The sequence below is a fragment of the Bufo bufo genome, chromosome 1, assembly GCF_905171765.1.
Source record: "Bufo bufo chromosome 1, aBufBuf1.1, whole genome shotgun sequence".
NCBI lineage: Eukaryota > Metazoa > Chordata > Amphibia > Anura > Bufonidae > Bufo > Bufo bufo.
Window position 1 is genome coordinate 828,816,954 of NC_053389.1, and position 72,089 is coordinate 828,889,042.

At 44.9% G+C, this 72,089-nt stretch overlaps 1 protein-coding gene across 1 annotated transcript; it reads right to left on the bottom strand.

Annotated features, from left to right (window-relative positions):
* Window positions 1-8,949: 8,949 nt before the first annotated feature.
* On the bottom strand, window positions 8,950-43,216 carry LOC120989945 (olfactory receptor 1468-like). The gene is made up of 2 exons (XM_040418413.1): window positions 42,602-43,216; window positions 8,950-9,846 (listed from the first exon to the last, which is right to left on the bottom strand). Exons 1-2 carry the CDS (start codon window positions 43,214-43,216, stop codon window positions 8,950-8,952), a joined length of 1,512 nt encoding a protein of 503 aa, XP_040274347.1.
* Window positions 43,217-72,089: the final 28,873 nt, after the last annotated feature.

Genomic DNA, 72,089 nt, shown 5'->3' on the forward strand with positions numbered 1-72,089 from the left:
TGTATTTTGACCTCGCTCTTGCTAACTCCTGCATTTGACGTGACCTCTTGGCTTTAACCCTGGCGTGAGTTTGACTTGATCTTGCTTTTCCCTTTTGTATTCTTGTTCCTCCTGGCTCCTGACCTCGGCTCGTATTCACTTTGAGATTTTATTAACCCCTCAGTGCCTGCCTGTCACTTTGTTTGTTGTTTTCTCCTTTATTTTATTCTTACCTTTAAGGCCCTGCATGTACTCAGATTAGGGACCGCTGTCAAGTTGTACACCGTCGCCTAGGGCTGACCATGCAAGTAGGCAGGGACAGAGGTCATAGTGGAGCTCAGGGCGGCACATACGCCTCCCGTACATGACAGAATCACAGGCCTTACCTTCATAATGGACCCGATGCGATTGCTTACTGATCAGGTCCATAACCTTGCTCAAATGGTGCAGGAGTTGGCAGAAAGGTTACAGCAGCAGGAATTGGTTCAGACCCCACCTGTAGCTACCTCCTCCCTGCATAATATCGAGCCCCATGTTAAGCTGCTAGATCGTTTTTCAGGGAACCTTTTCTTGCACTTAGGGAAATCTGTAAATTGTACTTTCGGTTACGCCCTCACTCTTCAGGGTCTGAGTACGGATTATTATCTGTTTGTTGCAAGCGACCCACAAGAATGGGCATATTCCCTCCCCACGTACTCCCCTTGTCTAGCTTCAGTGGAATTGTTCTTTCAGGCCTTAGGTGTACTTTATGATGAACCTGATAGGGCGACTGTAGCAGAATCTCAGTTGAAGTCTCTTACTGAGGGGGACAGACCAGTAGAGGAGTACTGTACTCAATCCCACAAGTGGTGTGTTTCCTCTGGCTGGAATGAGCCAGCACTCAAGTGTCAGTTTAGATCAAGGTCCTCTGAAAGTCTCAAAGACATGTTGTTCAGCTATCCCTGTCCTGGCACCTTAGGTTAGACTGAACCGACGCATTAGAGAGAGGCAGCGGGAACATCTGTTCTTTCAAGGTCCTGGAGTGGCCTAGCCAGTCTACAGATCTCAACCCCATAGAAAACCTTTGGAGGGAGTTGAAAGTCTGTGTTGCCCAGCGACAGCCCCAAAACATCACTGCTCTAGAGGAGCAGTGATGGGCCAAGGAATGGGCCAAAATACCAGCAACAGTCTGTGAAAACCTTGTGAAGATTTACAGAAAACGTTTGACCTCTGTCATTGCCAACAAAGGTTATATAACAAAGTATTGAGATGAACTTTTGTTAATGACCAAATACTTATTTTCCACCATAATTTGCTAATAAATTCTTAAAAAATCTGACAATTAGATCTTCTGGATTTTCTTTCTAATTATGTCTCTCATTGTTGAGGTATATCTATGATGAAAATTACAGGCCTCTCTCATCTTTTTAAGTGGGAGAACTTGCACAATTGGTGGCTGACTAAAAACTTTTTTGCCCCACTGTACTTGTTCTTTTCTGTACGGTGAATGAATAATTGTTGGGGCCTCGGAGGAATTCAACACCAGTGACGACCACGTGTTATCGAATTTCAACTATTATCATTCGTTTGTTTTTTTCAAGAGGGGGGATTTCTTTAGCCATGTTTTTAATCCAATTTTATATTTTTAGTTCTTTTAAACATATGTATTTGACCTGTATTTGTACTGGCCTGCAGTAAAATTGATATCCATTGACCGTGTAATATACCTCCGGCCACCTAATCAGAATTTTTTTATGTCAGGTGAATGCCTAATTTTTTAGGCCCGTACTCCCGTGGCCTAAAATAAAAAATTTCTAGGCTCCGACAGGGCACATTTTAGAGAATTTCCCTTTAAGACACATAAAAATGTCCCCTGATTAAGATGCATATTTTTTGTTGGAATTTTTGTCATTGATCCCCCTCTAGTATGTCACTGTCCATGTTGTGGGACTATTTGTACACTTCTACTAAGTATTTGGTGGCTGCAAATATGAGCTGAAGGTTTTTCAGGTTCGCCTGCCATTAAAGTGAATAGGGCCCGCCGCAAACTTGCGGTTCACGAACATTTGATCGCGTTCGCAAACCGTCCCGGCCGATGGTCGTCCATCACTATATATCATAATAAATAATAGTGTATAAGAAATAATAAAAATTTAAATATACAAACAGATAGTGTACAAAAAAGAAGTCAATAAGATCTCTTCAAATGTCCCAAATAATGTCTACAGCATTATGCTGGTCAAACCAAGTAATTTGGTCCATACAGCAAAAGGAGGTCTACAATCACCCATCAATTTTCCCAAAAAAAGCCTTTTTCACATAAAACATTTCACTACTACATAATTCGGTCCAGACTGCAAAAGGAGGTCTACAATTACCCATCAATTTTCCAGGAAACAACATTTTTGAAATAAAAAAATTCACCAATGAAAGGATAATGGAATTCGGTTCATACAGACAAAAAAAATAAAACATGTTCCACATAAAAAAATTCAAACAATGAAAGGATAATGGAATTGGACTTGGATTCCAAAGCAGAGGCTCTTCTGTCATGTCTTGTGTGCTGTGGAGATCGAATGCATACGGAGTAGATAAAAACACATGAATATTTTCAACTTACTGAAGCTGCTTGATTTAATTGTGAATAGATGGTAAAGGCAAAGTCTGCTGGTGTGTTGTCATCAGCGTCTTCATTATGTTTACTGCAGGACCCACGTAATTCGGTCCATACAGCAAAAGGAGGTCTACAATCATCCATCAATTTTCCCCAAAAAAGCCTGTTTCACATAAAAAATGTCACCAATGAAAGGATAATGGACTTTTGTTCATCCAGAACAAAGTGTACAATCACCTATTAATTTTCCCCAAAAAGCCTTTTTCACATAAAAAATGTAACCACTACATATTTAGGTCCATACCGCAGGCCAGTACAAATACAGGTCAAATACATATGACTGCACCCCTGAACGGAAAATAGGCCCTTATTTTTTTCCACTTTTACACTACACAAGTCTTTTCAACATATAAATGCAACGCTGAACGGCAAATATATTTTTCTTTTGCCACTAATACACGGCAGACAGGGCTTTAGAATATATAACTGCAGTGAAGAACGGCAATTAGGCCCTAATTTTTTTCCACTTTTACACTACACAAGGCTTTTCAACATATAAGTGCAAAGTTGAACGGCAAAATATTTTTTCTTTTGTCACTAATTCGCACCACAAAAGGCTTTAGAACATATAACTGCACCGCTGACCGGCAAATATATATTTTTTATGCCACCAAGGGTACTTTCACTTTGGCGGCAGGGGAGTCCGGCAGGCTGTTCCGGTGGGTGAACGGCCTGTCATATCCGTCCTGCCGCTAATTCACGTCTGCCCCCGGACTGCCGCTCCGTCCCCATTGACTATAATGGGGGTGGTGGCGGAGTACCGGCGGCAGCACGGCATCACACGGCGAGAGGCAGCCCAATGGCTGCCTCTCGCCGTGCACTGCCATGCTGCCCACGTGAACTAGTGGCAGGACGGATCGGATAGGCTGTTCACCCGCCGGCACAGCCTGCAGGACTCCCCTGCCGCTATTGTGAAACTAGCCTCATACACCGCTGACCAGCAAATATATTTTTCTTTTGCCACTAATACACGACAAAAAGGGCTGTAATTTAAGCACTTTACCACACAACGGCTAATAAGCCATTATTTTACCACAAATACAAGCCAAAAAACGGTTTAGAACATAACTGCACCACAGAAGGGCAATTAATATGTATAAATATTTCCTTGTAATAAACCCTGTTAATGGCTGTATCACACAGCACTTGCACCCAATAACACGAACGGTTTGCTGGAATTACAGAGCTGTATAACGGCAATTTGGATCCCCAGTCAGTGCAGCAAGGTGTAATAGGATTGTTCCTATTACCCAGGCTGTAACCTGCCCTACTGAACCCTGTTCTACATAAATGCTGTGGAGTGATTCCGCCCTATCCTTTCCCTACACCTTGAATAATCTTGCTCCGCACTTGTAAATCGTATTTTTAGAACAAGGAAGTCTTTCCTAGCACTGTCCCTAGCGCCTGCAGACGTCTCTCCCTGCACTAAGTACACTGGAAAATGGCAGAATCTAAGATGGCTGAGGCTATTTATAGAGCTGTGACATCACAGGGCTGGCTGGCTGCATGCATGGCATTATGGGTCATCCCACCAATCCAGATTTCCTTGCTTCATGTCCTCTCACGTGCAGCAGCCATTTTAGGAAAAAATACGATTTGTTAACAAGAAGCGTGAGGAAATTCTGAAATTTTTCTTGAAATTTGGATCGACTTCAGCTTCGATTTGCTCATCTCTAATTACTACTACCAGGAGTACTATTCGAGATTTTTATCAGGGCACTACTGCTAACAGGGGAGCATTATCACTATTAGGGAACTCTTACTAATAAGGGCACTCCAGGTAAGAATTATTAGTGTTAGTGGGACTTTGGGGAGCACTATTACTACAGAGGCACTGTCTGTATGGCACTATTATTTCTACAGTATAGTATTTGAAAGCATTGGGGCACACAATTGGCACTGTTTTTAGTGTAGCTGCCGGATAACTCTGTTGGGGCACCAGGATGAGGATGATAGAAAAGTGAGGAACTTAAGATGTCTGTGTGCAAACTCTACATAGAGAAGATGTGGCTGAAAGAGCTCGTGTTGAAGGTCTGAGCCGAATCGAGAAGATGAGGAAAGAGAAAATCTACAACAGAGAAGAGATGTCTCTGGATATAAGAGGTATGTGTTGCTGTATCACCCTGTATGTTTTGTAGAGCTGTATGTAATGTCCACCAAAAATGTCTTCATAAGGGTTGTGTAGACTCTTTATATTCATGACTTACCCTCAGGATAGGTCATCAATAACAGATAGGCGGGGGTCTGACACCTAGCACTCCCATTGCTCCATGTGACACTGCTTCCTGTTCATTACACTGCCCATCGTCTCCTCTGTAGTGGTGGTGTAGTGTAATTACAAGTACTCGCTTCATTCACTTGAATGGAGCGAGTACTTGACATTACACTGCACTTCTGAGACGACGAGCAGTATAATGAACAGGAAGTGGTGCTCGCATCATGGGGCTGCTTGTTTACAAACTGCAGCGGGAACTTACAGGCAAATGGCATGTTACCGCTGCAGCCAATCACTGATCAGTGGTCTAATGCTATGGACACAATCTTGCGGCCATTGTCGATGGACACCTTGTTTTGGTGGAGAGAGAGCCAGTAGAATATTTGCTGCTTAATGCACTTTAGAAAGTGATCGGCTGTGTGGCTACTGTCGCCTAGGCCAATCAGCTCTGACACCAAGGACATGAGTTGTGACTAACCTGATTTGTTTTTATGAGAAGGTGAATAGAAGCCTGGACTAAGGGGCAGCTATGGATGAAGTGTTGTTAGATTTTGTAAAGGCTTCTGATACTGTCCCTCATAGACGCTTAATAGGTAAAATAAGGTCTATAGACTTGGAAAGTATAGTTTGTAATTGGGTTAAAAACTGGCTGAAATACTGTGTCCAGAGAGTCGTGGTCAATGATTCCTATTCAGAATGGTCCAGGGTTTTAAGTAGTGCTCCTCAAAGTTTAAGTCACTTCTAGATTTCAAGAATGTGAAATGTCAGAAGAATATTAGAGACAATGGTTTATTTCAGCTTGTAATTCTTTCACCACACTCCCAGTAGCTCAAAAGTTTTCATGCACCAAGTTGACTGTGCCTTAAAAAAACTTGGAAAATTCCATAAAATGATGTCATGGTTTAGCTTATGAAAAGATAATTAATGTCAATTCAGTTAATTTGAGGTGCATCTGTCGCAAAATTTAAACGTCTATTTTAAATGCTTACATTTCTCCATGTTTGACATCATAGGAAGATCAGAAGAAATTAGTCATAGAAACCTAGAATGTGTCGGCAGATAAGAACCGTTTGGCCCATCTAGTCTGCCCAATATACTGAATACTATGAATAGCCGCTGGCCCTATCTTATATGAAGGATGGCCTTATGCCTATCCCATGCATGCTTAAACTCCTCCACTGTATTTGCAGCTACCACTTCTGCAGGAAGGCTATTCCATGCATCCACTACCCTCTCAGTAAAGTAATACTTCCTGATATTACTTTTAAACCTTTGCCCCTCTAATTTAAAACTATGTCCTCTTGTAGCAGTTTTTCTTCTTTAAAATATTTTCTCCTCTTTTACCTTGTTGATTCCCTTTTTGTATTTAGCAGTTTCTATCATCTCCCCTCTGTCTCGTCTTTCTTCCAAGCTATACATGTTAAGGTCCTTTAATCTTTCCTGGTAAGTTTTATCCTGCAATCCATGTACCAGTTTAGTAGCTCTTCTCTGAACTCTCTACAAAGTATCGATATCCTTCTGGAGATTAGTGTTGAGCGCGAATATTCGAATTTCGAATTTTTTTCTCGAATATCGCAATTTCGAGATTTCGCGAATATTTAGAATATAGTTCCAAATATTCGCGAAATCGAATATTCGTATATATATATATTTTTTTAAATAAATAAAAATCGTATGATTAATTTATTTGTACGATTTTTTCATAGGAACGTTGCCTTATACAGGAAAAAAAAAATAAAAAAAATCGTACGATTAAATTAATCGTGCGATTTTTATTTATTTTTTCCCTGTATAAGGCAACGTTCCTATGACTATTGCTAGGCTAATATGTGTATTTTACGAAATTTCTTAATATTGCTCTAACTTCGTCTTTTAGAATATTCGTAATATTGCTCTAACTCCGTCTTTTAGAATATTACGAATATTCTAAAAGACGAAGTTAGAGCAATATTAAGAAATTTCGTAAAATACACATATTAGCCTACCCATAGTCATAGGAACGTTGCCTTATACAGGAAAAAAAAATCAAAAAAAATCGTACGATTAATTTAATCGCATATTATTCGAGAAAAATAAAATAATTATGAATATTCGATTTCGACGAAAATAATACGAATATTCATTCGAATATTCGCAAAATATCGCGAAATCGAATATGGCACCTCCCGCTCATCACTACTGGAGATATGGTCTCCAGTACTGCGCACAATACTCCAAATGAGGTCTCACTAGTGCTCTGTAGAGCGGCATGAGCACCTCCCTCTTTCTACTGGTAATGCCTCTCCCTATGCACCCAACCATTCTGCTAGCATTTCCTGCTGCTCTATGACATTGTCTGCCAACCTTTAAGTCTTCTGAAATAATGCCTCCTAAATCCCTTTCCTCAGATACTGAGGTTAGGACTGTATCACTGATTGTATATTCTGCTCTTGGGTTTTTACGCCCCAGGTGCATTATCTTGCACTTATCAACATTACATTTTAGTTGCCAGATTTTTGACCATTCCTCTAGTTTTCCTAAATACTTTTCCATTTGGTGTATCCCTCCAGGAACATCAACCCTGTTACAAATCTTTGTGTCATCAGCAAAATGACACACCTTACCATCGAGGCCTTCTGCAATTTCGCTGATAAAGATATTAAACAATATGGGTCCCAGAACAGATCCCTGAGGTACCCCAATGGTAACAAGACCATGGTCTGAATATACTCCATTGGCTACAACCCTCTGTTGTCTGTCCCTCAGCCACTGCCTAATCCATTCAACACTATGGGAGTCCAAGCCCAAAGACTGCAATTTATTGATAAGCCTTCTATGTGGGACAGTATCAAAAGCCTTACTAAAGTCTAGATAAGCGAGGTCTACTGCACCTCCGCTATTTATTATTTTAGTCACCCAATCAAAAAAATCTATGAGATTAGTTTGACATGATCTCCCTGAAGTAAACCCATGCTGTTTTTCATCTTTCAATCCATGGGATTTTAGATGTTCCACAATCCTCTCCTTAAGTATGGTTTCCATTAATTTCCCCACTATTGATGTCAGGCTTACTGGCCTTTAGTTGTCCGATTCCTCCCTACTACCTTTCTTGTGAGTGGGCACAACATTTGCTAATTTCCAATCTTTTGGAACGACTCCTGTTACCAGTGATTGGTTAAATAAATTTGTTAATGGTTTTGCTAGTTCACCGCTAAGTTTTTATTAATAGCTTTGGGTGTATCCCATCAGGCCCCTTTGACTTATTTGTATTTATTTTAGACAGCTGACTTAGAACCCTTTCCTCTGTAAAGACATATGCATCAAAAGATTCATTAGTCTTCCTCCCTAACTGAGGTCCTTTCCCTTCATTTTCCTTTGTAAAAACTGAACAGAAGTATTTATTGAGGCAGTCAGCTAGTTCTTTATCTTCTTCCACCTTCCATTTTTGTTTTTAATTTGGTAATTCCTTGTTTTAGTTTTCTTTTTTCATTTATGTATCTGAAGAATGTCTTATCACCTTTTTTCACTGACTAAGCTAATTTCTTTTCTGCCTGTGCTTTAGAAGCTCTTATAACTTGATTGGCCTCTCTCTGCCTAATCTTATAAATTTGACTGTCATCCTCGTTTTGTTTTGTCATAATAGAAAGTAAAGTCCAGTCGACAGGACGCACAGGATGTCGTGCAAGAAATTCCGCCGCAATTAATTTTTTTACACTATTTCAAGTTAAATCAATTCGCTACCACGAAGCAGGAGGAAATTTGGCTTTGTGGAGAATCAAATTAATCCTGAAATCCAGATACGCTGATCACTAGTGAGCGGCTCAGCATCAATTAGAGATGAGCAAATCAATTCTAATTGAATCAAATGTTACCCTTATTTTGTAATATCTCAAGTTGCGTCTGAATCTGAAAGAGGGAGAAACAAAACTAAACAAGAGAGAATACGGGTCCTATGAGACTAGTGTTATACAAAGATTTTCAGTCCAGTTTGAGCACTTTTGATTTTGGTAGAGTCAATTTGCACTCAAATCAAATCTGTTGAACAATTTACATTAATAGTGATTTGCTTGTCTCTAAATGTGTATTAATGTTTATTACGGGATATGTGTTTATGTAATGTTTGCTATATGGCTTTCTTAATGTCTTTATTCCTCAGACTGTATATAATGGGGTTAATAAATGGAGAAAATACAGTATACAACAGGGAGAGGATTTTACTACTGACCCAAGTTTCTTCTCTCTTAGGGAAAACATAAACACTAAATATAGTCCAGTAAAAAATGGAGACCACAATGAGGTGGGAGCTACAGGCAGAGAAGGCTTTCTGTCTACCAGTACTGGATGGGATCCTTAAGACTGATATCACAATGTAAATATAAGACACTACAATGATTGAAGATGGGACCATTACAGACGGAACTGCCAAAACAAAAATCTCCAAGTGAACAGAGAAGGTGTCAGAACAGGACAGGTCTAGTAAGGGGACAAAGTCACAGAATAAATGGTCGATGATATTTGACCCACAAAAGTTTAGTTTTGATGATGTTATCGTAACAATGAATAAAACAACATTACCCATCAACCAACTAATAATGATTGATGTAACACAAAATCTATTCGTCATGACGGAGGAGTAACGAAGGGGATTACAGATGGCCACATATCTGTCATAAGACATCACAGCGAGAAGAAAACACTCTAGTCCTTCAGTGCAATCAAAAAGATATAACTGAGTCATACAACCAATAACACTGACGGTTCCTCCATTATTCAGTAGGATGTGGAGCAGGTTGGGGACAATATTTGTGGATAATAAGATGTCACTGATGGACAGTTGTGAGATGAAGAAATACATTGGGGTGTTGAGGTTCTTGGTGGTGGACACCAGGATGATGATCAGGAGGTTCCCACATATTGTGGCAAGAAAAACAACAAGGAACAGAAGAAATAGAAGATTTCTCAAAAGTTGGCTGCTTTGAAATCCTAAGAGGAGAAACTCTGTTACCACAGTCAGATTTGTCTGCAAGTACAATAAGAAATTAAAAGAAACATCTAATAACATTAAGCCAGGCTGTGATTTTTTTATTTATTTTTAAGACCAGATTAGTAGACATAAGACTATGACATCCACTAGATATGGGGCATGAACCTAAATTTCTCACCCTTAAAAATTGAGATTTCTGAGATGATACCACATTAGGGCAAAGGCAGGAAATGGTAATGCTGAGGCCAGTGATTGGCCACAGTGGTCACAAGTTGTCATTGTGGTGCTTCCTTTGTTATTTTATACAATTACCTGCCTTTGCCCCAGTTTGTTATGAACTTAAACAATATCTTTAACTTCTTAAGGACCGGGTTCATTTTCACCTTAAGGACCAGGCCATTTTTTGCAAATCTGACCAGTATCACTTTATGTGGTGATAACTTTAAAATGCTTTGACTTATCCAAGCCATTCTGAGATAGTTTTTTCGTCACATATTGTACTTCATAACACTGGTAAAATGGAGTAAAAAAATAACATTTTTATTTATAAAAAAATACCAAATTTACAAAGAATTTGCAAAAATTTGCACATTTCCAAGTTTCAATTTCTCTACTTCTATAATACATAGTAATAACTACAAAAATAGTTATTACTTTACATTCCTCATATGTCTACTTCAAGGTTTAGAAGTTTAGAGGCAAATCTTGAATTTTTTCAGAAATTTTCAAAAACCCACTTTTTAAGGACTATTTCAGGTCTGAAGTCACTTTGTGAGGCTTACATAATAGAAACCACCCAAAAATGACCCCATTCTAGAAACTACACCCCTCAAGGTATTCAAAACTGATTTTACAAACTTTGTTAACCATTTAGGTGTTCCACAAGAATTAATGGAAAATAGAGATAAAATTTCAAAATTTCACTTTTTTGGCAGATTTTGCCTTTTTAATAATTTTTTTCCAGTTACAAAGCAAGGGTTAACAGCAAAACAAAACTCAATATTTATGGCTCTGATTCTGTAGTTTACAGAAACACCCCATATGTAGTCGTAAACTGCTGTAGGGGCACACGGCAAGGCGCAGAAGGAATGGAATGCCATATATTTTTTGGAAGGCAGATTTTGCTGGACTGGTTTTTTGACACCATGTCCCATTTGAAGCCCCCCTGATGGACCCCTAGAGTAGAAACTCCAAAACAGTGACCCCATTTTAGAAACTACGGGATAGGGTGGCAGTTTTGTTGGTACTATTTTAGGGTACGTAAGATTTTTGGTTGCTCTATATTACACTTTTTGTGAGGCAAGGTAACAAGAAATACCTGTTTTGGCACCATTTTTATTTTTTGTTATTTACAACATTCATCTGACAGGTTAGATCATGTGGTATTTTTATAGAGCAGGTTGTCACGGACGGGACAATACCAAATATGACAACTTTTTTTGGTTGTTTGTTTCAGTTTTACATAACAAAGCATTTATCCTTCTTTTATGATTCTATAGTGTCTCCACTTTCTGAAAGCCATAGTTTTATTTTTTTTTGGGCGACTGTCTTGTATAGGGGCTAATTTTTTTCGGGATGAGATGACAGTTGTATTGGCACTATTTTGGGGTGCGTATGACTTTTTGATCGCTTGTTATTACACTTTTTGTGATGTAAGGTGACAAAAAATGGCTTTTTTTACACCGTTTTTATTTTAACTTTTTTACGGTATTTATGTGATATTTACGGTCATGTGATATTTTTCAGAGCAGGTTATTACGGACGCGGCGATATTTAATATGTATACTTTTCTTTTATTTATGTAAGTTTTACACAATGATTTCATTTTTGAAACAAAAAAAAATCATGTTTTAGTGTCTCCATAGTCTCTGAGCCATAGTTTTTTCAGTTTTTGGGAGAATATCTTGGGTAGGGTACGATTTTTGCGGGATAAGATGATGGTTTGATTGTTACTATTTTGGGGTGCGTATGACTCTTTGATCGCTTGCTATTACACTTTTAGTGATGTAAGGTGACAAAAAATTGCTTTTTTTATTTTTTACGGTATTCACCTGAGGGGTTAGTTCATGTGATATTTTTATAGAGCAGGTTATTATGGACGCGGCGATACCTAATATGTATTCTTTTTTAATTTACTTAAGTTTTACACAATAACAGCTTTTTTAAAACAAAAAAATGATGTTTTAGTGTCTCCATATTCTGAGCCATAGATTTTTTTTATTTATTAGGCGATTGTCTTAGGTAGGGGCTCATTTTTTGCGGGATGAGATGATGGTTAGATTGGTACTATTTTGGTGGGCATACGCCTTTTTGATCGCTTGCTGTACTTTTAGTGATGTAAGGTGACAAAAAAATGGTTTATTTAGCACAGTTTTTATTTTTTATTTTTTACGGTGTTCATCTGAGGGGTCAGTTCATGTGATATGTTTATAGAGCTGGTCTATACGGACGCGGTGATACCTAATAAGTCAATTTTTTTTCCTATTCTCTACCAAATTCTTTTTTACTTTATTTGGGGAAAATGACGTAATTTTTTTTTTTTACTTGAAACTTTTAATTTTTTGGGGCGAAAACTTTATTTTTTCAACCTACTTTTTCACTTTATTTTTTTTCCCACTTTGGGACTTCAACTTTTGGGGGTCTAATCCCCTTTACAATGCATTCCAATACTTTTGTATTGGAATGCATTGGCTGTATGAGTAATAAAGTGTGTATTACTCATACAGCTTCCGGCCTGTGAGATCCAGGGGGCTGGATCTCACAGGCTTTTCACAGGAAGGCAGCCCTGATGCCTAAGGAAGGCATTGCGCTGCCTTCCCTGCTATCGGGTCCCCGCCACGGCCGCACGGGGACCCGATAGCTACTGCAGTCGCCGTCTGATCACGCGGAAACGCCGCAAACCGCAGGTCTGAGGTCACAGGACCCCCCCGCGCATTGTCCCAGGGTGCCTGCTGGTTGATTTCAGCAGGTAACCAGTTCCGATCACTGCCCGCCGGTACGTCATGTGTCCTTAAGTACCGGGACATCATGAAGTACCGGTACATCATGTGTCCCGAAGAGGTTAAAATATTCTGAATCTGATCCTAACATTTGTATAATTGTTGTTTCAATTCATTTTTCATGTGTGTACATGCAATATAACACTATGGCTTCTTTCACAAGAACAATACAGATTGTGTCCGGATCTGTTCAGGAAAAAAACTATGGTATTTAACACAAGCGCAGTTTTGTCTGCGATTGCATTCAGTGTTTTAGTTTTTTTTCATGCGGATCCTATCAGTTTTGGTTCGTTTTTCATGCGCATGAAAAAAAAAGTAGAATTACAAACTACATCCCCTAGCAACTATCAGTGAAAAACGCTTTTCATCTGGATGCAATGGATTTTTTACGGAAGCCCCATTCACTTCTAAGGGATTTGGGCTGTGTGACAAATGCAGAATATAGAACATGCTAAGATTTTCACATAACGCAGAGATGGTGCGTTAAAAACATGTACACAGACCCATTTAAATGAATAGGTCAGGATTCAATACGGGTGCAATTCAATTCAAACATTGCACCCATATGGAAAACTTGTTCATGTAAAAGGAGCCTATTTCTGGCTATTACATAACTTGTATCTGGCATTTTTTGTAGTTTTTCTATCTGCAATCATGATTTTTTTTCTGAGTTTTTAGGTGGAGACTGTCTGCTCTTCATGGATGCCTCAGCACAGGACATGGATAAGCAGGTCACTCTGCAGCACACCTCAGAGGCAACATTAGTAATTGAGGGCATTGCACAGAGAAGTGAGCAGATTAGATGTTAATCCAGAAGTTACATAGTTACATAGTTAATACGGTTGAAAAAAGACATACGTCCATCAAGTTCAACTAAGGGATAGGTGGGGACGCGAATCCCAGAAGGAAGACGTTAAAGGGGCTCTCCCACAAAAATTATTTAACAGTTTTCAAACCAGTACCTGGATCTAAATACTTTTGTAATTGCATGTAATTAAAAATGTTGGGGCACATTTATTAGGACCAGAGTTTTATACGGTGGTCTTAATAAAGCCCTGCACTGGTGGTGTATCTATCTAAGTTGTTCATACCGTAGTCATGGCGACTGACAAATAAAGTGGTCTCCTCAAAGAGCTTGAGTAATCGGCACTGGCTCATGTTGAAGTTACACAGAGGAGTGCCCCTGTCCTCCTGCATCATCAAGAAATGATTTATGGCTTTCCTCTGCTTATATAGTAGGTCCAACATGTGGAGGGTTGAGTTCCAATGGTAGGAAACGTTGCATATCAGGGGAACGCAATTCTGCCTTTGCCGCTCAAGGAGGTCGTGCTCTGCAATGTAAGAGTGGCTGAAGTTCATGGAAAGTTTCCTGGCCATTTTCAGGATGTCTTGCAGTTGAGTAAAAGACTTAACGAACCACTTTATAACCAGATTAAAGAAGTGTGTCATGCAGGGTGCATGGGTCAGATCTTCTCGATGTTCTTTCCGTTGTTGATGACCATGGTTCCGATTTTCAGTTGCAGAGGAGAGAGCCAAGATTTGATTTCTCCCTAATTACACAACCAAGGATTAACAGATTGAATTATGTATAAAACACTGTTAACCCCCCAATTATTATTATTTTTTTTTTAATCTGACCACAGTTTCACCCTAATAACTGAAGAAAAGATTAATAGAATTACTGATTTATAAAAGAATGCAAACAACCTAAAATCTGTAGTAATAGATCAATTTTAGTAACCCCAATTAGTGCAGCAAGGTGTAATAGAATATCTCATATTACCCAGGCTTTACACTCTTCTATTGGTCCCTGCTCTCTCCCAGCACTGTGGATAATGCCTCCCTATCCTTTTCCTACACTATTAATAATCTTTCCCTGAACTGCTCAATAGTAATTTCCGGTGAATAAAGTCTTTCCTAATCACTGTCCCTAGTGCCTGTAACGTCTCTCCCTGCACTAAGTTCACTGTAAAATGGCGGAGACTGGGCATGAGGAGACTTTTTATTGGGCTATGACATCACAGAGGCTGGCTAGCTGCTGACTGGCTATCTGCCCATTATTATGGGTGATACCTCATTCCTGGACTTCTTTCTTACTCTTTCTAACATGTGCAGCACTCATTTTAGAAAAAAATATGATTTGCTACCACAAAACGTGAGGAAATTTGACTTCCGGGCAAATCAAATTTTTTCCTGAAACTCAGATCGAATTCCACTTCGTCAACTTCGATTCACTCATCTCTAATAGTATACCCAGCAGTAGAGTTGAGCGGACACCTGGATGTTCGGGTTCGGCAGGTTCGGCCGAACTTGAAAAAAAAGTTCGGGTTCGGGACCCGAACTTGACCAGAACTGGACCCCGAACCCGAACCCCATTGAAGTCAATGGGGACCTGAACTTTTGGGCACTAAAATGGCTCTAAAATAGTCCTGTAAAGGGCTAGAGGGCTGCAAAAGGCATCAAAATGTGCTTAAGAGCATGACAACTGTTCTGCAAACAAATGTGGATAGGGAAATGACTTAAAATAACATAAAATACTGAAAAATTAAAAATAACAATCTGGATCTAGGAGTAGGAGGTTGAGGAGGCGGTGGATGGGTGGATGTGGCGGTGTAGGTTGATGTGGCGGAATAGGTAGCCAACACTGATTTGTGTTATTTTTTTTTTTACTAAATAAAACAAAGAATAAGTGTACTTGAGTACAAGAATGGATGGTTGAGGCTGGTATAAATGTCTATTCTGCACAAGGTACGGACAAGTCCTGTGGGATCCATGCCTGGTTCATTTTAATAAACGTAAGCTTGTCCACATTGGCTGCGGCCTGTGATAATGCTCTCTGCCGTGCTAAACACACGTTCACACTATACACTGGCTGCAGGGCAGGTCAGCACCTCCAAGGCTGACAAAGCTTTTCCACATTTTGGCCATGCTAACCCTGCCTTCTCAGGTGCTGGCGGTGCCCCAGCTGCGTTGGCGACCTCTTCCTCCTCCTCTACCTTCGCCTTGTGCTTCCACTGTGCCCCCGCTGTCAGGTGGGAATGCCATCAGCAGCGTGCGCTTGTAGTCGCGCATCTTCCAATCAGTAACAGATGTTTTCACTAAATTTAGTTCCCTGTCAGCAATGCAGAGCAGGGGTTCATTCACGGCAAAAGGGGGTTCATGTCACCCAGCAATAGAACAGAGGATTTTGAGAGATTTAGGACCCTGTCACCCAGGCACAGCAGGGGTTCATTCACGGCAAAAGGGGGTTCTTGTCACCCAGCAATTGAACAGAGGATTTTGAGAGATTTAGGCCCCTGTCACCTGGCACAGCAGGGGTTTGTATACGCCAAAAATGGTAAAATGTCACCCGACAATTGAAAATAAGAATTTTTTCAATTTAGGGTACTAAAATTGTCACTTTTTTAAATTAAAATGGCTCTAAAATAGTCCTTGAAAAGGCTAGAGGGATGTAAAAGGCAGTAAAATGTGCTTAAGAGCATGGCAACTGCTCTGCAAATAAATGTGAATAGGGAAATAACTTAAAATGAAATTAAATCACTAAAAATTACAAATTATTAACTTGCAACTCAGAGAAGGAGGTGGATATGGAGTCGGAGGTTGAGGAGGCGGTGAATGTGGTGTTGTAGTTGGAGGCAGCAATGGAGGAGGAGGAGGAGGTAGCCAACAATGTTTTTTTATTTTTTTTATTGGGGTAGGTAGCCCCCAACAGTGGCGTAGCGTGGTTTGCCAGCACCCAGGGCAAGCCAAGTATTGCACCCCCCCTACCTGTGACCACGCCCCTTTTTACAAATAATGCAGTAGATGTCATCTGCAGTCCTATGTAACACCACAGATAACACAGGGATAACTCTCTAAGTACAGATAATGTAGTAGATGGGTGTGAGCCCCCAGAATTCAGAACACACACAGTGTGACCTGAAGTCTGGGGCCAGGCTTCGGCAGGGTGGGCCAAATTCTATATCCACCCCCCCAAACAGATATTTGGATGGACATAACATACATTGCTTTGAAATATACAGGAGAATACCACACCATACCTGTTACATCCAGTGACCTCTCCTGTGATGTAGACTTTCCTCAGCATCTTCATTCGGAGATAGGACCGTCATGATAACTTCTTTTAGCTGCGTCTCATCTCTGTAGTTTCACAGAATTTTTTTTTGATTTCTCACTTTACTATCATCCTCAGATAACAGACCTCCCCTCCCCCATAGTGCCCATAACTATTATGCCCTCTGTATAATTATAATATATACTGGCCCCTCTATATTATTATTATTTCCTCTTCTGCATTATTATTATTAATATTATAATGGCCCCCTCTGTAGTATTATAGTAATAATTATGCCCCCCCATTAGCCCCTCCAGCATACAGTCCCATGTAAGGTACATCACTCTCCTGCCTTCAGCCCCTCCAGCATACAGTCCCATGTAAGGTACATCACTCTCCTGCCTTCAGCCCCTCCAGCATACAGTCTCATGTAAAATACATCACTCCCCGCCTTCAGCCCCACCAACATACAGTCTTATGTAAATAATATCACACTCCCTCTCTTTGCCGTCTGCCTTCAGCCCCTCCAGCATACAGTCCCATGTAAGATACATCACATCCCTGCCTTCCAGCCCTTCTTGCACAGTCCCATGTAAAATGCATCACTCGTCCTGCCTTCAGCCCCTCCAGCATACAGTCCTATGTAAAATACATCACTCCCCCTGCCTTCAGCCCCTCCAGTATACAGTCCCATGTAAGAAACAACCCCTTACCTGCCTTCCGCCCCTCCAGCAAACAGTCCCATGTAAGATACAACCCCCCCTGCCTTCAGCCCCTCCAGCATACAGTTCCATGTAAGACACATCACTTCCCTGCCTTCAGCCCCTCCAGCATACAGTTCCATGTAAAATATCACCCCCCTGCCTTCAGCCTCTCCAGCATACAGTCTCATGTAAATAATATCACCCCCATTACCCTCTCTTCAGACCCCTCTAACATACAGTCTCCAGTACAAAGATGATTTCATTCCTTCTCCCTTCAGCCCCTGCAAAAAGTCCCCCAAGTACAAATAACAGTCACTATTCTCCTCCACATATTTACCTGCAGACTCTGCTCCTGCTCTGTAGAATCTACCGCACATCTTTAGGCCCCGCCCCCTGGATGACGAGACTCCTCCTCTTCCCCTGACATCATACCTCCCAGGATCAACTACATTCTAGACACTACGCTCACTCTACTGTCTCATAGGCTTCAGGCCACTAGCCTGAAGCCTATGAGGAAGAACGGAGGGGATGGGAGCCATAGGCTCCCATGACCCTCATTGAAGTGTTTGCTGCCTGGCGCCCCCTGCAAATTTGCGCCCGGGGCAAAGGCCCCTTTGGCCCCCCCACACTACTCCCCTGGCCCCCAAAATATTGGGACAAATTAAAAAAAAGAAAACAAAGAATTATTGCTCTTGACTTGAGTACAAGAATGTATGTTTGATGGTGGTATAAATGTCTATTCTGCACAAGGTACAGACAAGTCCAGAGGGATCCAAGCCTGGTTCATTTTAATGAACGTGAGATTGTCCACATTGGCTGTGGACAGGCGGCTGCACTTGTCTGTGATGACGCCCCCTGCCGTGCTAAATACACATTCAGAGAGTACACTGGCTGCAGGGCAGGCCAGCACCTCCAAGGCATACAGGGAAAGCTCTGGCCATGTGGACAATTTGGAGACCCAGAAGTTGAATGGGGCAGAACCATCAGTCAGTACGTGTAGTCGTGTGCACAGGTACTGTTCCACCATGTTGTTCAAATGCTGCCTCCGGCTAACATGCTCCATATCAGCAGGGGCCGATTGCTGCGGCGAGGTGACAAAGCTTTTCCACATGTCGGCCATGCTAACCCTGCCTTCTAAGGTGCTGGCGCTGACACAGCTGCATTGGCGACCTCTTCTTCCTCCCCTGCCTTCGCCTTGTGCTTCCAATTGTCTCCCGGCGTCAGTAGGGAATGCTCTCAGGAGCGCGTCTACCAGCGTGCGCCTGTAGTCGCGCATCTTCCGATCACGCTCCAGTGAGGGAATTAAGGACTGCACATTGTCTTTGTAACGGGGATCCAGCAGGGTGGCCACCCAGTAGTCAGCACACGTTAAAATGTGGGCAACTCTGCAGTCGTTGCGCAGGCACTGCAGCATGTAGTCACTCATGTGTGCCAGGCTGCCCAGAGGTAAGGACAAGCTGTTCTATGTGGGAGGTGTATCGTCTGCTTTCTCCGTATCCCCCCAGCCACGCACCAGTGATGGGCCCGAGCTGCGTTGGATGCCACCCCGCTGTGAACATGCTTCATCCCCATCCTCCTCATCCTCCTCGTCCTCCAGTAGTGGGCCCTGGCTGGCCAAATTTGTACCTGGCCTCTGCTGTTGCAAAAATCCTCTTTCTGAGCCACTTCTAAAAGACTGGCCTGAAAGTGTTAGAGAGTGTTCCTCCTCCTCGTCCTGGGCCACATCCTCTTCCATCATCGCCCTAAGTGTTTTCTCAAGGAGACATAGAAGTGGTATTGTAACGCTGATAATGGCGTCATCGCCACTGGCCATGTTGGTGGAGTACTCGATACATCGCAACAGGGCACACAGGTCTCGCATGGAGGCCCAGTCATTGGTGGTAAAGTGGTGTTTTTCTGCAGTGCGACTCACCCGTGCGTGCTGCAGCTGAAACTCCACTATCGCCTGCTGCTGCTCGCACAGTCTCTCCAGCATGTGCAAGGTGGAGTTCCACCTGGTGGGCACGTCGCATATGAGGCGGTGAGCGGGAAGGCCGAAGTTACGCTGTAGAGCAGACAGCCGAGCGGCGGCAGGATGAGAACGCCGGAAGCGCGCACAGACGGCCCGCACTTTATGCAGCAGCTCTGACATGTCGGGGTAGTTGTGAATGAATTTCTGCACCACCAAATTCAGCACATGCGCCAGGAAAGGGATGTGCGTCAAACCAGCTAGTCCCAGAGCTGCAACGAGATTTCGCCCATTATCGCACACCACCAGGCCGGGCTTGAGGCTCACCGGCAGCAATCACTCGTCGGTCTGTTGTTCTATACCCCGCCACAACTCCTGTGCGGTGTGGGGCCTGTCCCCCAAACATATGAGTTTCAGAACGGCCTGCTGACGTTTACTTCGGGCTCTGCTGAAGTTGGTGGTGAAGGTGTGTGGCTGACTGGATGAGTAGGTGGAAGAAGAGGAGGAGGAAGCTGATTAGGAGGAGGAGGAGACAGGAGGCAAAGAATGTTGCCCTGCGATCCTTGGTGGCGGAAGGACGTGCGCCAAACAGCTCTCCGCCTGGGGCCCAGCCGCCACTACATTTACCCAGTGTGCAGTTAGGGAGATATAGCGTCCCTGGCCGTGCTTACTGGTCCACGTATCTGTGGTTAGGTGGACCTTGCCACAGATGGCGTTGCGCAGTGCACACTTGATTTTATCCGATACTTGGTTGTGCAGGGAGGGCAAGGCTCTTCTGGAGAAGTAGTGGCAGCTGGGAACGACGTACTGTGGGACAGCAAGCGGCATGAGCTGTTTGAAGCTGTCCGTCTCCACCAGCCTGAATGACAGCATTTCAAAGGCCAGTAGTTTAGAAATGCTGGCATTCAGGGCCAGGGATTGAGGGTGGCTAGGTGGGAATTTACGCTTTCTCTCAAAGGTTTGTGAGATGGAGAGCTGAACGCTTCCATGTGACATGGTGGAGATGCTTGGTGACGGAGGTGGTGTTGTTGGTGGCACATCCTCTGTTTGCTGGGCAGCAGGTGCACACCTTCCTCCAGAGGCGGAGGAAGAGGCCGAGGCAGCAGCAGAAGAGGGAGCAGGAGGGGCCTGAGCCCTTTCTTGGCTTTGAAGGTGCTTACTCCACTGCAGCCCGTGTCTCGCATGTAGATGCCTGGTCATGCAAGTTGTGCTAAGGTTCAGAACGTTAATGCCTCGCTTCAGGCTCTGATGGCACAGCATGCAAACCACTCGGGTCTTGTCGTCAGCACATTGTGTGAAGAAGTGCCATGCCAGGGAACTCCTTGAAGCTGCCTTTGGTGTGCTCGGTCCCTGTTGACGGTGGCCAGTAGCAGGCGAACTGTTTTGGCAACGGCTGCTCTGCTTTTGCACCCTGCTCCCTCTTTTGCTACGCTGTTGGCTCGGTCTCACCACTGCCTCTTCCTCCAATCTCTGAAAGTCAGTGGCACGACCTTCATTTCATGTGGGGTCCACCCAGTCTTCCTCCCTGACCTCCTTTTCGGTCTGCACACTGCAGAAAGACGCAGCAGTTGGCACCTGTGTTTCGACATCATCAGAGACGTGCTGTCATGCCCCACTCTGACGATGTGCGGAGGTCAGCCAGGATTGCAGCATGAGTCTAGTATTTGTTTTGATGCTGTGCTGGATCCGCCTCGCATCAGGTGCACTGGGTGGAGTCATTAGCTTAAATGGTCTCCAGCTAAGTGCTCTGAGCGGATTATACTGTTCATTATGGTCTGGGATGTTTGGAGGGAAGGTTGGCTGTTTGTTCCTGCTCTCAGCAGATAAGTGTATTTTCGTTTGGTTGTTTATGTCATCTATCCCATCCAGGTTCTGTGCGAGCAGGCTGCTCCTTTCTCCCCACTTCACCATCTCAGGGAGTTCAGGGTTCTGTTAGTATAGGCTGGAGGACACAGCAAATCGACCTTCAAGGTTTGTCTGTGGGCTGAGCATTGCAGGGAAAGAGTTCAGGGGTAAACTAGGAGGTGACCCTTCCCCTGTCTCTTGTCCAGAGCCTGGTTGGTGTGTTATCTGTTAAACTGTGCACGTCCGCCGTGACATTATAATCCGCCATACTGTGACCGCCATTTCTCAGTGTTTATGTGATGGCGTCAATTGATGCACTGGTTGACCGCATGCAGGGTTTGTCCCTGGAGGTTGCGGATCTACGTAGTACGGTCACACAGTGTCAGAGGGTGTTGGCTTCAGGTACAGGTCAAATTGTTGGGGAGCCCATTTTCATCAGGTAATGAGGATCAGAGGGTGGGTATCGTCATGTCTTTGCTGAAAGGGGACGCGCAATCCTGGGCTTTTTCCCTGCCGCCCGGTTCTCTGGCTCTCCGGTCGGTGGAGGAATTTTTTAAAGCCCTGGGATTGATTTACGATGACCCAGATCGAGTTTCGATGGCAGAGTCAAAATTACGTAACTTACTACAGGGTAAACATACTGCTGAGGTTTACTGCACATAGCTTAGGAGGTGGGCTACTGAGTCGGGGTGGAACGACCCCGCGTTACGTAGCCAGTTTTGTCAGGGGTTATCTGAAAGGTTGAAGGATGTTCTGGCTTTTCATGAATACCCAGATACTTTGGAAAACGCAATGTTTTTGGCGATACGTTTGGATAGACGTATCAGAGAGAGGTGTATGGGTCCCTCTGTGCAGGGGATTCCTCCCGCGTGTGGTTTTGTTTCACGAGCTGCCCAGGGTGATATCGCTTGTTATTCTGGGGTAGGGGAGGAACCCATGCAGTTAGGTCAGATATCTTTCCATTCGGATAGTAGAGACTTTCGTAAAGCGCACAATTTATGTTTCTATTGTGGAAAGAGGGGTCATTTTGTTTTTTCTTGTCCGTATGTTGAACCACAGGGGAAAGTGATAAAGAAAAAAGAAAAAGAAAAAAAAAACCTCCCTCACACTTGGTAGTATGAATGGTGTGATAGAGCAGACTGGTATGCAAGTTCCCTGCAGTTTCCGTTTTCTCCTTTCAGCTATGGTGGCGCTAGAGTCTAGAAATGTGTTTGTTGATGTTTTTCTTGATTGTGGTGCTGGGGTAAATTTAATTGACTTTCTGTTTCTTGAGGGTTTGGGACTAAGTATTTGCACGTTAGAGAACGAGATTCGTGTTTTTGCCATTGATTCTTCCCCTCTTTCTCAAGGGAGCCTTACTCACGTTGTTCATGATATTCATTTAAGGGTGGGTGATTCACATGCTGAGATTATTTCCTGTTTCGTCATGAAGGATTTGCCAGCTCCAATAGTTTTGGGGTTGCCATGGTTGTCTAAACATAACCCAATTATAGACTGGCAGGCGAGACAAATCATTGGTTGGAGCAAGTTTTGTTCGGATAATTGTCTTGTCACATCTATTTCTGAAGTGTCCGTTACGGCCATGCTTCAGTATCTCTCAGATTTTTCGGATGTGTTTTCGGAGGGTGGGGCTCAGGAATTGCCCCCTCATCGTGACTATGATTGTCCTGTGAATCTCATTCCGGGGGCTAAGTTGCCTAAGTCTCGGCTCTACAACCTCTCTCAACCCGAGAGAGAGGTCATGCGAAAGTATGTCGCCGAGAGTTTGGCAAAGGGTCATATTAGACCATCTAAGTCTCCAGTGGCTGTAGGTTTGTTCTTCGTGAAGAAGAAAGATGGATCACTGAGACCGTGTTTGGATTTCCGGGAGCTGAATCGTATTACAGTCCGGGATCCATATCCCCTGCCTTTGATCTCTGATCTTTTTGATCAGATTGTTGGAGCCAAGGTGTTCTCCAAGTTGGATTTGAGAGGAGCATACAATCTGATCAGGATCAAGGAGGGGGGTGAGTGGAAAACGGCCTTCAATACGCACGAGGGTCATTTTGAGAACCGGGTAATGCCTTTTGGGTTGACGAATGTGCCAGCGGTATTTCAGCGATTCGTCAATGATATTTTTCATCATTTGGTGGGGAGGTTCGTAGTAGTCTACCTAGATGACATTTTAATTTATTCTCCTGATCTGAAGACCCATCAGGATCATGTGAGACAGGTTTTGACGATCCTTCGGGAGAATAAGTTATACGCCAAATTGGAGAATTGTTTGTTTGCGGTGCAAGAGCTTCCATTTTTGGGATACATGCTTTCTGATTCTGGTTTTCGTATGGACCCCGAAAAGGTCCAGGGGGTTCTGGAGTGGGACCGACCGGAGAATCAGAAAGCTTTGATGCGATTTTTGGGGTTTACAAATTATTATAGAAAATTTATTTTGAATTATTCCACGCTAGTCAAACCTCTTACTGATATGACCAAGAAGGGCGCTGATGTCTGTCTGGTCGGATGAGGCATTGCAGGCCTTTTCGGCTATAAAGGAGCGTTTTGCGTCTGCTCTCATTCTGGTGCAGCCGGATGTATCTCAGCCATTCGTGGTCGAGGTTGATGCATCAGAGGTGGGGGTTGGGTTGAGGCGGTGCTTTCGCAGGGTCCTTCTCCTGGCAAGTGGGTCCCATGTGCCTTCTTCTCCAGGAAGCTCTCGGTCGCCGAGAGGAATTATGATGTTGGAGATAGGGAGTTGTTGGCGATCAAGTTGGCCTTTGAAGAATGGCGTCACTGGTTAGAGGGGGCTTCTCACCCCGTTACTGTGTATACAGACCATAAGAATTTGGCTTACCTGCAATCTGCCAAGCGTCTGAACCCTAGGCAGGCCAGATGGTCACTGTTTTTTACCAGGTTCAATTTCGTGGTTACCTTTCGCCCAGGGGTCAAGAACGTCAAGGCAGATGCCTTGTCTCGCAGCTTCCCTGGGGGAGGTGATTCAGAAGATCCAGCGCCGATTTTGGCGGATGGAGTGGTGGTCTCCGCTCTGTACCCTGAATTGGAGATGGAGGTGTTGGGAGCTCAGGAGGGGGCTCCTGGTTCGTGTCCCCCAGGGAGGTTGTTTGTTCCTGAGGGCCTACGATACAAGGTGTTCAAGGAACATCACAATACTGTTCTCGCTGGACATCCTGGTGGTAAGTCCACCTGTGATCTGGTGTCCCGGAGGTTCTGGTGGCCAGGTTTGCGTAAGAGTACTGAGAATTACGTGACAGCTTGTGAAACCTGCGCTCGGTCTAAGGTTGCTCATACTCGACCGCCTGGTTCACTTCTTCCATTGTCTATTCCATCTCGTCCTTGGACACATTTGTCCATGGACTTTATTATGGACCTACCGAGTTCCTCCGGGAGAACAGTGATTTTGGTGGTAGTCGATCGTTTCAGTAAAATGGCTCACTTTATACCACTAACAAGTCTGCCTAACGCTAAGACTCTTGCGCAGATTTTTGTGGATAATATTGTTAACTTGCACGGTATTCCTTCGGATGTTGTCTCTGATAGGGGCACGCAGTTTGTCTCCAGGTTTTGGAGGGCGTTCTGCTCTCAACTTGGCATTCAACTTTCTTTCTCATCTGCTTTTCATCCACAGTCGAATGGTCAGACGGAGCGTACCAATCAAAACCTGAAGACCTACTTGAGGTGCTTTGTGGCTGAGAATCAGGAGGACTGGTCCTCATTCTTGCCCTTAGCAGAATTTGCATTGAATAACCGTAGGCATGAGTCCACGGGTAAGTCGCCATTTTTTGGCGCATACGGTTTCCATCCTCAGTTTGGTACCTTTTCTGGGTCTGGTTCCTCCGGATGCCAGAGGAGGAGAGATTCTCTTCGGCCTTATCCTCTATCTGGCGGGGGATTCAAGGGAATTTGGAGAGGATGGGTGAGAGATATAAACGAATTGCTGACAGGAGACGTGCGACTGGTCCGGACCTGTGTGTGGGTGATTTGGTGTGGTTGTCCACTAGGAATATCAAGTTGAGAGTGCCATCTTGGAAACTGGGTCCAAGATTTGTTGGTCCGTATAAGATTTCTGCTGTGATCAATCCTGTGGCATTTCGACTTGATCTGCCGCAGACTTGGAGGATCCACGATGTCTTTCACAAGTCTTTACTAAAAAAATATGTTAAACCGGTGGTACCATCGCCATTGCCTCCTCCTCCTGTTCTAGTGGAGGGAAACTTGGAGTTCGAGATCTCCAGGATTCTCGACTCGAGAGTTCTGCGGGGTTCCCTCCAGTACCTGGTTCACTGGAGGGGATACGGTCCTGAGGAGAGGATGTGGGTTCCGGCGTCAGATGTCAACGCCAGCCGTCTGGTGAGGGCCTTTCATAGGTCCCATCCGGATAAGGTTGGTCCAGGGTGTCCGGAGGTCACGCCCCACTCTGTCACGTACTGTCATGCCCCACTCTGACGATGTGCGGAGGTCAGCCAGGATTGCAGCACGAGTCTAGTATTTGTTTTGATGCTGTGCTGGATCCGCCTCGCATCAGGTGCACTGGGTGGAGTCATTAGTTTAAATGGTCTCCAGCTAAGTGCTCTGAGCGGATTATACTGTTCATTATGGTCTGGGATGTTTGGAGGGAAGGTTGGCTGTTTGTTCCTGCTCTCAGCAGATAAGTGTCTTTTCGTTTGGTTGTTTATGTCATCTATCCCATTCAGGTTCTGTGCGAGCAGGCTGCTCCTTTCTCCCCACTTCACCATCTCAGGGAGTTCAGGGTTCTGTTAGTATAGGCTGGAGGACACAGCAAATCTACCTTCAAGGTTTGTCTGTGGGCTGAGCATTGCAGGGAAAGAGGTCAGGGATAAACTAAGAGGTGACCCTTCCCCTGTCTCTTGTCCAGAGCCTGGTTGGTGTGTTATTTGTTAAACTGTGCACGTCCGCCGTGACACGTGCTGAGGTGGTATTCCCATGTCCTCATCAGGAAACATAAGTGGTTGTGCGTTGGTGGAAGCAAATCTTCCAAATTAGCAATAATATATGCAAATCTGATTTTCCATGCTTACCAGAAACTGCTCTTCTATCCCTTAGCCTATCCGCTTCAAACAGCCAAAACACCTTTCTCCTATCCTTTATGGTATCAGCAGCTCGTCTGTTAATCCCTACAAAGTGGCGCTCCTCAGAAACCATCAATTGATCACTGGAAAAATAAAATAGACCAAATCTACCGCCTAGAGGAGCTTTCTAATTGGGAGATGAGAACTAAAAAAAAAATTTCTTTCGATCTGGTCAGCATGGAGAAATTATAGAAACTTTTCTTAACCCCTCAGATTTCTCATGTATCCCCCCTCCCTCCCTCTTTATATACCTTCCCCTCCTTGAGGTAATTTGCATTGCATAATATCACTCCGGAATGTGTGGCCTTGAACCATGACTGTATTGTTGTTTACACAACCAAACATACAATGTACTCTCTCTCTCTTTATTTTCTGTTTTTACACCGCTGTTGATATCTGAATGAGGTGTAATTGTGAACTGAATTGTTAATTCATACTATATTTCATTTTACTGTAACCTCATACTTTGTAAACCGTTTTATTGTTTAAAATCAATAAAATTGTTTAAAACAAAAATAACTGGTTGTGCGTCAGTGCATTCTATGTCTTCCACCCCTGGGGAAGGGCTAGGTGGATGCCCTTGGGAAACCCTGCCAGCAGAGTCTTCAAACAGCATAATAGACTGCTGCATGACTTGAGGTTCAGACAGGTTCCCCGATATGCACGGGGGTGATGTGACAGACTGATGGGCATGGGTTTCAGGCGCTTTCTGCAGAAGACTGGGTAGGAGAAAATGTGAACATGCTGGATCCACTGTCGGCCACCCAATTGACTAGCGCCTGTACTTGCTCAGGCCTTACCATCCTTAGAACGGCATTAGGCCCGACCAAATATCGCTGTAGATTCTGGCGGCTACTGGGACCTGAGGTAGTAGGTTCAGTAGGATGTGTAACTGTGGCAGAACGGCCACATCCTCTCTCTGCACCAGAGGCTCCACCAACACCACCACCACGACCATGACCGCGTCCCTTATAGTTAGCGTTCACAAAGCAAAGTAAAAAGTGGTTACGTCTGTTAAAAATAATTAACCGCCAATAAAAACCCTGATGTAGGGTATTGCACTCAAATATTTTATTTTTTTAACTCTATATGACATCGGTATGTGTGGCCTAAATGTGACAGTCACCTATGCAAGTGTAATCACAGATGTGCAGTATATAAAAAAAGTTTTTTTTTCACCACAGTATCCTAAAAACCTTATTTGTGGCCTAAATGTGACAGTCACCTATGCAAGTGTAATCACAGATGTGCAATATATGAAAAAGGGGTTTTTTTCACCACAGTATCCTAAAAGCCTTATTTGTGGCCTAAATGTGACAGTCACCTTTGCACGTGTAATCCCAGATGTGCAGTATATCAGAGGGTTTTTTCACCCCAGTAACCAAAAAGCCGTATTTCTGGCCTAAATGTGACAGTCACTTATGCATGTCTAATCCCAGATGTGCAGTATATCAGAGGGTTTTTTCACCCCAGTAACCAAAAAGACGATTTTGTGGCCTAAATGTGACAGTCACATATGCTTGTCTAATCCCAGATGTGCAGTATATTAGAGGTTTTTTTCACCCCAGTAACCAAAAAGCCGTATTTATGGCCTAAATGTGAGATCTGCAGTATATCAGAGGCTTTTTTTACCCCAGTAACCAAAAAGCTGTATTTGTGGCCTAAATGTGACAGTCACTTATACACGTGTAATCCCAGATGTGCTGTATATCAGATGCTTTTTTTACCCCAGTAACCAAAAAGCTGTATTTCTGGCCTAAATGTGACAGTCACTTATTCAAGTGTAAACCCAGATGTGCACTATATTTAACAGATGTATTTTTTTGTCCCCAGTAAGCAAAAAGCTGTATTTCTGGTCTTGCAGAGATGCAGATAGCCTGTGCTGGTGCACTATCGTTGCATAAAATGGCTGCCGATCATGTATTGATATTGACTAACTGAAGAAAAAAAAGTTCGTTTTCAGCAGTAGTTGGCTCAGGGCAGGCTTAAAAAAATTGTGCACTGCACCCACAAAACACATTTTCTGTAGATCGCTGAGTACATAAACCAGTTCTTGAGAAGATTTCTCCCTGATCTCTCCCTCACAGCAGCTGCAGCCTCTCCCTACACTAATCTGAGCAGAGTGACGGGCGGCGCTACGTGACTCCAGCTTAAATAGAGACTGGGTCACATGCTGCACTGGCCAATCACAGCGATGCCAATAGTAGGCATGGCTGTGATGGCCTCTTGGGGCAAGTAGAATGACGCTTGTTGATTGGCTGCTGTGCAGCCTTTCAAAAAGTGCCATAAAAATCGGCGAACACCGAACCCGAACCCAAAATTTTACGTAAATGTTCGGGTTCGGGTCCGGGTGCCGAAAACCCTAAAGTTCGGTATGAACCCGAACTTTACAGTTCGGGTTCGCTCAACTCTACCCAGCAGTGTACAGTGTATGTGAGGTACGTGGGATGTGAAAGTTTGGGCAACCTTGTTAATCATCATGATTTTCCTGCATAAATCGTTGGTTATGATAAAAAATGTCAGTTAAATCAATCATATAGGAGACACACACAGTGAGATTTGAGAAGTGAAACAAAGTTTATTGGATTTACAGAAAGTGTGATATAATTGTTTAAACAAAATTAGGCAGGTGCATACATTTGGGCACTGTTGTCATGTTATTGATTCCAAAACCTTTAGAACTAATTATTGGAACTCAAATTGGCTTGGTAAGCTCAGTGACCCCTGACCTACATACACAGGTGAATCCAATTATGAGAAAGAGTATTTAAGGGGGTCAATTGTAAGTTTCCCTCCTCTTTTAATTTTCTCTGAAGAGTAGCAACATGGGGGTCTCAAAACAACTCTCAAATGACCTGAAGACACAGATTGTTCACCATCATGGTTTAGGGGAAGGATACAGAAAGCTGTCTCAGAGATTTCAGCTGTCTGTTTCCACAGTTAGGAACATATTGAGGAAATGGAAGACCACAGGCTCAGTTCAAGTTAAGGCTCGAAGTGGCAGACCAAGAAAAATCTCGGATAGACAGAAGCGACGAATGGTGAGAACAGTCAGAGTCAACCCACAGACCAGCACCAAAGACCTACAACATCATCTTGCTGCAGATGGAGTCACTGTGCATCGTTCAGCCATTCGGCGCTCTTTACACAAGGAGATGCTGTATGCAACAGTGATGCAGAGGAAGCCTTTTCTCTGCCCACAGCACAAAAAGTGCCGCTTGAGGTGGGCTAAAGCACATTTGGACAAGCCAGCTTCATTTTGGAATAAGGAGCTGTGGACTGATGAAACTAAAATTGAGTTATTTGGCCATAACAAGGGGCGTTATGCATGGAGGAAAAAGAACACAGCATTCCAAGAAAAACACCTGCTACCTACAGTAAAATATGGTGGTGGTTCCATCATGCTGTGGGGCTGTGTGGACAGTGCAGGGATTGGGAATCTTGTCAGAGTTGAGGGATGCATGGATTCCACTCAGTATCAGCAGATTCTGGAGACCAATGTCCAGGAATCAGTGACAAAGCTGAAGCTGCGCCGGGGCTGGATCTTTCAACAAGACAACGACCCTAAACACTGCTCAAAATCCACTAAGGCATTTATGCAGAGGAACAAGTACAACGTTCTGGAATGGCCATCTCAGTCCCCAGACCTGAATATAATTGAAAATCTGAGGTGTGACTTAAAGAGAGCTGTCCATGCTCGGAAGCCATCAAACCTGAATAAACTAAAGAAGTTTTGTAAAGAGAAAAGGTCCAAAATACCTTCAACCAGAATCCAGACTCTCATTGGAACCTACAGGAAGCGTTTAGAGGCTGTAATTTCTGCAAAAGGAGGATCTACTAAATATTGATTTCAATTTTTTTTTGTGGTGCCCAAATTTATGCACCTGCCTAATTTTATTTAAACAATTATAGCACACTTTCTGTAAATCCAATAAACTTCATTTCACTACTCAGATATCACTGTGTGTGTCTCCTATATGATATATTTAACTGACATTTTTTATCGTAACAACCAACGATTTATACAGGAAAATCATGACTATTAACAAGGTTGCCCAAACTTTCGCATCCCACTGTATATGCAGTGTGTACAGAAATATAGTATATACATCAGTGTACTGACAGGGAAGGTACAAGGTATAATAGATGCAGTGTGTACAGATATATAGTATATATAGCAGTGTACTGATATGTGAGGTACAAGGTATAATAGATGCAGTGTGTACAGATATATAGTATATACAGCAGTGTACTGATATGTGAGGTAACAGGTATAATAGATGCAGTGTATACGGTATAGAGATGAGCCAACCAGTCCAAAATTGTTTTGGGGGGGCGGAGCTAGCACCGGAAGGGAATGGTCGCAAGCGCTTGAGCTCCGTTACAAAGACTTGCTCCCTACCTAGCCTACGCCAGCACACCCGACACATAATGGTGAAAATCTGTAACCCCAAACCAAGGGACTCCCCTCGCCATCAAAATAACCCGACTGGGGAAGGCGATATGGACATATTCATCAAGAAAGCCGCCGCTATATGCGCCGCTAAAGAATCCAAGATGGCGCCTGCCCCACAAACCGAGGCTTCCATGAGTAAACATGAGGCCTCTGATGCAGAGAGTGACACGGAGGAACCAAGGGGCTCACAGAGCTTGCCAATTTCAAGGAAATTCCTTTAAAAGACTCTATCGAGAGCCCTGGAACCAGTGGCTCATGAGCTGGCCTCCCTCCGTCAAGACGTGAGACACATTGGGGGCAGAGTAGAGACACTGAAAACCGCACAAGCCCCCATGCAAGACTGCAAACGGCGGCAACAGTCAGCATACAGAAATGCCAAGACCATCTAAACGCGGTTCATACAGCCCTGGAAGACCAGGAGAACCACGGAAGGAGAAATAATTCTGAGGAGTTCCAGAAGCTATCACCGCATCTGAGGTACCGACTGCGATCCTAGTTATTTGCACCGACCTGTTAGGTCCTGATTATCCCTCGCAAGTCATCTTAGAAAGGGCCCACAGAGCTCTGTGACCCCAACCAAATGCTTCTGACCCACCGAGAGACATAATCTGTCGCTTTCTTAATTATTAGGACAAAGAAGTGGTCCTCTAAAAGTCCCGTAACTCCGCTGATGTTACATACAACGGGGCATCCATCAATATATACCAAGATCTGGTGCCTGTCACTTTAAAGAAACGCAAAGCTCTCAAACCATTGACGGACTGGCTCAGGAATCAAAAGGTCCCATACCGCTGGACATTTCCTTTCGGTCTCTCCTTTGCTTTTAACGGCCGCAGACATAACATTTATTCCCACACAGATCTTGCCCAGATGTTCAATCACGTGGAGATACATCCCCTGAAAATCGAGAACTGGGACAGTATACAAGATTTATCTTCGCTTCCAGAGATCCCGAAATTAACCCCGTTTGAGACGAGAAGAACCCCGAAAGCCCAACGTCAGAAGAGGAAGAATTCACCCTTAACCCCAAAAAAAAATCAACTCGGATTACTTCTGACTCTAGTTACCCACATCTCACACCCGTTTTCATAGCCGCAGAACTCGAAGTTCCCACTACCTCGTTCTGCGACGCTTGGATGAACCTGGAGGTTATAGTTTCCCCCTGTCCTAGGCTTAGATCCTACTATCTTGGCCCAGTAGTCCGCTATGTTCATACTAAAATAAGGCGGACTTCATTCATCTGTTAACCCCTAGTATATAGCACCGTAGTAAGGATATCCTCGTACCCGCTTAACACCGTCCCAAAGTAACCCGGCCGGGCTATGTAACACAACATCCCACCTGCTGCATCCTCTAACCCTCTCCCTTCCCCCCCTCCCTCCTTTCCCTAACTAAGTTCCTTCCTACCCATACCCTTTCCTTACACCCTCCCCCCCACCCTTCCTCTTCACTATTCCATCAAGATACTAGTAACAGTTAATTTAACCAGGCTTTCCATATGGGTAATGTTATTCTATAAATATCCAGGCCACTTTCCCAGGAAACAGTAGAGATCCAAACCACACTACTTAATAGATTTGGTCCTTGCACTGTCGGGCACCTGGGGGTTGGGCCGTCCGGTTTTCTGGTGGTCCCGGCCATCAGGTCCTAGTCAACATGGTAGGGACTGGTTTCCTAAATGGTTGGATTCCAATTTCACCCCAATATTGTGCTTAGAGATACTGTTTATCATTCTGTTTGTTTCACTCAAGTTGAAGTCAAGCCTCACCGATCCCGTTCCATGAAGTCTCACTTTCTAGTCAGGTCAGTAACATGCTTCATTCACTCTGTTCTTCACACCACTTCTTACACTCTCAGCTTATTCAGATAAGTACTGCTTTCCTTCACACTCCCAATGGCGGATTTAAGGGTAGCCTCATACAATTTTCATGGCTTTAAATCGCCATCCAAGAGACGCCAGATATTTGGGGTGTTGAGGAAAGACACAGAGCTAATGTCTTATTCCTACAAGAGACTCACCTGAAGATAGATCGGTTCCCAAACCTCTCCTTCTCCCAGTATTCTCAGTGGTATCACTGTGGATCTCCCTCCTCCAACTCGAAAGGAGTGAGTATTGGGTTTAAGAGGAACATTCCTTTTTTATTCAATGACCAGATTATCGACACAGAGGGAAGATACCTAATGATCAAAGGCAAAATAGGGTCTCAGTCATACACGTTTATTAATGTGTATGCCCCTAACATTAAACAAATTCGCTGGCTCAGGAAAGTCTTGACTATAGCAGAATCTTTTCAAGAAGGCATTACCTTATTTGGTGGAGACTTTAATGTGGCAGTCGACCCCCTACTGGATTCTTCCTCACATAAATCAGTACACTCCCAGAAAGCTCTTAGCTCCCTCATCTCCAGTCTCTGGAACTCCCATCTGATAGACACATGGCGAACCCTTCATCCAGACGAGGCTGAGTATACTTTTTATTCCTCAGCCCACAATTCATACCAACGCTAGGATTACCTGTTTATCACAAAAAAACATATCCAGCTGTGTACTGAGGCAGACGTTGGCTCTTTTCTATGGTCGGACCATGCCCCAATTTACCTAACTGTATCTGGACCCCAAACCAGGAAATGCAATAAACCCTGGCGGTAAAAATGAATCCTTATTGGGGACCCCAGAGACTAAAGAACGTCTTCAGCTTTTATTAGACGAATACTTCACCCTTAATAATACATCAGATGTATCTCCACAAACTCTCTGGGATGCCCACAAGGCTTTCATCAGGGGCCACTGCATAAGCTTAAGTTCCCACATTAAAAGAGAAAGAGAGAAACAGCTTGATACTCTCCACAAACAGATCAGACACTTAGAAGGACTGCATAAACGCTCACTACAAAAATCGCATTTAATTGAGCGTAGTGATCTTAGAACCTTCCTCAAAAACATACTAAATACGGCCTCGGCAAAGTTCTATCTACATTCTCAACAAAAGATATTCGCACACGGTAATAAAGACTCAAAATTTGTGACCCAGAGAATTAAGAAAAGGAAACAAGACAATTACGTACATAAACTTAGAGATGCCTCAGGCTCTTTGATATTTGACCCCACCCAAATCGCGTCACAATTTAGAAACTTCTACGAAGCTCTATACAACATAGACCCCTCCCAGCAGATTATAAATGACACCCAATCCAGCTCTCCGATTGACTCCTTTTTAGAAGATCTAGATCTCCGAAAATTATCTGAAGAGGACAGAACATCACTCCAAGCCCAATTCACAAAGGAGGAACTCGTAGAGGTTATTATAAAATCCTCTAAAGGGAAAAGTCCAGGCCCAGATGGCCTCCCAACCCCCTATTACTTAGCCTTCCATGACACACTGATCCCACACTTACTCCCGGTCTATAATGCGTCTCTACTCAATAAACCTCTTTCGGCAGATATGACCAAAGCTCACATGATCCTTATCCCAAAAGAGGGTAAAGACCATACCCAATGCCCAAATTTCAGACCCATTTCCCTCCTTAACCTTGACTTAAAATTTCTAGTTAAATTGCTAGCAAATAGATTAGCAAAAAATCTCCCTTCCCTTATACACAGAGACCAAGTGGGCTTTATCAAAGGCAGGGAAGGAAAAGACAACACCGCTAGAGTCCTAAATATTATACATTATGTTAAAAAAAGATCACTTCCCGTGGTTCTTCTCAGTACAGATGCGGAGAAAGCCTTTGATAGAGTCAACTGGTCTTTCATGAAACAGGTCCTCTCATTTCAAAACTTCTCGAGCTCCTTTCTGCATGCTATCGATGCCATGTATATCAATGCCTCCGCCTCTATCTCAGTCAATAGTACAATATCGTCCCCTTTTAACATTAGGAATGGTTCTAGACCGGGGTGCCCTTTTGTTTGTTTTAACCCTGGAACCCCTCCTACAGACTATCAGGAAGGACACAGCTATTAAAGGTATTATCCTAGGGGACCAGGAACATAAAACAGCAGCATTTGCGGACGATATGCTTGTCATGATTAGCAATCCAGGATTTATCAACACCTGGAAAACTATGGTTTTTGTTCCAACTTTAAAGTCAATCACAACAAATTGCTAATCATTTGCTCCGGTTTATCTGCCTCTACAAAAAAAAAGCTAGCCCTAGCATCCCCTTTCAATTGGTCAGCCCCCTACCTGACATATTTAGGGGTCAAGATCAGCACAGATCCTTCTCAATTGTTCTGTCTGAACTATAATCCCTTGTTAACAGAGATTACCAAGACACTTAACAGCCTTGATCTACCAATACTTTCGTGGTTCGGCAGGAAGAACATCCTAGCCTCACTAATTCTCCCCAAACTAACTTATTTACAACAGGTTCTCCCTATCTCTGTTCCCTTGCTATTCTACAAAAAAGTGAGATATCTTTTTAGCTCCTTCATTTGTAACAACAAGAGACCTAGACTTTCGTATAAATCACTGAACAGAGCAAAGAAATGGGGCGGTATTGCCCTCCCCGATCCTGAAATATATGGGAAGGTGATTCTCCTAGCCAGAGTGATTGATTGGTTGAGGGTGCCTCCTCACAAATTATGGGTCTCCATGGAACAGGCTCTACTGGGAACCACATTTAGGGCTTTCTTGCTTGGCCACAGAACAGCTCAATCCCTACCCCCGCTAGCTTCTCCACTAATGAAAGCTACCTTTTCTGCTTGGAAAGGGCTCAGGGACACCCAACATTTCAATACCATTTCCCTCTCAAACTCTACAAATCAGAGATGTTATAAATGTCGCCCCCAAGGCTCTGTTAGATAGTGGGAAGGGGTGCCTCAAAACATCCACAACTCCACTAAGAGACATCATAAGTGACTTCCACTCAACTTCTATAACTGATCTGAGGGCTAAACTTAACTATCAGCACTCTAATCTCAACCCCTTACTCTTTCTGCGTTCATACATCCAACAAAACATCAAACCACAAGACTTTTCCCGCCCACAAGTATGGCTGGAAAGCTCATTAGACTGCGCCCAGACCCCATCCAAAATAATTTTCCAGCTTTACAATAGATTAAGGCTTCCTGACGCTCTCTTTATCCCTGCGTTCATTAGACTATGGGAGAAAGACCTGAACAGGTCGTTTTCCATACGGGAAATAGACCAAATCTTGATCTCCCCTCACAGGACATCAAGATTTGTCAGAATACAGGAGAACAGCTACTAAGTGGTGGCCAGATGGTATAAGACCCCAGATAAAACCTGCCTGTATTCAACGTCAGCTTCAGACACATGCTGGAGATGCTCAAAATCTAGAGGCTCCTTCCTACATATTTGGTGGGAATGCCCTCCCTTAAGAGACTGGTGGAAGCGGATTTTCGATCTGTGTAATCAAATCTGCGAGACCTCTCTATCACCTCAGCCAGAGATTGCTCTGCTAAATCTATACCCTACATCCAGCAGGATTCCAAACATTGGCCTCTTCAGACAGCTAGTCAATGCGGCTAGATTTCTGATCCCACTCCACTGGCTCACGTCTGATACCCCTTCTATTGATCATTGGTTCGCTAGAGTTGATCAGTTATATAGAATGGAGGAAATTTCCCACTGGGAATTGAGATCTATCCATAAGTTCAATGCCACATGGTTCGCTTGGAAGATTCATAGAGGCTTTGGGAGTTGATACGAATCTCTTGAGCTTTTACCCTACATTATACCTTTTTTACACAACATCCATTTAAATGATCCATCTTTTCGATCCCTGACTGGCTCTCTGAAGTGTGGACCGGAGGCTGACTCTCTCTCGAAAAATTCCAGTAATATCCGCAATAAGAAGCAATGACTCCGTAATGACTTGTGATCTAATTTGTATCATACCATTGTTAACTTGTTAGTTAATATATTATTTTACATGAGGATTGTTCATACCCTCCTCTATCCTTATTTCATTATGTACTCCTGCTTTTACAAATAAAGCTTTTGAAACTTAAAATAAAAAAATAAAAAAAATAAAATGTTTTGGGTCCGGTTCGCCAAATTTTAATAGTTTGGTTTGGACCCAAATCAGTTTGGCCCAAACTAGAAATGCTCCAATTGCCATGGAAGTTGGTATATAACCCCCTCTAGCCTCATAGGAGTAGGAGTTTTAGGAAAACTTGTTATCTCTTTTTATTTATTTCTTATCAATGTATTTCCCTCCCCCTCCCCAAGCTGTTAAATGTAATGACAGCAATAGTAAATAATGTCTGAGTGACACTGACATACATAGCTTTCGGTACACGCATGGTTGACGGTGTTAACATACAGGGCGATTTATAAAAATATAGGGGCACATTTAATGCCCTTTGGTGCATACACGGATGGTCTAAATGTAAGACATCTTCCAAAGTGTCTAAATGTTAGACAGCTTCCAAAGTGTCAAAATGTAAGACAGCTTCCAAAGTGTCTAATGTAAGACAGCTTCCAAAGTGTCTTACATTTACACCATTTTCTACACTTAAAATAATAATAATAATCTTTATTTATATAGCGCCAACATATTCCACAGCGCCCTACAATTCAGGGGTTCATGTACAAACAGTCTTAAATAACATAGCAACATATAAGTCGATTACTACAACAAGAGGAATGAGGGCAATGCTCGCAAGAGGGGATAGGGGTGACGCAAAAGGTAGACGTGCTTGTTATGATAAATGGGCTATGGGAGGTTAGATCAAGGGATGTGATAGGCCACCCTGAAAAGATGTTTTTTTAGCGAACGCTTAAAACTGTGCATGTTGTGATTAAGCCTGATTTCTTGGGGTAGGGCATTCCAGAGAACAGGTGCAGCTCGGGAGAAATCTTGGCGCCGGGGAAATAGCAGATCAGATTTTTGTGGAAGTCATTCGTAAGTCATTGGCTGAACGGAGAGCACGGGTTGGGTGGTATACAGAGATGAGGGAAGAGATGTAGGGTGGTGCAGCACTTTGGAGGGCTTGGTGGGTGAGGACGAGCAGTTTGAATTGGATTCTATAGTGTATGGGAAGCCAGTGCAATGACTGACACAGGGCGGAAGCATCAGAGTAGCGGTAGGACAGATAGGTGACCCTGGCTGCTGCATTAAGAATAGATTGGAGAGGGGAGAGTCTGGTGAGGGGGAGGCCAATTAATAGTGAGTTGCAGTAATCAAGGCGGGACTTGGATGAGGGCAACAATGAGAGTTTTTGTTGTTTCCATAGTGAGAAAGGGACGGATACTAGAGATGTTTTTGAAGTGCAGACGACATGAGCGGGAGAGAGATTGAATATGGGGGTGAAAGAAAGATCAGTGTCAAAAGTCACCCCCAGACAGCAGGCGTGCTGCCTAGGAGTGATGATGTTGTTGCACACCTAGAGGCAGGCATCAGGTTTAGGTAGGTTAGTAAATGGAGAGAACACAAGAAGTTAAGTTTTTGAAAGATTTAGTTTCAGATAGAAAGAGGACATAATGTTAGAGATGGCAGAGAGACAGTCACTGGTGTTCTGTAATACAGCAGGTATACAGTGTGTATAGTTGTGTGTCATCAGCATATAGATGTTAATGGAAACCAAATCTGCTGATGGTCTGTCCTATTGGTGCTGTGTACAGGGAGAACAGGAGAGGGCCTAGGACTGAACCCTGAGGAACTCCAACAGCGAGAGGCAGAGGTAAGGAAGTGGAGCCAGCAAATGATACACTGAAAGAGCGACCAGAGAGATAGGAAGGACACCAGGAGAGGGCGGTGTCCTTTAGGCCAATGGATTGGAGCATGGCGAGTAGGAGATGGTGGTCTACAGTGTCAAAAGCTGCAGAGAGATCAAGGAGAATGAGCAGAGAGTAGTTACCGTTGCATTTTGCTGTCAGGTCATTTGTCACTTTGGTGAGGGCAGGTTCTTTCGAATGCAGGGGGCGGAAACCAGATTGTAGTGGTTCGAGGAGAGAGTGATCAGAGAGATAGCGGGTAAGGCAAGAGTAGACCAGACTCTCTAGGAGATTAGAGATAAAGGGAAGATTGGAGACCGGTCTGTAGATGGTTGTGCAGGATTGGTCGAAAGATTTTTTTTTATTAATGGAGTCATGATAGAGTGTTTGAAAGAGGAGGGGAAGATACCAGAAGAGAGGGAGAGGTTGAAGATTTTTGTTAGGTGAGGAGATGCGGGGGGGGAGGGGATGAATAGCACTTAGTGGCTTGGAGCTGATTTCATGACGGATATGTTTTATTTTCTTTGTGAAGTAGGCGGCTAAGTCTTCAGCAGAGAGGTCTGTGGTGGGCGTCTGAACTTTAGGACTGAGGAGGGATTGGAAAGTGTCAAAGAGTTTTTTTTGGGTTGTTGGAAAGTGAGGAGATTAGAGTGGTGAAGTAGGTCTGTTTAGCGAGGTTAAGGGCAGAGATATATGTTCATAGTATGAATTTGTAATGGAGGAAATTCTCGGGTGTGCAAATTTTCCTCCATAGGCGTTCAGCACTCCTGGAGCAGCGCTGGAGGATGCGAGTGTGCGGTGTAAGCCAGGGTTGCTTTGGTCTGTGTTTGAAGGTTCTGAGGGTAAGGGGCGCTGCTTAGGGTGTCATTGTAGTGATTTACAGCCTTATCGGGGCAGGAAAGGGAAGAGATTGGGGACAATGATGCATGTAGAGTGTCTGTAAGTGTATGAGGGTCAATGGCCTGTAGGTTTCTGTGCATGTAATAGGTAGGGGAGTGCTGGGATGGGTGCAGATTTGTGAGAATGAAGGAGAGGATATTGTGGTCAGAAAGAGTGAAGGGGGAGTTATTAAAGTTGGAGATTGAGCAAAGCCGGTAGAAAACCAAGTCAAGTGTGTTACCATTTTTGTGTGTCTGAGAGTTAGAGAGTTGAGAAAGGCCAAGAGAGGAGGTTAGGGAGAGAAGCTGGGAAGCAGATGGGGAGATGGGGCCGTTTATGGGGATGTTGAAGTCTCCCAAGATAAGGGTTGGTATTTTTGAGGACAGGAAGTGTGGCAGCCAGGCAGAAAAGTGATCCAGAAACTGGGTGGGTGAGCCAGGGGGACGGTATACAACCCCTACTCTGAGGGAGAGGGGAAGGAAAAGCCTGAGGGTGTGAACCTCGAAAGAAGGGAATGAGAGTGATGGAACTGGGGGGATGACCTGGAAAGTGCACTGTGGGGACAGGAGAATGCCAACTCCACCACCATGTCTGTTCTCAGGTCTGGGGGTATGGGAGAAGTGTAGGCAGCCATAGGAGAGAGCAGCAGGGGAAGCCGTGTCAGATTCCTGAATCCAGGTTTCAGTGAGGGCCAGCAGGTTAAGAGAGTTCTTTAAAAAGAAGTTTTGAATGTAGGGGAGCTTGTTACAGACTGACTGTGAATTCCAGAGCGCACCGTTAAAAGAGGGGAAAGAAGGTGGACAACAAATGTTGATGAGGTTTGCAAGGTTTCTGTGAGAGAAGGGGGAGGGGTTGATATGGGGGCAGGGTCGGCCGGGGTTAGGAGAGATATCCCCTGAAGTAAAAGTAAAGAAAGGAAAATCAAATGGTTGAAGTATTTGTGGGAGAGCTTGTTCTGCTGCACCCTGGGACACGATGGTTTCAATTGATAAAATGCGTAGAAAATGGTAAATCAGACGGGCCTGCTCCTTCCCCGCTTATGCTGCGCCTCTTTTTTTAGACCTGGTGTGATTGTGGAAATAACCTTTGCGCCGCAATCTGCAACAGATATTTGCCAGAAAATTAGTGTATATCTGATCGTAAATGCCTCCCCCCCCCCCATAGAGTTTATAATGCTGTTCTGGGGGTCCCCACCAGTCTATTTGAATTGTCCTGCAGTGATGACACGCCATGAGTGTGTGACTACTGCAGACAATCACTTTGTCTTCTGCTGAATATACAGGCATTAACGCTGAGGCCAGTGATCGGCTGCAGCGGTCATATCTGTATGTATGGCACATCATCACTGACAATACTTGTGAGGACCACCAGAGCTGTGCCATGGAGGATTCACCAGGTAAGTGTCAGATATTTTTTATGTTTTAGCATTTTCTCTACTTTTAGTACATTTATCAAAGGCTGGCCAGACCCTTTACATTGCAATGTCCACAGTGAACTTGTCTCTCCAATTTCCTGGCTATAAATCCCTGTCCTTGTGAAGTCTTCTTCTGCTGATGTGAAGAAGGAGTCTGTAGAACCTGAGGACACCTCCTCAGTCACATTCTGCACATGTTATTAGGAGTCTGCACCTCCATCCACCAGTAATTCTTAGACCCCTGCAGTTTATAATCTCTTCTCTACATTATGCCCAGAAGAAGCTGCTGATCAGTGGAGATCTGCAGCCAGGAGCAGACATAGAATACAGTTTATATATCGGGGAGGGGGACGTGGTTCTTCCTTTAATCCATTTGTACACAAGCTGAGAGTTGGGTTTTACTTCTCTTCACTGTCTTCATACATCTATGTGTAATTATTATATCTATATTATATCTATAAAAAGATTTTATAGTATTTTATACAATGTTACTGAAGATGACAGCATCATATACACAAACCATGTTTATTAGTAATACTACTACTATTACTACTACCAGCAATAATACACAAATGTACTCTGATTCTGTACTTACAGCAGATGTTTCCTTGGAAATACTTTTCATCTTCCCATTATTTTATTTTATTATTTTTTTTTTTTTATTGAAAAATATATAGAACATACAAATGAAGTACATGTTATACTGAATACAGGTTAAGATGATGACAGGTTAAATGACATTTTAAGTACAATAGAATTGTAAGCCATGGAAGGTAGTAAAAGGCAGTAAGCCCTGCAATAATTACTATCTTAGTCGTCAATTATATCCGTTCACAGGAAATTTATGGTATATCCCAGAGGGAAAATAGAATTGCCCCATATCTCAATACACAGAAGTTGTCAAAGAGAGGTCTGTACGTACATGGTTTCTAGCTGAAGTTCCTGTATTTGGTCCAGGCGCTCCAGCCAGATTTAAAGGATGAGAACTTTCTGTCTTCCCAAACTGCTATCTCCTCAAATCTGTAGGTCTGATCTACTTTCTCTATCCACCGAGACATGGAGGGAACTTCAGTTGCCAACCAAAATTTCGGAACAAGTAGACGTGCTGCACTTAACATACAATAAAAGAGTTTGGTGGGTTTCCCTTTATATGAGGAAGGACAATAACCTAGAAGTGCCAATTGTGGGGACATTGGAACCATTAAGTTACAAATTTTGTTGGCTAAATTGAAGATTTCAGTCCACCATCTCTGTATTAGTGGGCAAGACCACCAGATATGATAGAATGACCCTCTATGTTCTATACACCGCCAACATGTGTCCGACCCCGTCAAACTATATCTACAAGTGATGTCTGGAGTCCTATACCAACGAGTTAAGACTTTATAGCTGTTTTCTTGGGTACGGACACATCTGGACGTCTTATGTGGTATTAATAACAATTGAAAGATCTCTGCCTGAGAGAATCCAACACCTAGATCCCTTTCCCAATGCCCTATGAAAGCTGGTTTAGCCATATTAATAGGTGAGTTGAGCTTTTTATAAAGTTGGGATATTAGTTTACTATGTCTTGAATGATCGACCAGCAAACTCTCAAACCACATTAGAGGTCGTAAGAGAGATTCTAAAGGTACATTTTTAGTGATGAATGATCGGAGAAAGGATATTAGTTGTGGAAAGGGTTTGCATTCTGGGAACATATGTAAGATCTCTTTGTTATTCATTACCCTTCCCTCATCCCCAAATAGGGAAATAATTTCGATAGTGGAATTCCTAATTGATATAGGTAAACAGTCTCTTAAGTCTGAAGAAGCATGAGCTATGATGTCTCTTATCTGAAGTAGAGGTGAAGGGAGGGGAATCATGTACTGTGTATTCTGGAGCCAATTCCATGTCGACAACGTCGCCCTTACGATTGGATTAAGTGATTTATTTTGGGCAGGGAATTTTTCCATTCCCACCAAAAGGCCTGAGATACTCGATCCAAATTCACACTGTTCCATGAAGACCCAGGGCTTTTCTATAGGGCCTGTCAGCCAGTCCACTACTCTCGATAATGACACAGCTTTCCCATAAAGCTCAGGATCTGGGAGTCCAATCCCTCCTTTATCTTTGGGTCTACAGAGAACAGAGCAAGCTAGTCGAGCCCTCTTCCCATCCCAAACAAACTTGCTAATTTCTCTTTTAAGTCTGACATAGTATGTTTTGGGGACTGGAATAGGCAAGACCTGTTGTAAGTAGGTCAGTCTAGGTAACACCAGTGAAGTGACTATATTTTTCCTACCAAACCATGAAAGCGGGGGATTCTTTAAAATCAACAGCTGGTCGCTAATCGATTTCATGAGGGCGGAATAGTTCAAATGGAATAATGTGGTGGGATCTGGACCAATCTTAACTCCCAGGTAGGAAATGTAGGGGGTATCCCAATTAAAAGGGGAACTATCTTTTAAAGACCTTCCTAAGTGAGGGAAGGAGGTCAATGCTTAAAATATGTGACTTGCTCATATTGATTTTAAAATCAGAATGAAGACTAAACTGTTCCAGGATGCTATATATTAGAGGGAGGGCTTTTGTTGGATTGGTATTCAGTATCAGGAGGTCATCTGCGAACGCAGCCACCTTATGTTCATGTTGGTCCATTTTGATGCCTTCTATCCCTTTCTCATTTCTAAGCGACTGTAGTAGTGTTTCCATGATCAACACAAAGATCAGTGGAGAGAGTGGGCATCCCTGTCTGGTGCCGTTGCGGATTCTGAAGGGCGGGGACAACGTATCATTTATGATAATAGAAGCTGAAGCATTAGTATATAAGGATAATATAGCTTTGATATAAGGTTCAGGAACATTAAAGGCCCTAAGTACTTTAGTCATGTAATCCCAGCTAACCCTATCGAAGGCTTTTTCTGCGTCCGTGCTAAGGAGGACCAGAGGACGGCCTCTTTTTTTAGCATAATATATTGCATTCAAGACCTTGGCAGTGTTGTCTCTGCCCTCCCTACCACGGACGAAGCCAACTTGATCATTCTTAACTAAGGATGGGAGAAAACCAGAGAGTCGTGTAGCCAGAATTTCTGCTAGTAATTTCAAGTCTAAATTTAATAGGGAAATAGGGCGATAGTTAGCACATAGAGAACTATCTTTCCCTTCCTTTGGTATAATTGTGATATTTGCCCTGGTCATATCTGAAGAGAGGGGGACACCAGACAGGGAGCTATTGAACACAGATAGTAAGTAGGGGCCTAGTATATTTCTAAATGTCCGATAGTATAAAGCAGGATAACCATCTGGGCCTGGACTCTTCCCCTTTGGTAGTTGTTTAATAGCTATCATGATCTCATCTAGTGTGATTGGGGCTTGAAGAGTCTGGTATTGGTTTTCCGAAAGTTTTGGTAAAGATAGTGAAGCAAGGTAGTTCTCGACTGATTTTTCTGGAGAAGGCGGAGGGGCGATATTACCTATGTCCTTAGTTTCCTTTATGTTATATAGGGAGTAGTAAAATTTTTGAAACTGTTTTGCTATTTCTGGGGTAGTAAATACTTCTCTTTTGTCTGAGGTTTTAATCTTATGAATATAATTATGGGATCTCCTTTGTTTTATGCGTTGCATCATAAATTTGGATGCTTTATCCCCGTGTGCGTAGTATTTGTACTGTGAATGTAGGTAAAACTTAGCCGAGGTCGTGTTGAGGATGTTTTTCAGCCTTGCTTTCACCTCAGAAAGCTCATCAAGGTGTGAATTCAGTAGGGATTTTTTATGTAGGGATTCTAGGCGCTGGATGTTGGACAGAAGTTCTTCTATTTGTTTTTTTCTCTCTTTTTTTATTTTAGCTCCTCTGCATATGAATTGACCCCTCATATATGCCTTATGGGTGTCCCACAGAATATGTGGAGAAGTTCCAGGTAGGGCATTGAAGGAGAAAAATTCTTCTAGTGAAGACTTTGTGATTTTTACATTTTCCTCCGTGGATATAAGTTGTTCATTTAATCTCCACCTAAATGCTCTAGGTTCCATTGAGGGAGCTAGTATGGTTAGAAAAAACGGCGCATGATCCAAAGGAATCATGTTACCAATATGGGATTGAGTACACAGGCCGAGATGTTCTTTGGATACAAATATATAATCCAGTCTGTGGTATGACTGGTGGGGTGAGGAGAAGAAGGTGTAGTCCTGTCTGGTTGGGTTGAAGATACGCCAAGTATCAATAAATGCGTTATATTGCAATTTTTTTCTCAGGTGTTTTAGGGCTCTAAAAGAAATTGCAGATTTCTTGGAAGTTGAATCTACTGAAGGGTCCAATGTTATGTTTAGATCACCTCCCAGCAGTACCACACCCTCCTTATATGACTCTAGAAGGGAGAGCATCTCTGTTAGCCACGAAATTTGATTAACGTTATGGGCGTATACATTAGCAAATGTGTATAGTTGATTAGCAATAGTTCCCTTTAGAAGAATATATCTACCGTCTGCATCTTGAATGTGCGACACATATGTGAAAGGGAGTCCCCTCCGGAACCCGATGCTAACACCTCTAGACGCTGCTGAGTCAGAACCACAATGGAACCACTGTGGAAATAGGGATCGGGAGAGATTAGGGTATTTATTAAACCTAAAGTGAGTTTCCTGAAACATCAAGACTGAGCATTTCTCATTTTTCATATGGGAAAAGATCTGGCTACGCTTAGCAGGGGCATGAAATCCCTTAATGTTAAAGGAGGCTACGCATAGTTCAGCCATCTACCATATGAAAATCAGTCTGTTGTATGCTTTGACATAACCTGTGTGGGGAGAAATTGTAGGTACTCAGCCTCCCTTGGTGGAGCATCAGGGTTCCAGAGAAGACACCCCCCCCCCCCCCCCGACGGACTGCCTCTTAGATAATGGGGAGAACCTGTCATCAAAACAGAGAATAAACAGCAAAAATGAAAAACATTACAGTGAATGAAATCATTAACTTTGAGAATTAGAACAAATATGCTCAAATGGTTTAGTAGGAGAGGGGGAGAACACAACATATTGTGATGTAATGTGTCACCCTCGTTAGGATCATAATATAGGACCTGATAGGTACAAGAACAGGTGGGGGGAATGATAATACAATAATGAGTATATTTTCAGAGACACAGACATAATGTCCTGAGTGAGATTATTTAGTAAAGGAAAAACATGTGCAAACGCACTAATACTTATATGATGGAGATCTAGGATGTATTATATAAAGAGTCCTTTAATCTTCATTGAGAGGAAGGCGTCTTGGCGTGGAGGAGTTGCGGCCTCTTTTTGTTCTTTGGGATTTAGCCGGGCGAGGAGTCTCCCACGGTGTAATTGAAGGAAGATTCGTTGCTGTTATATTTTCTTGAATAGTGTCCCAATTTTCAATGTGGAGATGATCTATTTGCAGGATGTCAAATGCTTTGGTCAAATCCTGAAAAGATACGATGGAAAATCTCTGACCATTGAAGAGAAAGGACAGGCCAAAGGGGAATAGCCACTTATACATCACTTTGTTCTCACGTAGCCACTCAGTTAGTGGTTTCAGGGCTCTTCTTTTCTTTAAGGTGGTTTGTGCCAAGTCCTGAAATATTGATATAGGACAATCATCCACATATATTTGAGGGGCGTTCCTTCCTTTAATCATTATAGCGTCCTTAACAGGGTAATGCAAAAATTTGCAAATAACATCTCTTGGAGGCTCTGATGATTGGGGTTTAGGGCGAAGTGCTCTGTGTGCCCTTTCTATGATAATTTCATGTGATGAATCTGGGCCTAGTAGCTGCATGCATATGTTTGTTACAGCTTCATGTATTCCATCTGTGCAAACTGTTTCAGGTATACCCCTAAATCGCAGATTGTTGCGTCTTCCCCTGTTCTCCTGGTCCTCCAGGAGTGTATACAGGGAGTTTAGGTGCTTCTGGTGTTGGGATATAGTGGAGGCGACATTATTTTGATGCGATATGATCGCCGCTTGTGTGTCTTCTAGAACCTCCACCCTTCTTCCTATGTGGCGCATGTCTTCTTTAATAGAAGTCAGGTCGGTTCTCAGGGGTTCCAGTGCTTCATACAGAGCATCTTTTAGGAACGCTCTGGAGATAGGCAGGGTGTCAATCCCGGGGGAGGCCTCCCTTACCTTCTCAGATGCAGCTGCAGCTTTCACACTGTTCCCTGCTGCTCTCGGCGTGCCGGGCGCCATCTTGGATTCTTTAGCCACATGTACTTGAGCGGCTTTCTTCAGGAATTTATCCATGGATTCTTTTGGAATTTCTTCTTTGTTGTGCCCCTGCGAGTCCCCGGGTCTGGGGCCATCTATCTTGACCATTTTGGGTCCAAATCGCTGGTTGATTAAGGCTGTGAGGGCTTCTTACACAGCAGAGCTGCACTTTAAGCTGCCATCTAGCTCCGGTGCAGGCTCCGCCCCCCTTCATCTTCCCATTATTAATACATTGATAAATAAAGAAATCCAGACCCTTCACAATGCAGAGATCTTGTGTGAGGAGATCAGGCACATGGTCATATATATACACACATACAGTAAAGGGAATGGAGCGTGGAAAGTTTTCACCATGACCTCATGTGTCTCCTGGGCTCCAGGAAACTTCTGATAATTAGTTGTCAAGAGATTAAACAAAGTTTCTTCAGGTAGAAAGTTGAACTTTGTCAAATACTTGAGTAAAAAAGTTAATGAAAGTAAAATCTGCTGTAACTGTCTAATAGGTAGAATCTGGTAGATGGAAATAGAGAGCAGGCCATACACATAATGACTAGTGATGAGCGGAACAATGCTTGTTCGGGTTCGACGGGTTCTGAAGTTCGGGTTCGTACTGAACTTTCGGGTTTTTGGACCCCAGACCTGAACCTGAACATTTCAGTAAAGTTCGGGTTCGGGTTCGGTGTTCGGTGATTTCTTAGCGCTTTTTGAAAGGCTTCAGAGCGTTTAACTCGTGTGCCCTTAGAAGCCATCACAGCCATGCCTACTAATGGCATGGCTGTGATTGGCCAGAGCAGCATGTGACCCAGCCTCTATATAAGCTGGAGTCATGTAGCACCGCACGTCACTCGGCTGTTACTAGTGTAGGGAGAGGATGCTGCTGCTGGTGCTTTCAGGGAGAGAATAGGAGAGAATCTGTGATCCGAACTCCAATTGAACTCAGCGATCTGCATACATTTAGTTGTGTGGGTGCAGGGCACAATCTTTTTACCCTGCCCTGAGCCCAGTGACAGAGAAAAATAACTTTTATCCGTCTGTTAGTTAGGCGGGTGGCGGCGGCCATTTTATGCATGCTCAGTGCACCAGCACTGCATCTGAGCTTTTGTGACATTCAAATCCAAGCTTGAAATACTGCAATAATAATCTGGTTTTAAAAGAACACCCTTTTTTGGCAATATCCTACATCTGGTGCCTTCGCAGGATTAGTCAGTGTGCAAATTAAGCTAGAAATACAGCCATAATTTTCTGGGTTTTAAAAAATCACCCTTTTTGTGCAAAATACACAATTTTACATCCCTAGCTGCATCTGTACGTGTGCAATTCAAGCGTTATATACAGCTTTCATATTCTGTTATTTAAAAAAAAATACCCATTTTGGACAAAATACTTAATTTTGCAGCCTTTGCTGCATATGTCATTGTGAGATACACCCTTTAGATACTATGGTTCTATTCTGCTATTAATAAAACACCCATTTTGGCAAATACATTTTTAATTACGGCCTAGTCTGGATCTGTACGTGTGAGATACACACTTTATATTCTGTCGTTCTATTCTGTTATTTCCAAAACATCCATTTTGGGCAAAAAACTTAAATTGCGGCCTAGTCTGGATTTGTACGTGTGAAAAACACACTTTAGATACTGTGGTTAGATTCTGCTATTAATAAAACACCCTTTTTGTGTGAAATTCAAGGATTATATTCTGCTGTCATATTCTGTTATTAAACAAACACCCATTTTGGGAAAAAAAAGTTAATTTTGCAGCCTTTGCTGCATATGTCATTGTGAGATACACCCTTTACATACTGTCGTTCTATACTGCTATTAGCAAAAACACACATTTTGGGCAAATTTTTTTTACTTGCAGCCTAGTCTGGATCTGTATGTGTGAAATACACACTTTACATACTGTCGTTCTATTCTGTTATTTGAAAAACAACAATTTGGGCAAAAAAACTTAAATTGCGGCCTAGTCTGGATCTGTACATGTAAAATACATACTTTAGATACTGTGGTTCTATTCTGTTATTTCAAAAACAGCCATTTTGGGCGAAAAACTTAAATTGCGGCCTAGTCGGGAACTGTACGTATGAAATACTCACTTTAGATACTGCAATTATGGCAAAAGAGAAAAGGGAGAGGCGCTCATAGGGTGGTAAGCGAAGATACGCAGATGACGTGATGAATAAAATGTGCTCACCTTTGGGTGTTGTGCAGATGTAAGCGCACAACAGGTTTAGTCACACAATAGGTTGGGAGGGTGAGGGAGGTCCGTGCTGCCGGTACCCGTTCAGTCCCTTTGGATGGAGTTGCCAAAAACTCCTAGGGATTGTTAGGGTTGAGAAGAGTGATTTGTGTCCGAAAACACACAATAGGGTACCTCTTTGGCGCACAGGAACGACCACAGTTTCAGGTTTTTGGGTAAAGATACTATTTATTGTTCAGTTGACAACGCGTTTCGGAGTTTATAACTCCTTTTTCAAGTCTTGGGGGCGCCAACAGCAAGGGGCAACAGGCAGAAGGTGGCCGGGTGGCTGGGAAATCCTTCCTGATGTGTGCTGCTGCTGTATCTGGCGACGCCAGATACAGCAGCAGCACACATCAGGAAGGATTTCCCAGCCACCCGGCCACCTTCTGCCTGTTGCCCCTTGCTGTTGGCGCCCCCAAGACTTGAAAAAGGAGTTATAAACTCCGAAACGCGTTGTCAACTGAACAATAAATAGTATCTTTACCCAAAAACCTGAAACTGTGGTCGTTCCTGTGCGCCAAAGAGGTACCCTATTGTGTGTTTTCGGACACAAATCACTCTTCTCACTTTAGATACTGTCGTTCTATTCTGCTATTAATTAAAGACCTATTTAGGGCAAGATCCTAAATTTTAGAAATATGAGGAGAGCATCAAATAAGGGATGTGGCCCAGGCCGTGGTGCTGCTGGTGAAGCTCCTGTTGCAGGGAGAGGACGTGGTCGATCTGTGCCAGCTACACGCACAAGTGAAACACCTTCCTCAGGTGCGAGTAGGCGACAAAACCTGCAGCGGTATTTGGTCGGGCCTGATGAGGCTCTACGAATGGTGAGGCCAGAACAAGTACAGGCGATAGTAGATTGGGTTGCTGACAGTGCCTTCAGTTCCTTCACATTGTCTCCCACCCAGTCTACTGCAGAAAGATCAGAGTTGGCACCTGCAGCCGATGTCCATTAGTCTTTCACCTCACCCCCTTGCAAATCAGCCAAGCAGTCTGAGCCCCAAGTCATGCAACAGTCTCTTCTGCTTTTTGATGACTCTGTTAGCAGGGTTCCCCAGGGCCATCCACCTAGCCCTGCCCAAGAAGTGGAAGAGATTGAGTGCACCGATGCCCAATCATTTATGTTTCAAGATGAGTACATGGGAGTACCATCGCAGCACGTCTCGGATGATGACGAAACACAGGTGCTAACTGCTGGGGCTTTCGAAAGTGTGCAGACTGACAAGGAGGGCAGGTGTGAAGACTGGGTGGAAGATGATGTGGAGGGTGATGAGGTCCTCGACCCCACATGGAATCAAGGTTATGTAAGTGACCTGTGTAGTTCGGAGGAAGAGGCAGTGGTCGCACAGTGCCACCAGCACAGCAGAAGAGGAAGCAGGGTGAAAAAGCGGAGCGTCCATCCCCTAGACAGTACGCCTGCTACTGCCCACCGCAGCAAGGGACCGAGCACACCAAAGCCAGTTCTTCAGACAATGTGCTGAAGACAAGACATGAGTGGTTTGCACGCTGTGCAATCAGAGCCTGAAGCGAGGCATAATCGTTCTCAACCTGAGCACAACCTGCATGACCAGGCATTTAAGTGCAAAACACGAGCTGCAGTGTAGTAAACACCTCAAAAACAAAGAAAGGTCTCTGGCTCCTCCTGCTTCCTCTTCTGCTGTAGTCTCGGCCTCTTCATCCACCTCTGGAGTGACAGTGCCACCTGCCATCCTGCAAACAGAGGATCTGCCAGCAACACCACCACCTGGGTCACCAAGCATCTCCACAATGTCCCACGGAAGCGTTCAGCTCTCCATCTCCCAAACACTGCAGCGGAAGAGGAATTACCCCCTACCCACCCGCGATCTCTGGCCCTGAATGCCAGCATTTCTAAATTACTGGCCTTTGAAATGCTGTCATTCCATCTTAAAGGCCTTATGGCAGTGGCTGTCCCACAGTACGTCGTGCCCAGCCGCCACTACTTTTCCAGACGAGCCATCCCTCCCCTGCACAACCAAGTGCGGGACAAAATCAGGTGTGCACTGCGCAACGCCATCTGTGGCAAGGTGCACCTCACTACGGATACATGGACCAGTAAGCACGGTCAGGAACGTTATATCTCCATAACAGCACACTGGGTAAATGCAGTGGCGGCTAGGCCTGAGGCAGATAGCAGTTTGGCGCATGTCCTTCCGCCCCCGAGGATTGCAGGGTGCTTCAGTTTGCCTCCTGTTGCTTCCTCCTCTTACTCCGCTTCCTGGTCCTCTACTGGCTCCTCATCCGGTCAGCGTAACACTGTCACCACCAACTTCAGCACAGCCAGGGGTAAACGACAGCAGGCAGATTTAAAACTTATCTGTTTGGGAGACAAACCCCACACCGCGCAGGAGCTGTGGACGGGTCTTGAACTTTAGACCGATAAGTGGTTGGTGACAGTGAGCCTCAAGCCCGGCCTGGTAGTGTGCGATAATGGACGAAATCTTGTAGCAGCTCTGGGACTAGCCGGTTTGACGCACATCCCTTGCCTGGCGCATGTTCTGAATTTGGTGGTGCAGAGATTCCTTAAAAATTACCCCAATATGTCAGAGCTGCTGCATGAAGTGCGGGCCGTCTGTGTGCGCTTTAAGTGTTCTCACCCTGCAAGCGATAGTGGAGTTTCAGCTGCAGCACGCACAGGTCGATCTGCAGAACAGCACCACTTCACCACCAATGACTAGACCTCCATGCGAGACCTGTGTTCCTTGTTTCGCTGTTTTGAGTACTCCACCAACATGGCCAGTGCCGATAACGCCATTCTCAGCGTTACTATCCCACTTCTATGCCTCCTTGAAAAAACGCTGCTGGTGATGATGGAAGAGGATGTGGCACAGAAGAAGGAGGAGGAAGAGGGATCATTTCATAGGATTTCCGGCCAGTCATTTGCAAGTGGCTCTGAGGGTGAGTTCCTGCACAAACGCCAGGTACACAATTGTCCAGCCAGGGCACAGTTCTGGAGGATGACAAGGTGGAGGATGAGGAGATGGAGGAGGAGGAACCTTGTTCACAGCAGGGTGGCACCCAGACCAGCTCATGGCCATCACTGGTGCGTGGCTGGGGGGATACGGAGGACACAGACGATACACCTCCCACAGAGGACAGCTTTTCGTTGCCTCTGGGCAGCCTGGCACACATGAGTGATTACATGCTGCAGTATCTCCGCAATGACCGCCGAGTTGCCCACATTCTAACTTGTGCTGATTACTGGGTGGCCACGCTGCTGGATCCCCGTTACAAGGACAACGTACCGTCCTTAATTCCGTCACTGGAGCATGATCATAAGATGCGCAAGTACACAGTGGAAGCACAAGGCGAAGGCAGAGGAGGAGGAAGAGGTCGCCAACACAGCTGGGGCACCGCCAGCACCTCAGAAGGCAGGGTTAGCATGGCCGAAATGTGGAATAGCTTTGTCAGCACGCCACAACAACCAGCACCACCAGCTGATATGGAACGTTTTAGCAGGAGGCAGCATTTCACCAACATGGTGGAGCAGTATGTGTGCACACGCCTACACAAACTGAATGACGGGTCTGCCTCCTTCAACTTCTGGGTCTCCAAACTGGGCACATGGCCTGAGCTTGCCATTTTACGCCTTGGAGGTGCTGGCCTGCCCTGCAGCCAGTGTATTATTTGAATGTGTGTTTAGCACGACAGTGGGCGTTATCACAGACAAGCGCAGCCACCTGTCCACAGCCAATGTGGACAAGCTCACGTTCATTAAAATGAACCAGGCATGAATCCCACAGGACTTGTCCGTACCTTGTGCAGAATATACATGTATACCAGCCTTAACCAGCCATTGTTATACTACAGCGCAATTGCTCATTCTTGTATTTTGGATATTTCACACTCTTTTGGAGTGTACCATTATAAAAAATAAAAAAATTTAAAAAAAAACCAGTGTTGGCTACCTTGTCCTCCTCCACCGCCGCTTCCACCTACACTGCTACGTCCACTGCTGTCACATCTGTGACAGGTCTCAGAAGGTCTGAAAGATTATCTATGCATTAGTGATCTGACAGCCTCTTTCGGTTTCACTTTGTCTGTGTGTTGCTGGAATGTCCACACCTCCTGTTCAGGTGTGGATCATGTGACCTTTACCTCCCCCTATTTAGTCTGACTTTACCCATCACTCCTTGCTTGGGATAGCTTAATTTGGTCTTGGAAAATCTGGAGTGTGGTTCTTGTTGGAGTCCTGTTCATCCATCATCCTCAGAAGTTAAGTGTTCCGCTTGTTGTTTTTTGTATCCCCCCCCCCTGGTTGTTTACAAGGCCTCAGTGAGACGCTAGTTCATTCTGCCCTGTCATTATCTTTAGGGCATCTGAGGGTCACCAGGTTTTCTAGGTTCCCGTGTATGGGTATGTCTACCATCAAGAGGTGCCCATACGGATAGGAGTTAGGGCCAGGAGCAGGGTTTTATAGGCGGTGACCATTTTCCTTCCCTAGCGGTGAGGCCTAGTGTCTTTCCCCTTCCTTCTTGTTGTCTTTTGGTGTTCTCCCCTACTACATCCGTGACATTATCCCAAGCCTATACCGCCATTTTTGTTCTGATCTGTGCAGCTATGGATACTATGACTGCACTGGTTGAACAGCTGCAGAATCTGACTTTGGAGGTAGCAGACCTCCGCACAACTGTCTTGCAGATTCAGAGTCCACAGGCTGCTGGTTCCGGTGGTGGGTCCCAGGCCTGTCCTGAACCGAATTTGGCTCTCCCGGACAGGTTTTCCGGGGGTAGTGACAATTTCATCTGGTTCAGGGAGTCATGTAAATTATACTTTAAGCTGCGTCCATACTCTTATGGGGATGAGTGTCAACGTGTGGGTATGATTATTTAATTGCTTAATGAAATACGTTACTAATACGATCACCGTTCCTCCGGTCGATAGATGAATTCTTTAGAGCCTTGGGTCATCTATGATGACCCGGATCGGATCTCTCAGGCCGAGACCAAGTTATGGAGTTTGCGGCAGGGAGAACGTTCCGCGGAGACCTATTGCTCTGAATTTAGGAGATGGGCTACACCGATACTGAGTGGAATGATCCTGCTCTCCGCAGCCAATTCTGTCAGGGTCTCTCTGAGAGACTGCAGGACGCATTGGCTTTTCGTGAAAATCCTGTGTCATTGGAGGCAGCTATGTCCTTTGCTGTACGTCTAGATAGACGCCTGAGGGAGAGATCTAGGGGTCCTCACCTTCAGGACGTACTGTCCAATAAGGGTACTGCTTCATTTGACACTTATGGTGGAGAGACACTGGTAGTTGCGCCTTGTGATGAGCCTATGCAGTTAGGAGGAGCTACTCCTGGTAAAAGCTTGGGTCATGTGAATGGAGTCTGCTTTTATTGTGGCAAGAAGGGACATTTTGTGAATAATTGTTTCTATACTTGCAGCATCAAGGTGTAAACAAAAAGGAAAAAACTTTTAATCCTCAAATTACTATTGGTGGTGTGGATGGGGAGTAAGAAAACCTACTTGTTTCTTTTACTTGTAGTACCCGTTTTCTCCTGTCTGCCGAGGTGGTGCTAGAGTCCAAAACTGTGAAAATCGAAGCATTTATCGACAGTGGGGCAGGAGTTAGCTTGATTAATGGACAGTTTTTACGCATTCATGGGTTGACTTCTAATGCATTAGAGAAAAGTATTTCTGTCTTTGCAATTGACTCAGCACCCCTCACCCAAAAATGCCTGTCGCAGGTAGTGAATGACATTCATTTAAGAGTGGGTGATTTGCATCAGGAATCTATCTCCTGTTATGTATTTGAGGGTCTGCCTGCTCCGTTGGTGTTGGGCTTACCATGGTTAAGCAAACATAACCCTAACATCGACTGGCAAGTGAGACAGATTCTCGATTGGAGTGATTTTTGCATGGACTGTCTTAATGCATCATTCACTATGGTGACCACTAAAACTGTACCCTCGTTCATTTCAGAATTTTCTGATGTTTTCTCTGAGAGTGGTAATCAGGAGTTGCCTCCGCATCGGGAGTATGACTGTCCCGTCAATCTTATTCCCAGTGCTAAATTGCCCAAATCTATATAATCTGTATAATCTTTCGGAACCTGAAAGAAAGGCCATGCGAGAGTATATTACCGAGAGTTTGGCAAAGGGACATATTAGACCATCCAAGTCCCCAGTGGCTGCTGGGTTTTTCTTTGTAAAGAAAAAAGACGGTACCCTGAGACCATGTCTGGACTTCCGTGAGCTCAATCGTATTACCGTCCGTGATCTTTACCCCCTTCCTTTGATTCCGGATTTGTTTAGTCAGATTGTCAGTGCCAAGGTGTTCTCTAAGTTGGATCTGAGGGGGGCATATAATCTGGTAAGGATCAAGGAGGGGGATGAGTGGAAGACCGCATTTAATACCCGAGGGTCATTTTGAAAACCTGGTCATGCCCTTTGGGTTAACCAATGCTCCTGCGGTTTTTCAACACTTTGTCAATGACATCTTTCATCATCTGGTGGGGAGGTTTGTCGTTGTATACCTTGATGACATACTAATTTATTCGCCTAATATGGAGACTCATCAGGATCATGTGAGACAGGTGTTACAGATAGAGAAGTCCCGAACTATTCGCCGGCGAACATAGCTTGTTCGCATTCGCCGCGGCGGGCGAACATATGCGGTGTTCGGTCCGCCCCCTATTCATCATCATTGAGTAAACTTTGACCCTGTACCTCACAGTCAGCAGACACATTCCAGCCAATCAGCATCATACCCTCCCTCCCAGACCCTCCCACCTCCTGGACAGCATCCATTTTAGATTCATTCGGAAGCTGCATTCTTAGTGAGAGATGGGACAGTGCTGCTGCTGCTGATTCAATAGGGAATTCGATAGCTAGGCCAGTGTATTCAGTGTCCACTACAGTCCTGAAAGACTCATCTGATCTCTGCTGTAAGGACAGCACCCCAAAAAGACCTTTTTAGGGCTAGAACATCAGTCTGCTTTTTTTTTTTTTTTCTTCTGTGTAATCTAATTGCAGTTGCCTGCCAGCGTGTGTGTCAGGCTCACAGCGTATACTGTGCCCACTTGCCCAGTGCCACCACTCATATCTGTTGTCACAGTAGCTTGCATTTAAAAAAAACTAAAACTTTTTTGACTGTGATATAATAGCAGTCAGTTGCCTGCACGCGCTTGTGTGTTTCATGCCCTGCAAGTGCATAGTGTCACCAGTGCAACTCATATCTGGTGTCACATTCGATTACATTTAAAGAAAAACAACAATTTTGACTGTAATAGATTGAATAGAAGTTAGTTGTCTTCAAGCGTGTGTGTCAGGCCTACAGCGTCTACTCTGCCAACTTCTGCCAGTGCACAGTGCCACTCATATCTCACAGTAGCTTGCACGGATAGTACAACTAAACTAATCTAAAAAAAATGACAGGCAGAGGCAGGCCACCCCGCAGGGGCCGTCGTGGTCGTGGTGCTGTGATTCATTTTGGCCCTAGAATAATGCCCAGTGTTCAGAGGCCACGTACCATGAACTCAAAAAAAAATAATTAAAAAAATAAATAAATAAATAAAAATAAATAAATAAATAAAAAATAAGATAATAATAAATTCATAAATTAAGTTTTAGAAATAATCACAACCAGTCAAATCTTCCAACCGCCCCATATCTTGATCCACTTCTCATCCGCATTTCTCTGCCTATACAAGATTTGCTCGTAGTTTTTTACCTTGTTAACTAGGTTTATCCATGTATTTAGTTCTGGAGTATGTCGAGCAAACCAGGTCCGACTAACCAAAATTCTAGCCAGCAGCAGTATCCTGCCTAAGAGAATCTTTTGATACTTATGGCTACTTATTTTGGAAAGCTCATTAAGCAAAAACACTTGTGGTTCAAAGGGTATTCGTAATTTATTCGTTTATAAGTGATTAAATTATTAATACTATACCAGTATTTTATAAGTTCTGGGCATGTCCAGATCATATGGAGATAGTCCGCACCTGAGGTATCACATCTAGGGCACTTAGATGTATCTCTTAGCCCACATTTATTCAACCATGTAGGGGTGACATATAGTCTATGGCAAATATTAAAATGTACTAGAACATGATTAAAGTTCTGCGATAGTGAACCTAAATTCGCAAAGATATTCCCCCATCCTTCTAATTGTATATTCGGACAATCCAACTCCCAGGCTCTTTGTCCTGGTGACAGTGAATCACTAAACCGTGCCTTAACTAATAGTTTATATATATTTGAAATCTTCATTCTAAAGGGTGTCCTCCCTATCCAGTCATTTAAAAAGGATGAACTATCTATATCTAACACCAGTTTATCGTCCAAGCTAGATAATGCTGAACGCAGCTGAAAGTACCTAAACCATGAAAGGTTTTCTACATGATGTGATAGCTCTGTAAATGACTTAATCTCTCTATCCTTAACTACTTGTGAGATATACAAAATTCTATTGTTTTGCCAATATGTGTCCGCTGCAAGTGTGCATTATGCCAAAGAGGCGTGAATGTGAGTGAACCCTTTATCTTCAACCATGTTCTAGTAGTGGCCCACACTTTCAAAAGTAGTTTTATAGTCTCTCTGTAACCCCGCTCATGGCTTATCAGCAGCCCGGATTCCAGAAGGGTAAATATATTATTATGAACATGACTCCCTACTAGCCTCCATAGAAGTGCACTATTTTTTGATTCATAGCACATCAATAGCTGGGCAGCAATAAAGTACCCTTTAAAATAGGGGAGGTTTAAACCCCCACACTCCAGTGGTTTATATAGATATTCGAGTTTTATTCGAACTCGTTTTTTTCCCCACACTAAATCATTAATTATTCTTTCCATGAGTTTAAAATATTTGTCTTCTATCCAGGTAGGTGTATTCATGAGCACATAAAGGAATTGTGGTAGTATCACCATTTTAACCAGTGAAACTCGGTCAGCTCTGCATAGGGGAAGTCTCAGCCAGATCCCTATTTTAGCTCTAATTTTCGTTATTAGGGGGATCAGATTAAGTTGTACAAAATTTTAAACCCTGGGCGATATAATCAAGCCCAAGTATTGAAAAGTGTCAACAATGTCCAATTGGGTCACGAGAGCCTCTTTCTGAGGTAACGGGTCTATTGGCATCAAACTGGTCTTAGACCAGTTTATAAGCAGACCAGAGACCTCACCAAATGATTTAACCATTTGAATAGTTCTAGGAAGAATTGTTTCCGTGTGGTCTATAAAAAAAAGAACATCATCCGCATATAAAGAGATACGGTCTTGCGCTCCTAGTGTTCCAAATCCTTTAACCTGATCATCCTGCCTGATGGCCAAAGCTAAGGGTTCAATATAAATATCGAATAACAGTGGGGATAGTGGGCAGCCCTGCCGCGTACCTCTATTTAAATCAAAACTAGTGGTCAGGATCCCATTAAGACTCAGTTTTGCCGTGGGAGATCTATACATTAATTTAAGGATATTTATAAATCTTTTCCCAAAGCCCATCCTTGTCAGAACCTTCCAGATGAAGCTCCACTCCACCCTGTCAAAGGCCTTAGAGGCATCCAGTGACAGGATGGAGCGGGTAGTCCCCCCGGGGGCTTGTATATTGGCAAAGAGCCGATGCAGATTGTGATGCGTACCCTTGTTTGGAATAAAGCCATTCTGATCTGGATGGACAATGGAGGAAATAACCCTGGAGAGTCTTGTGGCCAAAATCCTTGCAAGGAGCTTTACATCTGCATTAAGCAGTGAGATTGGTCTATACGACTCCAGATATGCAGGATCCTTGCCTTTTTTTGGAATTAATGTTATTACGGCTTCCATCATTGAATCTGGCAGTTTCCCATCCTCCACCGATTCAGCAAAGACCCCCAACAGTCTAGGGAGAATAAACTCCTTGTATTTACTATAGAATTCGTATGGGAGTCCATCTGAACCGGGGGTGGAATTGGCCGAACTTAATTTAATTGCCCCCTCAAGTTCCTGCATTGAGAACTCTACCTCAAGTGCTTTCTTTTGAGCGCCAGTAATAGTTGGGAAAACACTGCCATCAAGATAAGAATCCATCATTTCATCTGTAATCTTGGATTGAGCTTTATAAAGATCTAAGAAGTAGACCACAAAAGCTTTCTCTACAGGACCTTGTCCACTTACCGTCCTACCATTGGCTAGTCGGACATTATCTATATATTTTTTAGATTCTTGACTCGAGATCACTCTGGACAGAAGTTTACCAGGTCGCCCTGACTCTGTAAAATATTTTTGACCTTTAAAAAATAAACTTTGTTGGGCCTTGTCCAACAAGAAATTAGAGTATGCTTGTGTGGTCCTTTGCATACTTTCCCTATTCTCCTCCGTCTTATTTGTATAGAAGGATTGTGTCACCAGAGATGCTAGTTCTTCTAAGTTTTTCTGTTTTTTCCCGTACTCCTTTCTGAGGTTCGCGATATTACTGACCATCATTCCCCTCATATAGGCCTTAAAGGTGTCCCATACCACCTGGATTTTTGCTGAGCCATAGTTGTTATCCCAGAATCGGTTAATTTCATTCTGAATTATTTCATGTCCCTTTATTACTGATAACCAATAAGGGTTTAATCTAAATGGGGGTCTCTGTATGTATCTTTCCTGAGTCAAACAAAGTTCAAGGAGTAGCGGCAAGTGGTCCGAGAATGACCTTGTTTCATACTTCATTCGCTTTACCAGTCTCACATATTTTCTATTTATCAGGGCAAGGTCTATTCTGGACATATATTTACCTGCTTTACTAATACATGAAAAGGCCCTTTTCCCCTGTCCTAGGTCTCCCCAAACATCTTCGAACCCAGCCTCAGAGCAAAACCGTGCCAAGGGTGACCCCTGAACAGGGTTATCTCCCTTGCTACTCGTAGAAACCCTATCCAATACAGGATTAATGACACAGTTAAAATCTTTTTAGACCACGTACATTCCAAGCGAGAATGTACGACCATGTACATTCCAAGCGAGAATTCTAACAGACATCATAAAAAGCGGTTAGGTGGGGTAGAGGAAGAAGAAAAAAAAAAAAAAAAAGACGCATCACAGCCCAGATCCCACCCCCCATACAAATAATCCGCCACATATTGTAGCAGATTTCTCTCCTGTGACCATCCCTCCCACACTCCCCCCTGCTCGGCACCTCCCGACTAAATAACGGAGAAAAAATACATTGCGGGTATAAGAAAAAACCTCTAGTAGTTATTGTTCCCCGCAAGTCCTGGAACAACTGAGTCACATATCATTGCGTTCAAGCCAATCCGTGGTTTTGTCCGGAGTATCAAAAAATAGGAATCCGAAGTTTTGCTGGGAACATAAGGGAGTATTTAATATCCCTTTCTATTAGCTTCTTTTTTACCATCATAAATGAGCGTCTCTTTTCTTGAATGTCTTTTGAAAAGTCAGGAAAAAAGGCCAATCTATTTACATTATATACAACTGGTGAGCATTTCCTCGCCCTTCTCAGTAACGTATCTCTGTCCCTAGTAGTCAATAATTTAACAAGAAATGTCAGAGGTTGTCTCCCAGGGATTGGTTTGCCACCTGGGACCCGATGAGCTCTTTCTATCATAAATAGTGGAGAAAACGGATCCCTCCCAAAGTTCTCAAGGATTAACATCTGTATAAATTGAATTGAATTCTTATCTTCGGCACCCTCTGGGACCCCCAGAATTCTCACGTTATATCTTCGCGATCTATCTTCAAGATCCACCACCTTTTTCTTGAGAAGATTAAATTCTAACTTCAGAGTGGAGATTTCAGAATTTGTTTTTTGGGATTCATTCTGTATAAAACCCATGGTGCTCTCCACATTCTTGACTCTGTCTCGAATTTTTGACATGTCGTCTCTAATCAATCCCACGTCAACTTGGATGGACCCGAGCTGAGTTGTAATGCCCTGTATTAAATCCCCGTTTTGTTTTACCACCAGCAATATTTCTTTTAGCGGGGAGGAATTAACACTAGGCGTATCTTCTCCCTCCATTCCCTCTTCCTCCGCTCGGATCCTTGACGCACCATCCTCCTCCAGCTCAGCTTCGGGCACCTCTCAAGTTACCACTCGCCCGCCTGCTACCACCACCAACACTAGCACCACAGCTGCTTCACTTGATCTGTCAGAGGAGTTATATACACATCAGTTGGAAGAAATTTGTGATGCGCAACCATTATTGCCAGAGGATGTAGATAACAGGGATATGTCTCAGTCAGGCAGCATTACACACATGGACGTACTGTGTGATGATGATGTTGTACCTGCTGCTGCTTCCTTTGCTGAGTTCTCAGATACAAGTGAAGTGGTTGATGATGACGATGTGTCCGTGGATGTCACGTGGGTGCCCGCTCGAAGAGAACATGAACAGGGGGAAAGTTCAGATGGAGAGACAGAGAGGAGGAGGAGACGAGTTGGAAGCAGGGGGAGGTCATCGCAAGGAGCTAGTGGCACAGTCAGACAGCATGCATTGGCACCCGGGGTCAGCCAGACAGCACGCCAATCAACGCATGCTGTTGCCACCACCAGAATGCCGTCATTTCAGAGTTCATCAGTGTGGCATTTTTTTTGTGTGTCTGCCTCTGACAACAGCGATGCCATTTTCAACCTATGCCAAAAGAAACTGAGTCGTGGGAAGTCCAACACCCACCTAGGTACAACTGCTTTGCGAAGGCACATGATCTCAAATCACAAATGCCTATGAGATCAACACATAAGTACAAGCAGCACACAAACTCAAAGCCGCCATCCTACTCCTGGTCCAGCATCTTCAGTCACGTCAACCACTGCTGTCCTCCTTGCCCCCTCTCAACCATCCGCCACTCCGTCTCTCGCCTTGAGCAGTTCCTGCTCATCTGCCCACAGTCAGGTGTCTGTCAAGGACATGTTTGAGAGTAAGAAGTAGAGTTGAGCGAACACCTGAATGTTCAGGTTCGAGAAGTTCGGCCGAACTTCCCGGAAATGTTCGGGATCCGAACCCGACCCGAACTTCGTCCCGAACCCAAACCCCATTGTAGTCAATGGGGACCCGAACTTTTGGGGACTAAAAAGGCTGTAAAACAGCCCAGGAAAGAGCTAGAGGGCTGCAAAAGGCAGCAACATGTAGGTAAATCCCCTGCAAACAAATGTGGATAGGGAAATGAATTAAAAAAAATAAAATAAAAAATTAACCAATATCAATTGGACAGAGGTCCCATAGCAGAGAATCTGGCTTCACGTCAGCAGAGAATCAGTCTCTTCATGCCATAGTAGAGAATCTGGCTTCATGTCAGCAGAGAATCAGTCTCTTAATGCCATAGCAGAGAATCTGGCTTCATGTCAGCAGAGAATCAGTCTTCATGTCATAGCAGAGAATCAGGCTTCACGTCACCCACCACTGGAACAGGCCACTGTCACATATTTAGGCCCCGGCACCGAGACAGAGGAGAGAGGTCCCGTAACAGAGAATCTGGCTTCATGTCAGCACAGAATCAGTCTTCATGTCACAGCAGAGAATCAGGCTTCACATCACCCACCACTGGAAGAGGCCACTGTCACACATTTAGGCCCTGGCACCCAGACAGAGGAGAGAGGTCCCGTAACAGAGAATCTGGCTTCATGTCATAGCACAGAATCAGTCTTCATGTCATAGCAGAGAATCAGGCTTCACGTCATCCACCACTGGAACAGGCCACTGTCACACATTTAGGCCCCGGCACTCAGACAGAGGAGAGAGGTCCCGTAACAGAGAATCTGGCTTCATGTCAGCACAGAATCAGTCTTCATGTCATAGCAGAGAATCAGGCTTCACGTCACCCTCCACTGGAACAGGCCACTGTCACACATTTAGACCCCGGCACCCAGACAGAGGAGAGAGGTCCCGTAACAGAGAATCTGGCTTCATGTCAGCACAGAATCAGTCTTCATGTCATAGCAGAGAATCAGGCTTCTCATCACTCACCACTGGAAGAGGCCACTGTCACACATTTAGGCCCTGGCACCCAGACAGAGGAGAGAGGTCCCGTAACAGAGAATCTGGCTTCATGTCAGCACAGAATCAGTCTTCATGTCATAGCAGAGAATCAGGCTTCACGTCACCCACCACTGTAACAGGCCACTGTCACATATTTAGGCCCAGGCACCCAGGCAGAGGAGAGATGTCCCGTAACAGAGAATCTGGCTTCATGTCAGCACAGAATCAGTCTTCATGTCATAGCAGAGAATCAGGCTTCACGTCACCCACCACTGGAACAAGCCAATGTCACACATTTAGGCCCCACACCCAGACAGAGGAGACAGGTCCCGTAACAGAGAATCTGGCTTCATGTCAGCACAGAATCATTCTTCATGTCATAGCAGAGAATCAGGCTTCACGTCACCCACCACTGGAACAGGCCACTGTCACACATTTAGGCCCTGGCACCCAGACAGAGGAGAGAGGTCCCGTAACAGAGAATCTGGCTTCATGTCAGAACAGAATCAGTCTTCATGTCATAGCAGAGAATCAGGCTTCACGTCACCCACCACTGGAACAGGCCACTGTCACACATTTAGGCCCTGGCACCCAGACAGAGGAGAGAGGTCCCGTAACAGAGAATCTGGCTTCATGTCAGCACAGAATCAGTCTTCATGTCATAGCAGAGAATCAGGCTTCACGTCACCCACCACTGGAACAGGCCACTGTCACATATTTAGGCCCAGGCACCCAGGCAGAGGAGAGCGGTCCCGTAACAGAGAATCTGGCTTCATGTCAGCACAGAATCAGTCTTCATGTCATAGCAAATAATCAGGCTTCACGTCATCCACCACTGGAACAGGCCACTGTCACACATTTAGGCACCGGCACCCAGACAGAGGAGAGAGGTCCCGTAACAGAGAATCTGGCTTCATGTCAGCACAGAATCAGTCTTCATGTCATAGCAGAGAATCAGGCTTCACGTCACCCACCACTGGAACAGGCCACTGTCACACATTTAGGCCCTGGCACCCAGACAGAGGAGAGAGGTCCCGTAACAGAGAATCTGGATTCATGTCAGCACAGAATCAGTCTTCATGTCATAGCAGAGAATCAGGCTTCACGTCACCCACCACTGGAACAGGCCACTGTCACATATTTAGGCCCAGGCACCCAGGCAGAGGAGAGCGGTCCCGTAACAGAGAATCTGGCTTCATGTCAGCACAGAATCAGTCTTCATGTCATAGCAGAGAATCAGGCTTCATGTCACCCACCACTGGAACAGGTCACTGTCACATATTTAGGCCCAGGCACCCAGGCAGAGGAGAGAGGTCCCGTAATAGAGAATCTGGCTTCATGTCAGCACAGAATTAGTCTTCATGTCATAGCAGAGAATCAGGCTTCACGTCACCCACCACTGGAACAGGCCACTGTCACACATTTAGGCCCCGGCACCCAGACATAGGAGAGAGGTCCCGTAACAGAGAATCTGGCTTCATGTCATCACAGAATCAGTCTTCATGTCATAGCAGAGAATCAGGCTTCACGTTTCCCACCACTGGAACAGGCCACTGTCACACATTTAGGCCCAGGCACCCAGGCAGAGGAGAGAGGTCCTGTAACAGAGAATCTGGCTTCATGTCAGCACAGAATCAGTCTTCATGTCATAGCAGAGAAAAAGGCTTCACGTCACCCACCACTGGAAGAGGCCACTGTCACACATTTAGGCCCTGGCACCCAGACAGAGGAGAGAGGTCCCGTAACAGAGAATCTGGCTTCATGTTAGCACAGAATCAGTCTTCATGTCATAGCAGAGAATCAGGCTTCACGTCACCCACCACTGGAACATGCCACTGTCACACATTTAGGCCCCGGCACCCAGACAGAGGAGAGAGGTCCCGTAACAGAGAATCTGGCTTCATGTCAGCACAGAATCAGTCTTCATGTCATAGCAGAGAATCAGGCTTCACGTCACCCACCACTGGAACAGGCCACTGTCACATATTTAGGCCCAGGCACCCAGGCAGAGGAGAGAGGTCCCGTAACAGAGAATCAGGCTTCATGTCAGCACAGAATCAGTCTTCATGTCATAGCAGAGAATCAGGCTTCACGTCACCCTCCACTGGAACAGGCCACTGTCACACATTTAGACCCCGGCACCCAGACAGAGGAGAGAGGTCCCATAACAGAGAATCTGGCTTCATGTCAGCACAGAATCAGTCTTCATGTCATAGCAGAGAATCAGGCTTCTCATCACTCACCACTGGAAGAGGCCACTGTCACACATTTAGGCCCTGGCACCCAGACAGAGGAGAGAGGTCCCGTAACAGAGAATCTGGCTTCATGTCAGCACAGAATCAGTCTTCATGTCATAGCAGAGAATCAGGCTTCACGTCACCCACCACTGTAACAGGCCACTGTCACATATTTAGGCCCAGGCACCCAGGCAGAGGAGAGATGTCCCGTAACAGAGAATCTGGCTTCATGTCAGCACAGAATCAGTCTTCATGTCATAGCAGAGAATCAGGCTTCACGTCACCCACCACTGTAACAGGCCACTGTCACATATTTAGGCCCAGGCACCCAGGCAGAGGAGAGATGTCCCGTAACAGAGAATCTGGCTTCATGTCAGCACAGAATCAGTCTTCATGTCATAGCAGAGAATCAGGCTTCACGTCACCCACCACTGGAACAAGCCACTGTCACACATTTAGGCCCCACACCCAGACAGAGGAGACAGGTCCCGTAACAGAGAATCTGGCTTCATGTCAGCACAGAATCAGTCTTCATGTCATAGCAGAGAAACAGGCTTCACGTCACCCACCATTGGAACAGGCCACTGTCACACATTTAGGCCCTGGCACCCAGGCAGAGGAGAGAGGTCCCGTAACAGAGAATCTGGCTTCATGTCAGCACAGAATCAGTCTTCATGTCATAGCAGAGAATCAGGCTTCACTTCACCCAACACTGGAACAGGCCACTGTCACACATTTAGGCCCTGGCACCCAGACAGAGGAGAGAGGTCCCGTAACAGAGAATCTGGCTTCATGTCAGCACAGAATCAGTCTTCATGTCATAGCAGAGAATCAGGCTTCACGTCACCCACCACTGGAACAGGCCACTGTCACATATTTAGGCCCAGGCACCCAGGCAGAGGAGAGCGGTCCCGTAACAGAGAATCTGGCTTATTATCAGCACAGAATCAGTCTTCATGTCATAGCAAATAATCAGGCTTCACGTCATCCACCACTGGAACAGGCCACTGTCACACATTTAGGCACCGGCACCCAGACAGAGGAGAGAGGTCCCGTAACAGAGAATCTGGCTTCATGTCAGCACAGAATCAGTCTTCATGTCATAGCAGAGAATCAGGCTTCACGTCACCCACCACTGGAACAGGCCACTGTCACACATTTAGGCCCGGGCACCCAGACAGAGGAGAGAGGTCCCGTAACAGAGAATCTGGCTTCATGTCAGCACAGAATCAGTCTTCATGTCATAGCAGAGAATCAGGCTTCACGTCACCCACCACTGGAACAGGCCACTGTCACACATTTAGGCCCTGGCACCCAGACAGAGGAGAGAGGTCCCGTAACAGAGAATCTGGCTTCATGTCAGCACAGAATCAGTCTTCATGTCATAGCAGAGAATCAGGCTTCACGTCACCCACCACTGGAACAGGCCACTGTCACATATTTAGGCCCAGGCACCCAGGCAGAGGAGAGCGGTCCCGTAACAGAGAATCTGGCTTCATGTCAGCACAGAATCAGTCTTCATGTCATAGCAAATAATCAGGCTTCACGTCATCCACCACTGGAACAGGCCACTGTCACACATTTAGGCACCGGCACTCAGACAGAGGAGAGAGGTCCCGTAACAGAGAATCTGGCTTCATGTCAGCACAGAATCAGTCTTCATGTCATAGCAGAGAATCAGGCTTCACGTCACCCACCACTGGAACAGGCCACTGTCACACATTTAGGCCCCGGCACCCAGACAGAGGAGAGAGGTCCCATAACAGAGAATCTGGCTTCATGTCAGCACAGAATCAGTCTTCATGTCATAGCAGAGAATCAGGCTTCACGTCACCCACCACTGGAACAGGTCACTGTCACATATTTAGGCCCAGGCACCCAGGCAGAGGAGAGAGGTCCCGTAATAGAGAATCTGGCTTCATGTCAGCACAGAATTAGTCTTCATGTCATAGCAGAGAATCAGGCTTCACGTCACCCACCACTGGAACAGGCCACTGTCACACATTTAGGCCCCGGCACCCAGACATAGGAGAGAGGTCCCGTAACAGAGAATCTGGCTTCATGTCATCACAGAATCAGTCTTCATGTCATAGCAGAGAATCAGGCTTCACGTTTCCCACCACTGGAACAGGCCACTGTCACATATTTAGGCCCAGGCACCCAGGCAGAGGAGAGAGGTCCTGTAACAGAGAATCTGGCTTCATGTCAGCACAGAATCAGTCTTTATGTCATAGCAGAGAATCAGGCTTCACGTCACCCACCACTGGAACAGGCCACTGTCACACATTTAGGCCCCGGCACGCAGACAGAGGAGAGAGGTCCCGTAACAGAGAATCTGGCTTCATGTCAGCACAGAATCAGTCTTCATGTCATAGCAGAGAATCAGGCTTCACGTCACCCACCACTGGAAGAGGCCACTGTCACACATTTAAGCCCTGGCACCCAGACAGAGGAGAGAGGTCCCGTAACAGAGAATCTGGCTTCATGTCAGCACAGAATCAGTCTTCATGTCATAGCAGAGAATCAGGCTTCACGTCACCCACCACTGGAAAAGGCCACTGTCACACATTTAGGCCCTGGCACCCAGACAGAGGAGAGAGGTCCCGTAACAGAGAATCTGGCTTCATGTCAGCACAGAATCAGTCTTCGTGTCATAGCAGAGAATCAGGCTTCACGTCACCCACCACTGGAAGAGGCCACTGTCACACATTTAGGCCCTGGCACCCAGACAGAGGAGAGAGGTCCCGTAACAGAGAATCTGGCTTCATGTCAGCACAGAATCAGTCTTCATGTCATAGCAGAGAATCAGGCTTCACGTCACCCACCACTGGAACAGGCCACTGTCACACATTTAGGCCCTGGCACCCAGACAGAGGAGAGAGGTCCCGTAACAGAGAATCTGGCTTCATGTAAGCACAGAATCAGTCTTCATGTCATAGCAGAGAATCAGGCTTCACGTCACCCACCAATGGAACAGGCCACTGTCACATATTTAGGCCCCTGCACCCAGACAGAGGAGAGGTTCATTCAACTTTGGGTTGCCCCGCAATATAATGGTAAAATGAAAATAAAAATAGGATTGAATGAGGAAGTGCCCTGGAGTACAATAATATATTGTTAAGGGGAGGTAATTAATGTCTAATCTGCACAAGGGATGGACAGGTCCTGTGGGATCCATGCCTGGTTCATTTTTATGAACGTCAGCTTGTCCACATTGGCTGTAGACAGGCGGCTGCGTTTGTCTGTAATGACGCCTCCTGCCGTGCTGAATACACGTTCAGACAAAACGCTGGCCGCCGGGCAGGCCAGCACCTCCAAGGCATAAAAGGCTAGCTCTGGCCACGTGGACAATTTGGAGACCCAGAAGTTGAATGGGGCCGAACCATCAGTCAGTACGTGGAGGGGTGTGCGCAGGTACTGTTCCACCATGTTAGTGAAATGTTGCCTCCTGCTAACACGTTCTGTAACAGGTGGTGGTGCAGTTAGCTGTGGCGTGGTGACAAAACTTTTCCACATCTCTGCCATGCTAACCCTGCCCTCAGAGGAGCTGGCCGTGACACAGCTGCGTTGGCGACCTCTTGCTCCTCCTCTGCCTTCGCCTTGGGCTTCCACTGGTTCCCCTGTGACATTTGGGAAAGCTCTCAGTAGCGCGTCTACCAACGTGCGCTTGTACTCGCGCATCTTCCTATCACGCTCCAGTGTAGGAAGTAAGGTGGGCACATTGTCTTTGTACCGGGGATCCAGCAGGGTGGCAACCCAGTAGTGCGCACACGTTAAAATGTGGGCAACTCTGCTGTCGTTGCGCAGGCACTGCAGCATGTAGTCGCTCATGTGTGCCAGGCTGCCCAGAGGTAAGGACAAGCTGTCCTCTGTGGGAGGCGTATCGTCATCGTCCTGTGTTTCCCCCCAGCCACGCACCAGTGATGGGCCCGAGCTGCTTTGGGTGCCAGCCCGCTGTGAACCTGCTTCATCCTCATCCTCCTCCACCTCCACCTCCTCCTCATCCTCCTCCTCCTCGTCCTCCAGTAGTGGGCCCTGTCTGGCCACATTTGTACCTGGCCTCTGGTGTTGCAAAAAAACTCCCTCTGAGTCACTTCGAAGAGACTGGCCTGAAAGTGCTAAAAATGACCCCTCTTCCTCCTCTTCCATCATCGCCCTAAGTGTTTTCTCAAGGAGACATAGAAGTGGTATTGTAATGCTGATAACGGCGTCATCGCCACTGGCCATGTTGGTGGAGTACTCGAAACAGCGCAACAGGGCACACAGGTCTCGCATGGAGGCCCAGTCATTGGTGGTGAAGTGGTGCTGTTCCGCAGTGCGACTGACCCGTGCGTGCTGCAGCTGAAACTCCACTATGGCCTGCTGCTGATCGCACAGTCTGTCCAGCATGTGCAAGGTGGAGTTCCACCTGGTGGGCACCGACAGCAACCACTCACCGACAGCAACCACTCGTCGGCTCACCGACAGCAACCACTCGTCGGTCTGTTGTTCTATACCCCGCCACAACTCCTGTGCTGTGTGGGGCCTGTCCCCCAAACATATGAGTTTCAGAACGGCCTGCTGACGTTTACCCCGGGCTGTGCTGAAGTTGGTGGTGAAGGTGTGTGGCTGACTGGATGAGCAGGTGGAAGAAGAGGAGGAGGAAGCTGAGTAGGAGGAGGAGGAGACAGGAGGCAAAGAATGTTGCCCTGCGATCCTTGGTAGCGGAAGGACGTGCGCCAAACAGCTCTCCGCCTGGGGCCCAGCCGCCACTACATTTACCCAGTGTGCAGTTAGGGAGATATAGCGTATCTGGCCATGCTTACTGGTCCACGTATCTGTGGTTAGGTGGACCTTGCCACAGATGGCGTTGCGCAGTGCACACTTGATTTTATCGGACACTTGTTTGTGCAGGGAAGGCACGGCTCTCTTGGAGAAGTAGTGGCGGCTGGGAACAACATACTGTGGGACAGCAAGCGACATGAGCTGTTTGAAGCTGTCTGTGTCCACCAGCCTAAATGACAGCATTTCATAGGCCAGTAGTTTAGAAATGCTGGCATTCAGGGCCAGGGATCGAGGGTGGCTAGGTGGGAATTTACGCTTTCTCTCAAATGTTTGTGAGATGGAGAGCTGAACGCTGCCGTGTGACATGGTTGAGATGCTTGGTGACGCAGGTGGTGGTGTTGGTGGTACATCCCATGTTTGCTGGGCGGCAGGTGCCAACGTTCCTCCAGAGGCGGAGGAAGAGGGCGAGGCGGCAGCAGCAGAAGAGGCCGAGGCGGCAGCAGCAGAAGAGGTAGCAGGGAGAGCCTGAGTGACTTCCTTGTTTTTAAGGTGTTTACTCCACTGCAGTTCATGCTTTGCATGCAGGTGCCTGATCATGCAGGTTGTGCTAAGGTTCAGAACGTTAATGCCTCGCTTCAGGCTCTGATGGCACAGCGTGCAAACCACTCGGGTCTTGTCGTCAGCACATTGTTTGAAGAAGTGCCATGCCAGGGAACTCCTTGAAGCTGCCTTTGGGGTGCTCGGTCCCAGATGGCGGCGGTCAGTAGCAGGCGGAGTCTCTTGGCGGCAGGTGTTCTGATTTTGCCCACTGCTCCCTCTTTGTCTTTTGCTACGCTTTTGGCTCGGTCTCACCACTGCCTCTTCCTCCGAACTGTGAAAGTCAGTGGCATGACCTTCATTCCATGTGGGGTCTAGGACCTCATCGTCCCCTTCATCGTCTTCCACCCGGTCTTGATCCCTGACCTCCTGTTCAGTCTGCACACTGCAGAAAGACGCAGCAGTTGGCACCTGTGTTTCGTCATCATCAGAGACGTGCTGAGGTGGTATTCCCATGTCCTCATCATGAGGAAACATAAGTGGTTGTGCGTTAGTGCATTCTATCTCTTCCACCCCTGGGGAAGGGCTAGGTGGATGCCCTTGGGAAACCCTGGCAGCAGAGTCTTCAAACAGCATAAGAGACTGCTGCATAACTTGAGGCTCAGACAGTTTCCCTGATATGCAGGGGGGTGATGTGACAGACTGATGGGCTTGGTTTTCATGCGCCATCTGTGCTCTTTCTGCAGAAGAATGGGTGGGAGATAATGTGAACGTGCTGGATGCACTGTCGGCCACCCAATTGACTAATGCCTGTACCTGCTCAGGCCTTACCATCCTTAGAACGGCATTGGGCCCCACCAAATATCCCTGTAAATTCTGGCGGCTACTGGGACCTGTGGTAGTTGGTACACTAGGACGTGTGGCTGTGGCAGAACGGCCACGTCCTCTCCCAGCACCAGAGGGTCCACTAACACCACCACAACCATGTCCATGTCCGCGTCCCTTACTAGATGTTTTCCTCATTGTTACCGTTCACCACAATAAGAAAAATATTATTCGGGCCAATGCATTGAATTAAAATTCAGGCCTTTTTTTACAGACACCTAACACTGTCTGGCTATCTATTTAGGTACCGTATTACACTAATACAGGCACACCAGTAATGACAGATTTAGCTGAATATAAATGTCAGGCCTATTTTTTAGGCGCTGTGTGACAGGTATAGGTTTAATCACAGAATTAGACTTGTATCTGCACTGTAGCGTGTGTGTTAAGTTTTTCAGAATGACACTATCAGTACCTTCAATCT

What these genes read in the sequence shown, in the direction of transcription:
- LOC120989945 (XM_040418413.1), bottom strand. Translation starts at nt 43,216, where the DNA reads ATGAAATCGATTAGCGACCAGCTGTTGATTTTAAAGAATCCCCCGCTT. An exon ending in TATTTGGGGATGAGGGAAGG is followed by an intron (nt 9,847 to 42,601) that starts GTAATGAATAAC and finishes TTGTACTTGCAG; the next exon opens with ACAAATCTGACTGTGGTAAC.